The sequence below is a fragment of the Amblyomma maculatum genome, chromosome 9 (genome assembly GCF_055883805.1).
Source record: "Amblyomma maculatum isolate TAMU_Amacu chromosome 9, ASM5588380v1, whole genome shotgun sequence".
NCBI lineage: Eukaryota > Metazoa > Arthropoda > Arachnida > Ixodida > Ixodidae > Amblyomma > Amblyomma maculatum.
Window position 1 is genome coordinate 65,457,523 of NC_139352.1, and position 72,089 is coordinate 65,529,611.

A 72,089-nucleotide genomic window follows, 5' to 3' on the forward strand; every position below is an offset into this window, starting at 1 on the left:
GCGAAAAGGCTCGAAGTGGGTCCGGGGCAAGGAACAGAACGCTTTTGTTGCCTTGGCTCGCGCGATAGCGAACACCGCTAGTTTGCACCTCCCCGACCTGAACAAGCCGTTTGTCTTGCAGACAGATGCTAGTGATGCCGGTGTAGGAGCTGTAGGAGCGGAATTACTTTGTGACCGAAAAGGAATGTATGGCGATAATGTTCGCGTTGTCAAAGTTCGACATGTGCCTAGACGGACCGGTTTTCACCGTGCAGACAGATCACCAGGCACTTTCGTGGTTAAAGAGGCTGAAAAACCCCGCAGGCAGACTCGCGAGATGGGCGCTGACGTTGCAATGTTACGCGAACGCCATTGAGTACCGCCGGGGCAGCATGAATAAGGTGGCCGATGCGTTATCGCGCGCACCGTTGAAGGCTGGCAGAAGCGCAGAAGAGGCGCAGACCAGCATTGCTGGAAGCGGCGTCGCCGCTAGTGGACAGGAGGAGAGGGCGGACGCGAGTGTCGCGCCCTGCGTAGTTAAAGAGAGAAAGGAGGCGGACAGAGTTGCCGCGCTGTGCTGCGAGAGAGAGAAGGCGCAGCAGCTGGTGGCGGCGACTATTCGCCTGCCAAGAAGCGAGGCAGAGAGAAATCTGTCTTGGGGAGTAGCGGTCAGTAGGGAAGAGCTAATTGAGGCCCAGAAAGTAGGCGGTCTATGCCAGCGGGTGCTGACAGAGCTTGCGAGTAGTGCAGCTTGCACCGAGAACGCTGAGGGCAAGTACGACTCGTATCTGCTGGGCGATGATGGCTTACTGCTCCCCTACATCCCCCAACTTGACGAGGAAGAGGCGATTGCATACCCCTTCCGAGTCGTGGTTCCGAGGAAGTTGCGGAAACTATTCCTCCAGTACTTCCATGACTCAGCGCTGGCAGGCCATGGCAGCGGCAGTAAGACTTATGACAAGTTATGCCGTGTCGCGACCTGGCCAGGTATGAGAAAGGATGTGCTGGGTTACGCCCGTACATGTCCTGTTTGCCAGGTAGCCAAGCCCCGGGCGGGAAACCCGCTGGCATGATGAAGCCGGTAGTTAGCAACTATCCGTGGCAAGTGGTCGCGTGCGATATCATGGGACCCCTCCCTCGCTCCGCGCGCGGACACCAATATATCCTGGTAATAACGGACCACTATTCCAAGTGGGTTGAGGTTTTCCCCCTTAGGAAGCTTGTGTCAGAACGGATTTGGGAGAAACTGTTGGAGACATTCTCTCGTTTCGGTTTCCCTTCCGACCTGATTACAGACAATGCCTCGTATTTCACAAGCAAAGTCTTTGTTGATTCCTGTCGGGCGCTTCAAATCCGCCACAGGAAAACGAGTCCCTACCACGCTCAGAGCAACATAACCGAGAGAGTGAATCGGAATGTTAAGAGTATGCTGGTCGCGACGACCGAGCAGCACAGAGATTGGGACGCACGGCTGTCCGAACTGGCTTTCGCCACTAGAACAACCGTGAACAGGTCGGTGGGTATGACACCTGCTTACTTGAATTTTGGGAAAGAGATCGCTTTTCCGCTAGAGAACGCCCTACTTGACGCGGCGGGGCCCGCGCCCCCTTCGCTTACACAGTACGCGGCAAAGCTCCGCGAGCGCCTTGAGGCAGCGCAGCGCGCGGCTCGTGAAAACCTCGATGTCGCGCGCATGGAGCAAGCGGATCAGTACAACAAAGGTCGTCGTCACGTCGTTTTCAACACGGGCGACTTGGTACTGAAAAGAACGCACCCGCTTAGTAACGCAGCGCGTGGTTTCGCCGCGTCGCTAGCGCACAAGTGGGTTGGACCGTTCGAAGTTACGGCACGGACTACACCACTCACCTACCAGCTGCGGTTGTTGGACAGCGGTGAAACCGCTGGTCCGGTGCACGTCACAGACTTGAAAGCTTACCACCTTCGCAAGGACGATAACTGCGAAGCGGGGGAAGCTCAAAACGATGCAGCGATCTCCCCCAAAGTAAGGCGTACAGGTAGCAACCCGGTTCGCAACCGACGCTATAACCTAAGGCCAAGGTAGTGAACTACTTTCTCTAACGTCTTTGCTTCTTTCAGAATGCATTCTGATAAGATTTTGCAGCAGCCAGATGAACTACCATCGCTGGGGCGGGAAACCGCACCCAGCGCATGGTTCAAGGAGGGGCCACTTAAACAGGGGGTACCCCCCTAGTTTGTAGTGGTTTGTGTCCCATCATTTTGACCTGCGCAGCCATGCTGGACGTCTTCAACGAGTTGGATTGGAGCCTGTTGCCCAGGCCTGGAGTACGGGCCTCAGGAAGCCAGGTGTGCCCGTGGCGGAAAGGCCTGCTGCAATGTGCATCCAGCACGGCGCCACGTGGAAAGGGGTCAACGATGTAGAGCAGCAGCTCAGGGCCGCTGCCAGCCGTATCCGTGGCCGAGCCCAGCTGCGCTGTGACCCCGTGGATGTGGCCGCTGCCGGAGAGGGACCAGCCGGAACAGGTACGCCATGCCTGCTGCTTCTCCCGTCCCACGGACCAGCTGAGATGGCATGGCATCCCGCCAGACCCTGGCGACAAGGCTTCATATTTAACGCCGACGCGGGCTCGGACATGGACATGGTCCGGCTGTTGGCGTAGCCCGGGTCGGACGCTGAGGGGGGGGGGGGGGGAAGATGTAGGGCTCGTGGCACGCCGCGCATTCAAAGGCCGCGCCACTTCCCGATGCTCCCTGCGCGCGGCCCGTTTCCCTTTCCCCGCTCGTTAGGGGATAACCGGTCCCGCGCGAGGGGGCTATAGAAGGCACGCGCCGCCGTCTCGCCCTCTCTTGGTCCCTGGCTCCTCGTTCCTGCTTCGCTCCTGGCGCTCTCCACGGAAACGATCCGCAGCCACCCGGACGACGACCTAGAGCACCGACTTCGAAGATCCCTGTGAGATTAAAGATGTTTGTCATACGGCCCACTATGTGTTTGTCGTGCGCATCCCTCGGGCAGAGAAATCGCCCACAGTTTTTATTTATCATTTGCTCTTCTTTATTGTTATGCGACCCCTACAAAACACTCCGACGTCATTACGATAGACGAGGATATTAGGGACAGGTTTGACTGAAGCCGGCGTATGGGGTAGTGAAAAGTAGTGTTTGACGGTTCTAAAGGAATTTTAATTTGACTAAGGCAGCTCTTGATTGGTTTATTATATCAATGTGCTGCGAGCGTGTTGTGCGTTCTGTTCTTGGTAAAATGTGACTTTTGTGCCTTGTATTGCTTTGCCAGATTCAGACAATAAAAAAGGGGCGGCGTAGAGTAGTGGTTAGCGCGTTGGGCTGAGAGGCTGAAAGATGGAGGTTGGAGCGTGGACAAGATTTTTCGTTTTATTATTGAGATTATAAATGCTCCCTGAGGTGACAACTGTTCAAAACCACTGGTGACAGGCCCTCTACACACTACTCTAAAATATACTACAGGCACTGGCCAGTTCATGCACTGCCGAGTTTAGAGTCATCAACGCACTCAGTTTTTCATTAACTGAGATATATAAATACTCACAGCAAAACAAAGTTGCAATTCGTGAAAGAATTAATAGGTGCGCAATTTGGTCAATACATTTGTGCGGATGAAAGTGGATAAATTGGTCTGATATTCACTACCAAATATATGCATCCATATTTTAGCACTTTAGCACGTGACCGCAACGTGCGCAATCGTAGCGAGAAACATATTAAGTCTGGTATTCACTCACTGGCTTGCAATTATAGTTTTAAAACTTATGTAGCGCTGTGGTTCTTACCCAGTAGAGCTTCCTTCGTCGTTGGTTTGTATTCAGCATAGAATAATAGGCAATTTACGAATGAGAGAATACACAATAAAACAGCAATAAAAACATTATTGAGAGGGGGTAATGGTATGTAATGTATTGACATTGATTTCATTACCATGACAACCATTGAGAGCAATTATACGTCGGCAGAAGGCTATACAGCTTTCCTAGAAGCTGCGCTGTTAAATAGAAAACATTTCCTGCTCAGGGGTTCAACCCAGCAATCCGCCTGTCTCAACAAGTCTCTATGAAAGCTGAGGTAACTGAGACCTCTCGCAAGCAGGTGTTTGGGTGAGTGCGAATCGATCAACAGTTAAAACAAAGGCACGATCACTCAGGGCAGCACCGAAAGGAAATGCACAACGTGCACGAATTTGAAATACTTCATGCCCGCATTGTGTACTCCGACAGAAAAACCTTTTCTCTCGACAAGGGGCAATGATGTGAACACCAAGAGTAAATATCCACCTTCTAATATCCACATGCTGCAAGAGACAGGTGCGTGGGAGCCCAGAAGCGCTTGAGATGAAAGGCACGAGTCAGAATTAAAGTACGCAGGTGCTTTTCAACCGCCCAGGAGCTAAAAATGCAGCGGCCTCCATTAGGGATCTCTTCTTCTTTCTTCTTGACGTGCCTGCAAGCGCACATTGACACTTTTTTTTTGCGAAGTTTATTACCTCAAGGCATAAAAATGCTATGAAGGATGAACGGTGTGGTTAAATAAATGAATAAAGGTTGGTTGATGCAATGAAGTCCAGGAGTGACCGATGATGTGTCCAAGCTGCAGATGACTGCGGATTATGAAGGGAGAGGCCGGCTGCCACCAGATGCCGGATGCGCGTTGGCTTGAGTGCTGGACATTCCCACAGAATGTGATGGATGTCAGCTTCTGCATTTCTGGATTTGCAGATGGGGCACCCAGGGTCGGTATACCAGTGTTGTAATTGAGGCCACTTTCTGATCACTGCCGAGGTTAGGGGCACCCCAACTCTAATCCTCCGAAGCGTCACCTCCTCTGCACTAGTTATACCGCGGGGGAGGCTTACCGTGCACGGATGTATCAGAGCACGTGTGCGGCGTTGGAGGTGTTCCTTTTTTTGTTAAAGATAGGGTAGCATTTGTCCAATTTTATGAGGTTCGGCGATGTCGATGTTGAGGGTGAAGGGCAGGTCGTAGAATCTGCCTAGCTTTGAGAGGCTAAAAAGGCCACGCGGAGTCCATTCAATACGAGTTGGCGGTAGTATGCATCCGCTAGACTGTATGTTTTGGCAGATTTCTGTGCTACCACTAACACGTCTAAGTAGCTCTGTAACCTGCAGGGCATCAGTGCGTATGACAATATCGGGCCGTGGGAGGCATGGAAATGACGGTTACAGAGCGAATCGCCTCTTGCACTGCAAGCAGTTAAACACACAAAAAAAGATGGAGGTTCCGGTAATTGAAATTTTGATGTCCTGTTCAGGGCAGTGAACTTCAGTTGTCACTTGACAGGCTTGGATGCTCGCGTCGACGTAAATTATAATGGATCCTTGTGGCAAGCGGCCATCTTGTTCCATAATTCGCTTGCAAACTGACGACGGCGTTTCCTGTGTTCTAAGCCGTCGTAAATCAGTTGGCTCGTTATCGCTCAACTGTACAAAACTCCAAGGAGGAAGCACTGGCAGTGGCGGTGATAGAAGTGAATGTGACGAAGAAAAAGCCCTCAGAGCGCACGTTGCGTGAGAGAGGATGCCCTTAAGCCTGCTTGCATCTCGTCGTTGCCGCACCAGTTCATCTATTGTGTTTAGCTGCGAGTTTTCTTGGAGTACCACGATCGGTGAGATGCGAGGGAGGCAGGTGATGACCCGCATTGCCTCTGAGTTTATAGCTTCAAGATGATCCCATTGTGCCTTTGTCAAATGCTGGAATTCGGATTGATAAAACTGCCCGCACCAACTGTCTTGCAACATCTGAGCGAGCGCCACCCGAGGTGCTCGCAAACCTCGTACGTAATGGAGTTCAGACCAGGCGCTGTCTTTCGATTGGCTTCATCTATAGCGGCAATTATTTTTGGCGTGGAGATTGGGCTCGCGATTCCCTCAGCGTTGGCAGCAGATGGCAGCTCATCGACATGGGCTGGCATGCCCCACAAATTAGTTCTTGTAACTGGTGCGAGCACCACGTCGTACTTGGGGAAAACCTTGAGCGCTGCTTGTCTTGCGAAGTCATCCAGAGACAAGTTAGCTGAGAAACATGCTGTGTCCGCTGCGTCAAGACGACGACCACCATGCTCCATGGCACAGAAAGTTCGTCAGAGGTAAGCATACGATGAATGTATAACACTTGGCTTTTGCCGGGGTTTGCACATGTGTAATGCAACATGTGCTGGAACATCTGGTTGGACTTCATCGCTCGTATCAGCGACATTTAAACGCATATTTTCCTCATAAATGCCCCAGAACACAATATAAGTTCAAAAACATATCTTGAAGGCAATGGTTACATTAAAATGCATGAGTTCAGCCGCTGCTCGGCATAGCGAATAGGCGCGATTCCGTTCCCTCAAGGGTCCTCTGAGCAGCCTCACATCACATGACCGCAATTATTGCAAATATTTCAAATATTGTCAAACCGAATAAAAGCGCATTTAATTGCCGCCGTTCCCGTCGCTTTTGAAGCTCACTGGATCAACACTACTTATCTCAGTATTCAAAACATGTGTTCGAACCGTCTGAGTGAAATTTTATTTATTTTGTTTTATCTTCACAACACTAAAATAAGTTGCATCATTCCTGGGGTCTGTTCCCCTTTAGGTTGCGTTATATGATATTTTTGATTCCTAATAGCTGCTAAACCAGCTGTGAAATTTGCCAGGAGGTAACGGCACGGAAACGGTTACACTATACAATTACCTTCACCGTCCTTTCCTGCCATCAGCGAGTGTATGTTACCTTTAGGTTGCGTTCAGGGACAAGGCTCAGCAACAATCACCTTTTAACTCGCTGGGAGACTACCAGTGAGGAGGAGAAAGAAGTTGCGGGACCCTACTAAAATTTTCTTTGCTATACAATTCTTGGCCGATCCCCCTCTGTGGGTATATGCCACAACTACGCAGCGAATAATCTCAAGCCAGAGCATAAAGCTCAGCTTCTCGCACAGTGCAACATAACTTTAAAGAGTCTGGAATGTAGGCAGGAGCTGCGTGCAGCGAAAGTTTCGTACGTGTGAAAGTTGAATATGGTATTGCACTTGCTTTCTGAAAGTACCTTGGCCTCGCTATAGAGGAAAGCACCGGAGCAAATGCGCTGGGGCAGGCGTGGACGTTTCGGAATGGTTCAAAATGGCAGCACAACTACCCTTCGGCGGAAAATGAGTTCCTTTGCTTCCTCAATCTCGTCGTAGACGGCTTCGATTTCTCATCATGCGCTGTCAAAGCAAGTAATAATCATTGTCAAACTTACTAAGCAACGAAAAGGCCAACGACGCGCAAACATTGTGCGCGGTTGCACAGCAAACGGGCCTCCAGTTCATTCACGAGAATATTTCAAATGGTTCAGATAAACGCGCAGAGCACTGCATATACACTATAGGCGTAGTTTCGTTTGACTAATGGGACCGGGAAATTTAGCAAGGATCTCACGCTACTCTGTCACTGAAAAAGAGTGCTTAGCGATTATTTGGGCTCTTACTAAATTCAGCCCTTACCTCTAGGGCCGCCCTTTTGAAGTAGTGACGGACCACCATGCGCTTTGCTGGCTTTCCTCACTGAAAGATCCGTCCGGCAGACTGGCAAGATGGACTCTTCGCCTTCAGGAATATGATGTCCGCGGTGTTTACCGCTCCGGCCGCAGGCATCACAACGCCGATGCACTTTCCCGCTGCCCCCTTACAGCTGAGGTCGCAAGCCTTTCCTCTTCCGACATTTCCCCACCATCGCTTCACATTAATGACATGCCGTCAGCGCAGCGACAAGATCCTTGGATACATTCTCTCCTAGATTTTATCTCCAATCCTGCAGATGCTTCTCCATCGCGTGCTCTCCGCCGCCATGCTTCCCACTTCGCCATTCGCGATAACCTCCTCTACCGCCGCAGCTACTGCGCAGATGGCCGGAAGTGGTTGCTAGTTATTCCCTGGCATCTACGTTCGCAAATCTGTGACTCTTTCCACGCTGACCTACAATCCGGTCATGCGGGTGTCTTCAAGACATACACTCGTCTCCGGCTGCGTTGCTACTGGCGGGGCATGTACACCTTCGTACTCAAGTACGTTCGCTCCTGCCTCACCTGTCAACGTCGCAAGCCATCTCCTCAACGTTCCGCTGGACAGTTGCTACCGTTACCCAATCCACCACGCCCTTTCGACCACGTCGGCATTGATTTGTACGGGCCGCTTCCCTACACTGCAGCCGGCAACCGCTGGGTTATTGTAGCCGTTGATCATCAGACCAGGTATGCAGAAACCGCCGCACTTCCATCTGCCACAGCGTCAGAAGTAGCTTCCTTCATTTTGCAGCGATTTGTTCTTCGCCACGGCGCACTTCTAGAGCTGCTCAGCGACAGAGGACGCGTTTTCTTGAGTGACGTTGTGAAAGCCTTGCTCACCAAATGCAACATTATTCATAGAACAACCTCCGCCTATCATCCCCAGACTAATGGCCTCACTGAGCATTTCAATCGTGCCCTTGGCGACATTATCTCTATGTACGTCTCCTCCAACCACTCAAATTGGGACCTCGTCCTTCCGTATGTCACTTACGCTTACTATATCGCAGCGCATATTACTACTGGCTTCTCTCCTTTTTTCTCCTCTACGGCCGTCACCCCTCTACTACAATCGACACCATACTCCCGTATCATCCAGACATATCAGAGTGTACTTTTGCGTCTCAAGCAGCCCAGCATGCTGACGACTGTCGACAAATTGCCCGCGCATTCACAGCTAACACCCAGTACCGCCAAAAATCCCACCATGACAACTTGGCACTCGACACCGGACTTCTCGTCTGGCGCTCTTGTGTGGTTGTGGATACCTTCCAATACTCCTGGAATGTCTTCAAAATATCTTGCTAAATACCATGGCCCATACCGAGTTCTGGAACGCATCTCTCCGGTTAATTATGTGGTGGAACCTCTTACGTCGTCTCATGATCTACGCCGGCGCGGACGCGAGACTGTTCACGTCCAGAGCCTTAAACCCCATTACGACCCTGCCGCCTTGCTCACGCCGTAAGTCGCCAGGATGTCTGCTCTTCGTCCCGCGGGTAATTGTGTAGAGGAAGACGTACACGAGGAACATTCTAAGCAGTGACATCGTGATGGCTACGCGTGTTGGACCTGACGGTGTTCGCTGTCGCTGTGCACGCCGCGTCCTGCTGATCTGCTCAATAAAGCCCCATCTTACAATATATATATATATATATATATATATATATATATATATATATATATATATATATATATATATATATATATATATATATATATATATATATATATATATATATTGTAAGATGGGGCTTTATTGAGCAGATCAGCCGGAAGATTGTGAAGAGGAAGACGTACACGAGGAACATTCTAAGCAGTGACATCGTGATGGCTACGCGTGTTGGACCTGACGGTGTTCGCTGTCGCTGTGCACGCCGCGTCCTGCTGATCTGCTCAATAAAGCCCCATCTTACAATATATATATATATATATATATATATATATATATATATATATATATATATATATATATATATATATATATGTATATATATATATATATATATATATTGTAAGATGGGGCTTTATTGAGCAGATCAGCCGGACGCGGCGTGCACAGCGACAGCGAACACCGTCAGGTCCAACACGCGTAGCCATCACGATGTCACTGCTTAGAATGTTCCTCGTGTACGTCTTCCTCTTCACAATTACCCGCGGGACGAAGAGCAGACATATATATATGTCCATCGACAGCTAGCGCGGTCGATGGAGGTGAGATGACTGGACAATGTGCGCTGCTGCCTGTTATTCCTCCATTTGTTTACATATTCAAGCACAAAGTTAATGTGCTTATCGACAGCTTGTCCGTAATGGCTTTAGTAGACACGATACCGTTTCTATCATGAGTTTAGCGTTTAGGAATCTGTTATAGCACAAAGAAACGTTCATTTCCGACAGAATTGCTGACTTTTATGTTATGAGATGTTGCATCCTAGCTGTGCATGAGTTGCTATAAAACTTGTTCCAGGGGCAAGGAATTCCCTGTGCAGCCTCGATCTATAGGCGACGTGCGGTGCCATACAATTGATTGCTGGACGAGAGGGCTAATTGTTAAGAATTCTCCTCCTCGCAAACCTTTGTAAGAGTCAACAATTTGTGAAGAAGTTATGTGTGTGTGCCGATGCAGTGGTACCGCCCCGTTCTGCAGTACACGTCGAGGAGTCCTTCTCCTGCACCACTAACGTCTCATTTGACAGCTGAAGAAAAATGTATTTTCTTACCGTGAGAGCTGGCTGTCGCGGTATGTGGACTATGAATTGCGTACCAGAACCCTTTGGTTTTCCGGCGAACTCGAAACTAGCCTCATGGAACGCAGCTGTTCTATACCTATGTGGATCTAGTCACTCCTCCCCCTCACGACCGCGCTAATCACACTCCTGCTGACCAAAAGCTTCCGCTGATCACTATCCTGCTGACTAAAAGCTCCTTCCAATGATAATCAACAGTGTTGTTGTGTTGCAAATCTTGTTGCGTGATCAGCACATCGCTGAGCACATCACGACGGCCGACCTTGATCACTCTTGTCTCAGGATGCCTACGTATTGTTTTGCAAGGTATCGCGCTAATCATAGTATTAACACTGCTTCTGCTCATTGCATGAACACTAAGCCGAATATCAGGAATATAAGTTCTGCAGCGAGATCCTCAATTTACGCGTTTTCTTTGTGCAGTCTAGTTTTTCTTGGGCTTCGAATATCAGGAATATAAGTTCTGCCGCGAGATACTGCTTTTACGTTTTTTCTTTGTGCATTCTAGTCTTTCTAGGACTTTTTCCGGTGCTAATCTCTTCCGTTCCTTCTTGAATTTAGGCTTATTGCAGACATTGCCAACCTACGGTCTCAACATAGCCCTTTTCACAAAACTTTCATATCCCGCACGGTGTTATTCTAAGCGCAGAGTATCGAGTCTATTCCGTTTTTCAGCTGCTGCTTGGGTTCTTCCGTGTTCCTCCCGTTTGCGAACCAAGGTGCTAAAAAAAAAATGGTAAACTAACCTCATAAATATACAAACATAATTTACTGCCCCTTTTTGTTTTCTGGATGTGTGGCACCACCCCTTCTCCGAAGAATTGTCGCCCCGAATTTGAGAACATCAAGCTATTTAGAGCAACTGAAATGAACTCAATAAATTCAATCCCCTTTGCTACCTCAATCAGATAATGTGTTCAGTTGGCGCTACTTACGTTTTCCCAATATTTGCTATATTAGCAATATTTTTTGAAGACATTATAATTTTATTCGGCGAAGAACCACTCTCAGAAACAAATCTCGATAAAGCCACAACTTATTGACGTACTGCAACAAAGGCGCAAATGCCTTCAGATCCGCTTCAGAAATTCCCAGTTCTTTCCGTACCACCTTGTTCACAGCGACGAAGTCGTCCGTTGCACGTCCAAAGATCGATTAACGTAGGAGTCACCCATTCTTTTGTTTGAGTTTCTCTTGATTAGGACTGCAACCACAATAGCAACTACGATAACGCCAGTAATACTGCCTATCACGATCCACATCCGTACAGGCAGAAACGCACCCGACTCTTGGTTACCCTGGGCACCATGCGCAGATGTAGAGGCTTCCACAGTAGTGAAAGAAGGCATTTTGGTCGTACTTTCTGTGGTAGTCGACACTGCTGTGCTTGCCACCGTAGTGATGACCTCTGTTGTCGTTCCCTCTGTCATTTCCTCTGCTGTCGTAGCGGCTGTCCTTGTGGCCAGAGAAGTCGTCACTGAACGAGGTGTGTAAGCCACCACAACGACGTTCGATGTGTTGGACTTCAACCCGCCACTGTTGGCGACCTGGCATGCCAGATAGGCTCTCCATTCAATAGCTCCATCTGGCCGAGTCCAGGAGAATGCTCGTGGCAGAAAAATAGTCACTTTGTGCACGGCCCCGGACGGGAGGGGGTCAAGGTTGCCTTGGGCGATGTCACGCTTCTTGATCTCTGCTTGATTCTCGAAGTCCGAATACAACTTGCGGACGAGGTTGCTACCTCTGATTTCTATTAGAGAAGCTGAAAAAGAATGCAGTTGAAAGGTGTGTAAACAAAAAGTGATTTGATGACAAATCAGGACGACCTTACAAGAAAGAGTGGCACCTTATGAATATCAAGTCTTCGCGAGCCTCCGTTTGAATCAGTATTGGTGCAAAGGTTTGTCTTATATATTTACACAGCACAGCACAGCCTCCTGACTGTCAGGTCAGCCGTGACAATCGCGATAGGTAAGGCTTAGTATAGTGACTGGCATGGTCTATATGTCTACTAACTCAGTCTTTGCAGCTAAAGAGTAATGCCATTTTGAGCTACGTTTTCAATGTAATCCCTCTGATTATGTTCTAGTGACTGTGATTGATGCAACATCACCAGCTTTAAAGCTTCATTTTAACTCTAGCGTACGCGTAGTAATAGGCGTTATAGCACACCCTCCTAACTTTGCCGATTGTTATTTAGCCATGCTTCGGGGTTACATTATTTCACGTTGTCTCCATTCTCTGTTATGATTTTATTATGAAACATTGTTAATCAGCCCATACAATAAGCATAAATAATATATACATGCTGCATAAGCTGACAGGACGTTACGGTGCGGCACTTAAAACAATCTCTCGCGTTTCTCGCCGAGCGCCACGAGCTCTTGGGCACTTGATGGGGCTGTACCCTCTCCATATCCTACTACTAGCTAACAAAGGAAATTAAGTTTATCCTCCTTTCTTAGCAATAAAATGATAACCCCTCCCCTTCCTTCCTAAGTTATTGAATGGGAAAGATTCACACAATGGCAGTGCCTATTGCCGCGGCAGTTTTATCCTCCTGTCTAGAAGTTAATTTAAGCATTGATCGGCCCCAATGTATTTTGCATGACAAGTTCCCATTCCCAGAATTTGCAAGCGAATTTCCTAAACGTTTTCGAATTCTAATGTAGCGTGTAGTTGCGTGTACCTTTTTGAAGAAATACTTATATCGCTAATGCCTCGCTTGTTTCTGTGTATGAGACTCTGCTGGAACAATCCATCATCTCCGCATAAGCAATCTTCGTTCGTAATTGCTACCTCAGCAAATTCTTTAGCTAACAGTATTGAAACAGAACAATAACACTTGCCGGGGGCTAGTTGATGCATGTTCCTTTGATAAAATGTGTCGCCAAAATTGACAACAGTCAAAAAGAAAAGAAGAGACAGACAGGACAGGCGGCACCAAAACAGACAACACTCAGACAGAACGGGCGCCCCTCCTGTCTGTCTCTTTCTGAGTGTTGTCTGTTTTGGTGTCACATCTTTTCAGTAAAACAGAAAGATTAATTCTTATTTGATATCACGTATGTTTGCTTTAACCTCGCCGCTGCTTCCCGCATTGTTTTACCTTTTTTTCCTCTCTACGTCAGATTCTTTTCATCTTTTTATTTCTTTCATTCTTTGATGACTTTATTTCTTTAATAAAAGCTAGGCTATGCTTTTGATGCTCATTTTGAGAGCCCTGGTTCCGCATACACAGGGGTCTTATAATGAATGAGAAATTAGTTTTATGTGTACTTCTCCTGCAATAATACATGGCATCTGGCACGAAAAACTCAAGCTGTTAAACAGAAAACTAAAATTATTAACGGCAATGAACCCTGTACGTTTCTTCCATCAATTCTTCACATATTGATTTTTTTTTTATTTAAAGGTGTCTCATAAAAATTGCTTCTAATATCATTTCCGGACTTCGCATCAATTCAAGCTGTGTCCCTTGATGCTTACCGTTCCCGGACGTCAAGTGGGCTCCAGGCCACGTCCATGTGAGCGTCACCAAAAGAGTGTCGTTATCTCCTGGCAGTACTGAGACCACTTTAAGGTCCCGGATGTTCGATGGAGGCACCTGTTCTTCCAGAATTTCTTCCGCCACTTCGAATGACCCACATGACGCCACCGTCTGGAAGGGGCCGCCGTCTTGCCCATCAGTAGAAGTTCCGTTATTCTCCTCGGCCGTTGTGTTGACAATAATGAATTGGTCCATCGGGATCCCAAAACCATCATCGAAGTCTGGATCTGCGCACAGTGGTTTCCAGAAATCAGTACCCTGGAAAAAGCTCGTTTCATTTCGTTTGTGCACTTCAACATCCCAAAGTGACACAGGATATGCGGGTGCCGTAGTGTAGGGCTACGGAATAATTTCGACCACCTGGGATTCTTTAACTTTCACTGACATCACGCAGTACAGGAGAACCTAGCTTTTCGTATCCACCAAAGAGCGGCCGACGTGGTTGGGATTTGATTCCGCTTCCTCGGCTTACGCTTAGCCACCACTAAGCAATTTTTATAACCTTCTTGCCCAGCATGACGGGGCTCGTGACATAAGAGGCACCCGACACTGAATAATCACAAAACGGTCCCCTTCCGCCAAGTTTAGTCGACAAGCTTTTCAAGCTCAACCCCTGTATGTTACAAAAACTTAGCTGGCTTGCTGACTGTCCAAACAGTGCAGATCAGGTTAGATACAGGAAAGGTTTCCCATAAATTTATGCTAGGCCTGTCATCACCGCCTTATTTTCACCATATTGCTGCGTTTATTCCGAATTGCCTGTCTTTATTGTGACTGGGCTACTGTAACCTGTTTCTGTTTTCCTTCAGCTCATATGTCGTGTGACGCTAGCGTGAAGCAAGGCAAGCAGACATTTTATTCAGTGTATGTGTGGGGACATTCAGATAGCGAAAGCTTAAACGTGTTTTCCCTTACAGTATAAAATGTTTTATTCGAGAGCCACTTTCAATGCTATCTGTGGAGCATTGCCTCTTTTCACAAGAATGAAAACAGGGGTAAGGTTGCGAAGGGAGGGGGGGGGGGGGGGTCAGGACTTATGGATGGAGTGAAACTGGGCTCTTTAGGCATGTTTTGAATGCTTTAGGAAGATTTACGCTGTTCGACCTTTTGAATTCGAAGGGACATCAAGTTTCGCCTTAGCGTAAACACAATATATCTACAACACTGTCTTTACATTCCATGATTTTTCATATTTTCTGCTTAAGCTAGTTTTAGGGGAACGCAAGGTGTCACTTATCAGTGGACACCTCTACGCACTTGAGTCAAGTTTATTAGAAACCAGCTAAACGAAATTAAAAGTCGCAGCACGAAGTAGGGCTTCCGCTCTAAAGGGATTGTAAAGTGAAACATTCAATTTCAAAGGCGCACATATAATATTACGATGATAAAGGAAACGCATTTAATTACGCCGCTAAAGGCTTTCCGTGAACCCCAGATCATTTAAACAGGAAGGGGCAGTAGCAAGGGTTGTAAAACCTGCTTTCGCGTAAGGGACAACTAGGTCTTGTTAACGCTCACGTTTCTAAAAATCCTTCTGCTATATTCATTATCATCATGGTTAGCCTAACCACATCTGCTGTAACACGCAGGATACTTCCGTATATTTAGCTGCCCGCTCCTGTGGAGCCGGTAGAAACTGCTACTCAAGTATTCCCTTTGAATCCACTCTGTTATGTTTTACGAACATTGGTTTGTTACGCTTAACGACCATCCCTAGTTCCCGGTTAGATTAAAGCCCCATCTTCTTTACAGGCAGAGGAAGCTGCAGTTATCTTGGCAATCTCCTCAAGCACCGTCACACTAATCTTTATTGATTCAAAAACAGCAATCCGCAATTTCGCTTGAAGGAAGACTCACACTTTCTATGGGTAACTGCTCATTCGGACTACCTGGAAATGAAGCAGCCCAAAATGCAGCTCAAGCGCACGTCCAGCAGGGCCAGCTACAGACCCAGGCAATACACGCGAATGCCCCGTTAATTATAACTCTTCTCTCCACAACAGAGAGCAACGGCTTCAGTACCTCCCCCAAATCTCTATCTAAACACAAGCAGGTGACCTGGCGCAAGCTACAGTCTCACACATCTCCATCTCCATCTCACCTCACTCGTATCCACATCGGCCCTTTCTTTCATGTAGGCACGCTCTGCGGGACACCTAAAGACCAACAGAAATTCAGCCTATCCTGTACATTTGATCCAAGCTCCAGTCACCCTCAGAATGGCAACTGACGGACATGGAGCGATGGGAGATCGGGGTGTCCAGCTCGGACCCGGCTGCACAAAAGCAGCTGGTGGACTGGGGTATAAGAGTCGCTGAGAGCCACGAGCTCTTGGCCTCCCTACGCGATATCGTGCTGACCCATCAGTACAGACTGTAATTCCAGGCTAAAAAATCAATAAATATTTTTCCCACCACCACCACCGCTTACATTTCCTTCGCGTTAATTGCTACCTAAGGCTATTTTGCTCTTTCTAATTTCAACTCGCATGCCGTTAGCTATCGTTTGCTCTGTGACCAACTCCGCTCTCGCATTTTCTCTAACCGTTACAAATATAGTTTTTATTTGCTATTCTGTCCCCAAATTATAATCAGCCCAGTGGGTTAGACTCCGCATCTATGCCCAACAAGTGAGTACCACGTAAGCGCTAATCCAGTCGGGCGTCTTTGGACGTTTGAGTGATACCAAGCTAGTGTCCATGGCAACTGTAATGCTAGTCGCCTCCTTGGTTGCCACAGCAACTGTGAGGCCGGCCGTTGTATAGAGCCGTTGTGCCGCAGACTTTAATGCGAAAACACTGCCTCACATGGCGAAAGCAAACAGAAAATAGCCTGCCTTGCCTGTGTCAACCTCGGACAAAAACGGCAAATGCCGAAACAGGACGGATTAGAAAACAGCAATGTCTCGACGGAGTGAGTACGAAACGTCGTAGCCAACATGAGACCTGAAGCCCCGCGTGCAGGTACACTCTCGCGGTGTACATTGCACGTCGTCACCTCTATAAACTTTCACACGTGTGCAATAACTTTCGCCCGTCCCACACTTTTAAGTACGCTAAAGCCTTACCATTCTACAATATCTCCTTCATGAATACTAAAGGCTCCTAAACAAAAACGTATACAGAATTGAACCGTTTATATAATGCAACACTTTATTGAGATTAATTACACCAAACGAGCACCTTCAGTTTTGCGATGTTATGCTGTCTGGCATATTTCGGGGCTGGACTTAAAACATTACTACCCCGCCGAAGTGTCGCATTGGTTATAGCGCTCGACTACTGTTCCCAAGGACGCGGGATCGAATCCCGGCCTCGGCGGCCGCTTTTCGGTGGAGGCGAAAAGAAGGGCACCCGTGTGCTGCGCGATGTCAGTGCACGTTAAAGAACCCAAGGTGGTCAAAATTTCCGACGTCCTCCACTACGGTGTCTCTCATAGCCTGAGTCGCTTTGGGACGTTAAATCCCACAAACCAAACCAAACCAACCTTACTGCCCAAAATGAACTACCCTATTCGTATAAAAGTATATAGTTCGCTAAGTAGCTTATGATCTACGTTGCTTTATATCAGTGATTTATCGATACTTGCCTAGATTGTTTGTAATTGACCAAAAACCTCATCATGGCACGTGCACAGTTTTCGTAATGACAAGCCGAGCATTGGGCTTCACAAGCTGCTCCATCTGACGGATGGCGAGGCAATCGACATAACGGCTCCGTGGTTGGGCGCGTAGCTTGTAAGGGCAGCTTGTAAAATTGGCGCTCGGCACGTCTCGACGAAAACTGCGCACGAAGCGGCGAGTAGTTTTTCGACTCTAGAAAGTCTAGCCAGGTAGCTAGATTGCCAATCTCCCGATAAATAACGTCCTCTGTGCTATGTCACATTGTGAACGATATCTGGGCTCGAACAGGATATTAGATTTAGCTCAGAATTTTCCTTAATTCCGGCCCCAAAATATCTGCTCGGTAGAACTTTACGGCATATGGTATTTTTTCAAAAATGCAATGATGAACTCACCCGAAGTATGCGAGAGTGGAGGGGTGATGGCATAGGTGCTGCCCGAGGCGTGCTTTGGGTACACAATTCGGACGGTCTTGTGGCTGGACGCATGTGCAGTGACGACGTACCTGCCTTTCCCAACGAAGGCAGCGAAATATCCACTGTAGGTGCCATCATTTGCTCGTGCGTCCGGATCTGTGGCGGCAGCATGCAAGGGCGCAAGCATGGTTTGAATGAAAGTAAAATGAACGACATGAAGGCCTACGAGGTTACAAGTACGCAAAACAGCTCAATATGTAAACATGAAAAACTGCTTATTGCAACGTTCGAACGTCTTGTTTTTTTTTTAAAAAAATATCTCTGCATTGTACTCAATTTGAGTTCGATCTCTTTTCGTTAGCCTCTGCTCTTCTGCGTCTTAGGTGAGAACCGGTAAGATTCAGCTCGCTTCTCCTGGGGGATATACCAGTGAGCTGATAGTCACGACATAAAATTTCCTGCCAGAGCGCTGCATCCTACTCTTATTCTTCAGGTTATTTCACTCGCATGGTTTGGATCAGCTTCAACTATCTGCCCTAAGTAGACGTATTCATTTGACAGGTGCAGCGAGTCGCTGCTTGTCAAACTTCTTGTTTCTTCCGAAACTGTTTAAAATTAATTTAGATTTCTGTGCATTATTTTAGACCTACTGCCCTGATTTACTGCCCTGCCTATTTGTGTCATTATTCACCCTTTGCGGTCTGCCCCCTCAGTTACATAGCGAGACAATTAAAGTAGTAAATCGTAGCTTACAGGGATATTCTCAATTAGCGCCTATAAATAAATATTCCCAATCCAGACTTTTCAACACGCCCTTTAAGCTGGCTGTGAATTTCAATCAACGGAACGACCCCTGTACTGCACGTCGCTTACATGTTATGGGAATGTACGGAAACGAGATGAACTAAATTAACCGAGCAAAACAGATGTAAAAAGGGCCAAAAATATACGCGCCGATCCCTTTTAATTCCCTTATTCCCACATAGAGGCCGCGAGCATAATCTGTAAATGTTTCAGGGGATCAAATTCGCCAGATATTTTGTGTTTATTAGACAGTATGGAGAGAAAAAAAAAACAGGACCTGCTCAGCTTGCGAGCGTTAGTGGTTATCATTGTTCTGTTTTAGAATGTTTGTTTTTATGAAAAGAGAAGGGTTTTTCGAAATACTCCTCTTACATAAACCAGGGATCCCCTGCTTTGCTTCTAGAACACAACTCCAAGACGGGGAAAGCAAGACAAAAGAAAACACATTCGTACCTCGGCCTTTGTCATTGAGTGGAACGTTAACCTTGGGCGCTCGATTGGGTCTGGTGACCTCTGCAGTGACGTCAGCGTTCAAGACGATCTTCTTTCCCTTTTTCACCTCGGTACGAATCATTGCTTCGTTTGCTTTCTCTATTATACTAGAAATTCGGCAGGTTGCCCGGATAGGCTCGTCATTTGGGTCCTTGGCTTGAGACTTCACTTGGGTGTTGACGTCTACTTCGTCGCGACTTGAAGTTTCCATGTGAAGAGTCCATTTCCCTGCCTTTGAATCAACCAATAAGTGTCATTAGTTCATTTATTCAATCTATCAACCAATGATCTGTTTTAAAGAATCAATTAATCAATAGAAAAATTTATCACATTATAAATTTCTCATTCCAGTATTGTAGACGTTAATTAGAGACACAAGCTCCGGCTAGAGTTTTGCATTATATGATGATTTAGACAAAAAAATATTTGAATAAAATAATTTCGAACCTCTGCCTGGCTTGGTATTAATATAGTCATTATAAAGCCTTTGTCCTCCACACGGCAATCTTGGCACTTTTTTCCGTTGGGATCAATGAGCCATGCTCTGACGGAAGCACTTTCAGGCTGCACGCGTTGAATGAGGACGACAGTGTTGTTGCCCAAACTGTTGTCCAATACGAAATTCTCATTTAGACTGCCTGCGAAAAGACTTGAGGTGTCCATGACCTAGAAGGGAAAGGACAAATAGAAATGTCACTATTTCAGGACCGCAGTAAGGTGAGCGCCAGCTCTCAGATATTACCTCTGTGTTCAAGAGTGGCTACTCCGAATGAAAAAGGCGTTGTTAAAGGTGTCTATTCGTAACCGGAAGCTCAAGCATCATTTTATTTATATATACGTGTGAATACCTGCGCCATCATTGAAACTGTTTTCATCATTGAAACGGGCAACTGTTTTCCTTTCTACAAAAAGCAATATGGAAAAGCGACAGTGTAACGTGATCGCGATAACACGGAGGTTACGCGTTCCTTGGTTGGTTACGTCAAGCTTTAGCTTCGGTTCTGTAGCGAATAGCTGATGGGACGAAATATATAGAGCCATTACGTTTGGCCCTGTTACCTTTAACAACAGACAAATTCCACGCTGTCAAAACTTTCTGCTTCAATATTGCTGTTACCTTCCACTCGTGATGAGTGCCAGATAGCATAGCAGGTATGTATAACCGTCATCATCATTTACAGTGTTAGGCATAAGTTTCAAATAGTGTTCTTTCAGAATCGTTATGTCTCCTAAACATAGGGCTTGATGATTTGCCTCATCAACATGTGCGAACCATGAGAAAGTATATAGAGACAGTTATCATTCCTTTCTTTTTCCTTTGATGCAATACCTGGTCATATACCTTCAATCATGCCCTCTATATGCGCGTCACGAAAATAGTATGAGTACCTACCATTGTGTACCTTCCAGTAGCTTCGTCCGCCTGGCTAGTCGAAGCTTCCACAAAAGCAGTTTCAATTTTAAGCGCCGTATTTCCTTGCAGATCCTCGAAGAAGAACGCTTTTCCCTTGGTAGCAACGGCTAATTTCTCAAGTTTGTTGTCTGCCTTGGTCCCTATAGCCATAGTGCTTACTTCAACCTTGGCTGCCACGACTTTCGGCGTAACGTCGGTCAGATTGGGAGCAATATTTTCTTCGCCGTCGCTCATCAGCAGGATTATGGCGCCTTCCGGAGTCTCATCAGGTGTGGTTAGTACCTGCAATTATAGAGTGGATACGTTTTTGCTGTTTGGTTTGGTTTGGTTTTGGGGGGTTTACCGTCCCAAAGCGACTCAGGCTATGAGAGACGCCGTAGTGGAGGACTCCGGAAATTTCGACCACCTGGGGTTCTTTAACGTGCACTGACATCGCTAAGGCTCCTTTCACAGAATGAGTGCACAGGCATACGTTTATGTGTTTTGCACGCCTCAGCCGATATTCAAAAAATGTCGAGGAGGAAACAAATTTGTCTAAACAAAAGTAAAAAAATTATTTAGTGTGCACCAATTTCAACGTCCCAACAGGCGCAAATGTGTTAGTGAGGGTAATAATTGTTAGTAATGCGAAGTTTTAAAGTAAGCCTAAAAAAAGTGCCGAGTGATAACGGTGGCGAGGGGGCAGAGTTATCGGTTGTGCCTTTGTCTTGAAAACCAGTAGACTAGCCGGTGGCGACAGGAACAAGCCTTCTGCGCTAATGTCGCAGATAAGGGCTGCAGGTCGACTGCGTTCGCATTAAGGATGAAAATGGCAACGTGTTTTCCAGATAATAAGTGTCAAGCATTGAGATTGATTTTATTATTTTAGATCGTTTTTGACAGGGAGAAGATTGATCATGGAATGGTAAAGAACAAGAAACAAACGTCTAGTATTCATTACAATACAGATATTACTTCTTGGCTAAGGGCCACAAGCATAGGGATTACCCACTTGATCGAAATCGCGCCAAAGCTTTCATCGCATGGGGTACAGAGCGAACGGCCTAGTAGCTACGCTTTTCACTTGTAAGCTACTTTGCAAAGCAGTCATGCAATGCGTGCTATTCTTATTGGCTCATGTGTTTTGCAGCATTCGTAGTGCTGCAAACAGCTTGTGAAACAAAGTATAGCTTTCGGTATCCTTGTCTTTGATTTAAAGGTCTGAGAGATGGGCATTTACTAAAAAAGCTGATTGCCAAAAGCAAGAAAACAAACAAATGTTTACAAAAAGAATTCTGTATTACAGGAAGAACTAGTATGGGGCCATTCACAAGCAACATCGCCTGTTTGTGATGGCAAAGGGGGAGGGGGGGACGAGGTGTGTGGTTTCTTGTCACCTCTTGATGGGTGTTTAGGTTTCTTGATGAACAAAAAAATGTTTAAAAAACCCTGCTCTGCACTAAACCTCTAGCAGCAGTGGTTTACGATTCGGGACCACTTTCAAGCAGTGCAGTGGGCTACATGTAAAGCCTTATTTGTATGTCCGCGGGTGTGCGAGTGTGTGCGCGGGTGTGCGAGTGTGTGCGCGCGTGTGCGCGTGTGTGCGCGCGTGTGCGTGTGTGTGCGTGCGTGTGCGCGTGCGTGCGTGCGTGCGTGCGTGCGTGCGGGCGGGCAATCGTAAACTGTGATGGCTATTATGATGGACCCTTCAACGACGAGGCCATACATATCACCCATAGAGCGGCTGTCCCCACCTTCGCAAAAAATATTAGCGCTACTTAAAAATTCTTAAAAAGTCTTGCCTCTAAAGCTCTTTCCAGGCCACAGCCAATGCAGGTGCTGCCTCCTGCGTTGAGCCTTTCAACGGCGTCCAAAAATCCTTTCCTGGTATTGACATTCACAGGCATCAGTGTGTGGTGTACTGCGGCGCTTGTTTCGAATGTGACAATAGCCAGACGCAATGACCCGTCCGGTATGTCATCAATGTAGCGTGCAGCAGCCTTCTGCAGAAACTCCATCCGGTTGTCGTCCTAGAGTAAGAAACGGAAGTTAAAATAAATGTCTTAATTGAAGTGTTGGTAAACTGTCATCTTACGGATCACTGTAGTGTGGATACAAGATTGCGTTTGTTCCATGGACAACACGCAGATATGCATTTGGTTTAGAAAGGCTGGATCCCGAGCAATTCAAGGTACATCCCATGAATACTGAAAAAGTGGACTGTGGTTTCAAACTCCAAATCGACTTTGTTTCCAACCTACAAGTTGGAGGTTCCCCAGGCAAAAAGCTATCACAAACAGCTTGACTGGGCCTGAGAGCTTACAGGCAGCACCACGCTGTAGATAAACAATTATACACACAGCAGAAATCAGACATGAACAAATAGCAAATGCAGTGCTTACAATTCCTGAAGAGTTATGCAACAATATTTCAATATATTATATTTAAATTCAATAAAATTAAAAACCCAATACACGCTAGCACATTATGACGTGAACAAATGTTAACCGAATAAAAACCAATCAGTTGTCCGTCGGTCGAGTAGTGGTCAGTGCATTTTTTTGGATCACAGTAATATTCATTACCTCATCAGAAAATTTGTTAATTCGTGTCTAAATGTGTAAAGCCAATGTGAGTTTTAAGTTTATAATACAGTGATGGTATGCGGTAGTCAATAGTGAACCGGCCATAATTTGTTCGTGTATGTGGCACTACCTTTAGTTCCTTACGTTAGTTGTAAGCATGCAAAGGGCGGTGTGTATAATTTGGAATGTTATTTTTTGGATATTGAGAGACAGTTTGTAATCGTATAATTCAGTTGCTTTAAGCATATTATGTTTAGTACACAAGGGATCAGTAAATAGCTGACTAGGATTTCCATAAAAAGTTCTCAAGAATTCGTGACACCTTTTTTTGTAGTCGCTCGAGTTTAATTTAATTATGGATGGTTGTATCTCTCCAAACTAAAATGCAATATGAAAGACGAGAGTAGAAATTAGCAACATATATTGCTTTTCTGAGCCTCGCTGAAGTAATTCTTTAAGCTTGTAGAGACAGCCAGCTGCTTTACTTAGTTCTACGGCAAGCCTCCTAACATGGTTGTTCCACAACATGGTTTCTTCCAACCAGACGCCTAAAAATTTGTCTGATGTCGCAAGCTGCAAAGCTGTACCTTGAAAATTTAGGGCTAGCTCAGTGTCACAGGCTATGTTATGGGGCTTGAAAATAATTTACTTATTCTTTTCAACTTTCAAGGTTAATCTGGTTTTATGCGGCAACTCTTCAAGTTTGATCAAATAATTATTTAGGACAGTGTTCAATTGGGTTAGGGTTTGTTCGGAGAAAAAAAATATTTATGTCAACAGCCTACATGACCAGTGTCGGTGAAAGAGGCAAATTGCACATGTCATTATAAACAGAATGAACAACAAAGGTCCAAAGATAGAACCATGAGGTACACCATGTTTTACCGATGTAATCGAACACGACGTTTTCACACTGTTTTCTGTCTGAGAGATAACGTTTGATAAGATCAAGAGCAACACCACCCGAGGCGATGGTGCTCTTAGCAGCACCCGAGGCTGTGAGCTATCGACCACACAAGAAACAGTGAAGAGCCTTTGAGCATCACGTCGTAAGGAGCCATACCTCACGAAACCTCAACTATAAGGCATTCCCCCAAGTCACGAATTTCACACGGAAGCATTTGCCAACGCGCTTTGATTTGTGTTTGTGCTGCACAAATCAGATGGTGTTTTCTATTGAGTGTGCTCTCGGCTGGCGAGCTGCGTGCCGTGACGGGATAGCTGGAGTTAACGGTGCACCACAAATTTGCCTCGCGCACTTGACTATACTGATACTTCAGCACGTTGATGCCCAAACCTGTAACTGTATAGATACCCTCCATACGAAATCATAAGTTTTGCGACACACAAGTTTATCTTCCTTAGCCCACAGATGTATACGTTTATCGATTGATGCAAACTGGCATAATATATTTTGGCTATTGATTAAAACGATTAAAATTTTAATATTTCATTCCCAATGTATTGATAAAACGGACAATAATTTTACGACATCAGCGTATTCAGCCAGCGTACATATAAGGAGGAGAGTTAGAATATAACGAGAATGATTAATAGGCGACAAAGACAGCGCATCTAGATATAGTAAGCAATATAATGAAGGTAATATATAGAGAAAATAAAAACAAAACTGTGACTTGGAATTAGATAGATTTATTCTAGCTCGAATTGCCACGAAAGCCTCGACTTCAGCTTGATATGCAACGCTTAGCTGCTCATCTGGGGGGCTACGTGAATCGCAAAGAAAAAAAAAGCACTTAGGAACAGCGTATCAGGCTAGAGCAAATAAGTGAGGTTCGAAAATTTATAATGAAGGTCGCGACAAAGAAGAGAGATAGAGAAATGAATTGTGGGAGCAGCCTAAAAGGGGGCGAATGAGAGCGAGAAACAAAGAATTGGTGCATCGTTCGTTCGTTACAACTGTCGGTAGCGTACAAAAAGCTTAAATATAAATGAGTAGCAGAGACGTTAGAGAATTGTGAAATGGTTAGGTGTGATATCCCTGAAATCATTAAAAATGATCTACAATGTAGGCACAATTTTTCTAAATCCAACTGCTGCTCGGCAAGTATTTATTATCAATGTCACAGAGTGTAGTGGAGACTTGCCTCCGATAGACATATAAGCTTTGAAATTTTAGCTATATATTTATTTCGACAGACAGTGCTTTATAATGCCCGCCCATTAAAGTCGCGCTTGATAGACATGAAGGAATTACACAACTAGGATGCGATAGGAGTTAATTTCTTAGTTTAAAATTACGACGCTTACATCCATGCTGCCTGAGACGTCGAGTACAAGCACGACACGCTGAGGCAGGTCTTCTTTCTGCTGAGTCTCGTGGAAGGTCACATGGATGCTCTTACTCATGTCCGGCTCGGGTACCCTGCAGTCGTCGACGGAGGCAACGTGGTTTAGAGAGTTTTCCACGTTCTTCAAATTTTCGGCTGATAATGACATCCTTATCTGCATTCTCGTCCAATATAGATACTGAAACCCATGCTCTTCAGCTCATATATAATAATATTTTATATCACAGTATATCTCATTTCGTCCCAATGCTAACAAAATGGATTTCTCGTGAATTCATTCAAGCAAAACGTCTTGTTAAAAGGGTTCAACAGTACATCAAGTCGAAACGAGCGCGAACTAATAAAACAACTGAGCTAGCAAACGCTATTTCAGTTTTTAAACAAAACGCGAAAAAGCCAAAAAACACTGCATTCAATTGAAGCTTCCTGATTTCCTTGTCAATAACCCGCAACTGTTCTGGAAACACTTTAGCAGCGATAAAAGCCATGCCTCTCTTCTATCTGCCGGGGAACGGGTGCAAGTGCACGTAATGATTTCTTTCACTCGAAATTTATTGTGGATAACTGTGTTGCACAAGATATAGAACTATACGACGTTTCAAAAATTAATCCCCTCATCATCTCCGACGCTGGCATTATTAACCTTCTACTTGGGCTGGACAATAAGAACGCAACTGGTTTAGACGAAATTACAAATGCGTTTTTAACACAATATGCCGAACCATGCAGAAGGTTCCTACGCCTGATCTATCGTAAATCCCTTATTATTGATAGACTGCCTGATGACTGGATGGGACGGAGCTGTGTTGTGTAAGTCTCCTCCCATAGCCAGGCACATGTCTGGCGCGGGCCCGTAAATCCAAGCTTCTGGGTGGCTGGAGCGGGACTACAACACGGGTGAGCAGACACCCGAGAGCCCTCCGCGGAAGCGGAGAGGACTCAGCTGTGACCTGATGAAGAGGGACAGGTCAGCCTGGTGGCATTAATTAGTCATCGAGCAAACTAAGGCAGTTTTCCCGATGATGGGTGGATTGACTTTTGGTTGGTCACTGGGAGGGGCTGCGTCCTCCTGTAACCGAGAGGGGTGCAACCATTGGCGATGAAGCCCTGAGGGATAAGGCAGGGAGCAATGGCGCGCTCCTGTAATCGAGAGAGGCCACGCCCGTGAATGCTCAGACGGCCGACTGGAACCTCGGAGCCTCGTGCACTCTGAGGACGTCTACCCCACTAAAGTGGGGTAGATTCTTGGGCTTAGGAACTGCTAGTATGGGGCCCATCGAAAATGACAGCCTTTACCGATGATGTACCCTATTGATAAACGGGACTGGGGATAAGGCTGGGGAGCTCCCAACTCCCTGTAATCCAAGTTGGAAGCCGCTGGAGTTGGAGGTGACCACTCCTCGTAGCGGGACATAAGAGTCTGTCCACCCGCCAGTGCAGTCCAGGGATGGGCTGTGCCGGCTAAGTCTCTATGTAGGGACGCCGCGGGGGAATCCCCGCTGACTAATGTCATCAAGGGTAGGGACAACCCCGTGTAACCCAGCCCGCGAGGAGGCATGGGGGCGCTGTTAGAGACTGTCTTCACTCCCCCTCCGGCGTATGCCAGGGACGTCCTGGGAAACACTGAGGCCTGCGGGCGTCTCAGCAGGCTAAGAGAGTGAAGACGAAGCGAAAGCAGAACTATTGCAAGCACCCGCTGGGAGTCTGTCAGTAGTACCGCTGTGAGAACAGAGGGGTGGAGGATGAAGCCTCCACTCGCGCTTCCGGTACGTAGGCGGTAGGTCCCAAAGAGTTTTCCAACGGGGCCGGCGTCCAATCCAAGACGCTTAAAAAAATTTGGTAGAATCAGGCTCTCGCGTGGAGCGCAGCACGAAGAAAGTTACCGAAGTCAGGGGCGCGAAGGCGTCTGTCAGGGGTGCACGTCATGGGAGTGCACCACGGGTGTTGCGGCCCCGCCTGCCCGAGCATGTGGGTGCGACCCACAGCACGACCAACGCGGTGGCAGTAGCTGACAAGTCCGCCACGCGCGCTTGAAGAGCTGCAGGATTCGTTTTCAGCTCGACGATGACCAGACGTAAACTGGGACAAGAGCGGTCCCCGGCGTGGGTGTCCGCCATTTTGTGGGACTTAGCTCTTGGGAAGGGGCTCGGCCTGGGCGATCCCATGTAAGCCCGGGGGATACTTGTTGGCGAGATAACTCTTCTTCCCCTTCATAGATCACTGCCTTGTCGTGGCGGAGGGGCTTGCGAAACTCGATGAAGTCGTGAGCTCTGCTGTGTAGGGCCACCCAAGATAGACAGGTCACGGCAGAGAGTTCTGACAAAATGTGATTCACTGAAGAAGGTAATGGCAACCCACTCCAGTATTTCCTGCCGAGAAAACCCTAGGCCAGTCACAATACCATTAAAGATATGGCGCCGGAAGATGAGCCCCCCGGTTGGAAGGCGTCCCACATGTTACTGGGGATGAACAAAGGGCGATTCCTAGTAGCTCCAGGACGAATGAAGCGGCTGGGCTAAAGCCAAAAGGACGCTCAGTTGTGGATGTGTCGGGAAGCGACCGGAAAGTCCGATGTTGCAACGAGATATATCACATAGCAACATGGAATGTAAGATCTATGACGCAAGGTAAACTGGATATCGTCAAGCGAGAAATGGACAGATTGAACATTGATATCTTGGGTATCAGCGAGCTCAAGTGGACCGGGATGTGAGAATTTAACTCCGGCGACCATTATGTCTTTTATTGTGGGCACGAATCCAAGAGAAGGAATGGGGTAGCTCTCATAGTAAACAGAAGAATGGGCAAAGCAGTGATAGGGTACAACCCCAAAAACGACCGAATGATCTCACTTCGGATCCAAGGTCACCCTTTCAACATAACAGTTATCCAAGTCTATGCACCGACCACTGCTACTGAAGAAGCTCCAAGGTAGGCTGCAGCAGTATGTGGATCGGGAGCTTCCGGACGTGCAAGCTGGGTTTCGCAAGGGCAGAGGAACTAGAGACCAAATTGCCAACCTTCGCTGGATCATGGAAAAAGCAAGAGTGTTCCAGAAACCCATCAACTTCTGCTTTATTCATTATGCAAAAGCGTTTGACAGCGTAGATCACAGCAGATTGTGGCAAGCTCTCCAAGAGATGGGAGTTCCAATTCACCTCATCTGTCTCCTCAGGAACCTGTATGAAGGGCAAGAGGCCACAGTCAGAACTGGGCATGGTCTTACTGATTGGTTTCCGATCGAGAAAGGAGTGAGGCAAGGCTGCATACTGTCGCCCTGCCTATTTAACCTATATGCAGAGTGCATCATGAGGAAGGCCGGTCTGGACGAGTCTTTAGCTGGAGTGAAGATTGCTGGAAAACGCATCAACAACCTTAGATATGCGGATGATACCACTTTAATGGCAGAAAGTGAAGTGGAACTCAAGAGACTTCTGATCCGCGTACAAGAAGAGAGTGAGAAGTTTGGGCTTAAACTGAACATTAAAAAGACAAAGATCATGGCGTCTTGCCCTATCAAGTCCTGGAGCATCAATGGACAAGAAGTGGAAGCTGTGGCACATTTTCTCTTCTTGTGTTCCAAGATTACCTCGGAAGGAGACTGCAGCCACGAAATTAGGAGACGCCTGCTTCTGGGAAAGAAAGCAATGGTTAGCCTTGACCGCCTAGTAAAGAGCAGAGACATTAGTCTGCCAACCAAGATCCGTATAACTCATGCTATGGCCTTTCCAGTTTTGATGTATGGATGCGAGAGTTGGGCTGTGAAAAAGGCTGACCGCCGAAGAATCGACGCATTTGAATTGTGGTGCTGGCGAAGACTCTTGAGAGTTACTTGGACTGCCAGAAGATCAAATCAGTCGATATTGTCGACCATAAACCCTGACTGCTCATTGGAGGGTCAAATTTTAAAGTTAAAACTCAGCTACTTTGGTCATCTGATGAGAAGAGAGGAGTCGCTGGAGAAAGATTTGATGTTAGGAAAGGTTGAGGGTCGCCGGAGAAGCGAACGCGGTGGTTAGATGGCATCCTCGAGGCACTGGAGATGAAGTTATGTGATGTTAGGAAGATGGTGAGAGACCGGAAAGCGTGGCGTGACATGGTCCGTAGGGTCACGAAGAGTCGGACACGACTGAACGACTGAACTGAACTGAGATGACTGGATAATTACCAAGGTATTCATAAATCAGACAGCACTTCTTTACATTATTAGTGTCAAATATTAGACCAGTATCACTGTCTATAATTGCGAGCATCTAAATGTGTTCTTAGAACATCATAGCTTATCATCACATCATCAGCATGGGTTTCTCCGCGGTTTGTCAGCAGTTAATTAACAAAAATAGCACATGACCTCCCTTTAATTTATTATAATTGCACCCAAATTACATATAGTTACTCGATTTCACTAAAGGTTTCGACTGTGTGTGTCATTCTAAACATATCACAAAATTACGACGATTCGTTAGTGCTGGGAAATATTGGCTTGGATAGATTTTTTTTGCAGCAACGGTCACAATTCTTCTTTTACACCACGTCGAATTTAAATCAGTACCATTCACATCCGCAGTTACTCGAGGCTCGGTTCTTGGACCCTTTTTGCTCCATATCTTTATTAGTTATATTGCTGCTACGGTCTACTGTAAGATCAAACTCTTTTTCTGGCGATTGCATAATATACAGAGAAATAATAAGCCTCGAAGATCATGTCATTCTCAACAGGAAACAAAATGCTGATTGGTGCGATATGGAAGGTGTCGTCAAAATAAAGAAGTAACCAGGGAAATAGAGCCTTCTAATTTTGTGAATAAAATAAATGACACTCCGCTTACCTTTGTAGGCGAGCACATATATCTAAGTGTCACATTGATCAACGATCTTAGATGGGGTGAACACATCAGTAATATCGCTTCAACTGCATTACACAAGTTATGTTTTCTTATAACATGTCTTCTACTTTCCCTTGCACAAACTAAACCTCCTATCTTATAGGATTTTTATTAGGTCTGTACTAGGATATGCTAACACCGTTTGGTTTCTCCAGTCTCTAAGTAATAGTTCATGGCTTGAAACAATACAGCGTAAAGCATGAAAATTCATTCACAATAGGTACAACCGAACGGATTCACCAACCGAACTAGCTGTAATATCTGGACTCGAAACTCTATGAACAAGAGCGAAATTGTCGAGATTAAAATACTTCTATCAGTTACTGCATAACGCCATTAGCATCGACTTCTTACAGTACATTTTGCTATCAAATAAGCGAGACATAAAAAAATCAGCACGCCTGTACACCAACCGAATATTAATGTCACAGTCACATATTTCTCCCCGCTAACAACAAGCGAATGAAATCGCCTGCATGCATCTGTTACTAACGTGATTCATTTTCAAGTTTTTGTTCCAAACTACATTCCATAGTTTGAACAGAAATGATCCGGTGACGAATTTCGCTTCCTTTTTTTCTCTTTCCTTTCACTAAGTCGACGGCATGTTATCCCATGGTATTCCTTCTTGAACTTTTTTTTTTGTGATGTGTATCGTCTGTGCATAGTTAGCACGACATTTTTAGTTTTTCTGTACTGTATTAATTGCCTAATACAGTATTTCTGTAGAGCTGCTTTGACTCCTTTCATCACATTTTGTTAGATATTATAAATGTAAAGACCATGTGCTATGGTCTAAACTTGAGATCGGCAGCACAGGAAATAAATAGATAAAAATAAAGAAATATATTCTCTGATAGATATGTCCATGCCAAAGTCACTGCCTAATGGCTAAGTGATCACTTTCTGTGCACCGCGACCTACGACTCCCAGTAAGGGAGCTCGACTTCAGTACATTTTAATTGCGAATGCCGTTGCTCTAGCGGCCGGACACATCCACTACCACATTGCTTGATTTAAAGACAAAAAAAAAAGAGACAACGTACTTCTTGAAGTCTTCATTGGCGCTGATCACCTCCCAAGTGGACTTGCCCTGGCAAAGCCTGTTCTGCTTGTTGGGAGCGAAGCGGTTGTGCCTGCGAGTTCCTGTGCTGGAGTCGCAAAACTGGCTGATCTGGAATAAGGATCGCAGTCAGGTAAAATATGCTACCGCGAGGAGGTTTTGCCAGTGTTCATCACTGTACGACTATTGATATCTGCAACCAGTCGGCTAGATGCCTGAATGCTGAACCCTGGTGCTTCGCGACGGACATTTTGGGACCGCACGTTTTTTCTCAATACTTACAAATAATATTATGCTGGAACTTTGGCGGCTTTGTCTACTGCGAAGGACAAATTAGACACAGGCTATCTCCTCAAAAAGAAGCTTTCTGAGCAAATACTTTCCACCGACTCATCTGCCTTATCCAATCTATAAACATGTCCATCCGTCAACGTCCGTCTGCCCGTCCGTACGTCAACGTCAACGTCAACGTCCGTCCGTCCCTCTTTTAGAATTCAGGAATAAATCCAAAACGGCACCTCCCAATTTCCTGCTATTAAATGCGTCTTGTGCCAGCTGCTGTCGTTCATCCGCCCAGCCATTTTCTGCCTCCCTGCTGCTATGTTTGCCTTCCCTTGGAACCTATAATAGTTGGTTATCGCTGATTACCATTCGTTATCCTCCCTTTGCATTATCAGTTCAGTTCAGTTCAGGCGTTCAGTCGTGTCCGACTCTTCGTGACCCTATGGACCATGTCACGCCACGCTTTCCGGTCTCTCACTAACTTCTTAACATCACATAGCTTCATCTGCAATGCCTCGAGAATGCCATCTAACCATCGCGTTCGCTGCCTACCCCTTCTCCGGCGACCCTCAACCTTTCCCAACATCAAATCTTTCTCCAGCGACTCCTCTCTTCTCATCAGATGACCAAAGTAGCTGAGCTTTAACTTTAGAATTTGACCCTCCAATGAGCAGTCAGGGTTTATGGTCGACAATATCGACTGATTTGATCTTCTGGCAGTCCAAGGAACTCTTAAGAGTCTTCGCCAGCACCACAATTCAAACGCGTCAATTCTTCGGCGGTCAGCCTTTTTCACAGTCCAACTCTCGCATCCATACATCACAACTGGAAAGACCATAGCACGGGTTATAAGGATCTTGGTTGGCAGACTAATGTCTCTGCTCTTTACTAGGCGGTCAACGCTAACCATTGCTCTCTTTCCCAGAAGCAGGCGTCTCCTAATTTCATGGCTGCAGTCTCCTTCCGAGGTAATCTTGGCGCCCAAGAACAGAAAATCTGTCACAGCTTCCACTTCTTGTCCATTGATGCTCCAGGACTTGATAGAGCAAGACGCCATGATCTTCGTCTTTTTAATGTTCAGTTTAAGCCCAAACTTCTCACTCTCTTCTTGTACGCGCATCAGAAGTCTCTTGAGTTCCACTTCACTTTCTGCCATTAAAGTGGTATCATCCGCATATCTAAGGTTGTTGATACGTTTTCCAGCAATCTTAACTCCAGCTGAAGACTCGTCCAGACCGGCCTTCCTCATGATGCACTCTGCATATAGGTTAAATAGGCAGGGCGACAGTATGCAGCCTTGCCTCACCCCTTTCTCAATCGGAAACCAATCAGTAAGACCATGCCCAGTTCTGACTGTGGCCTCTTGCCCTTCATAAAGGTTCCTGAGGAGACAGATGAGGTGAATTGGAACTCCCATCTCTTGGAGAGCTTGCCACACTGCTGTGATCTACGCAGTCAAACGCTTTCGCATAATCAATAAAGCAGAAGTAGATGGGTTTCTGGAACTCTCTTGCTTTTTCCATGATCCAGCAAAGGTTGGCAATTTGGTCTCTAGTTCCTCTGCCCTTGCGAAACCCAGCTTGCACGTCCGGGAGCTCCCGATCCACATACTGCTGCAGCCTACCTTGCAGGATTTTTAACATCACCTTGCTAGCATGCGAAATAAGCGCGATCGTGCGGTAGTTGGAACAATCTTTGGCACTGCCTTTCTTTGGAATGGGGATGTAAACTGACCTCCTCCAATCCTGTGGCCACTGCAGGGTTGTCCAAATCTTTTGACATAATGTATGCAGTGTGTTAACAGCGTCGTGGTTGAGGTTTTGAAGCAACTCAGCTGAAATACCATCAATTCCGCTAGCTTTGTTCTTAGCAAGGCTGGCTAAGGCCCATTCAACTTCACTCTTCAGGATGCCCAGCTCGAGATCAGTAATCACAATCGTCCTATGTTGGGTTTACACATCCGGGTCCTTCTTGTACAGTTTTTCTGTGTATTCCTGCCACCTCTTCTTTATCTCTGAGGCTTCAGTGAGGTCCTTGCCTCGTTTGTCCTTTATCACGCCCAGCTTAGCACAGAAGCTTTTTTTGATATCTTTTATTGTCTTATACAGAGCTCTTGTGTTCCGTAATTGGCTGTTGTCCTCAACTGCTTGACACTGTATGTTCAGGAAGGCATTCTTATCTCTCCTCGCTATTCCAACCAATTTCGTCTTCGCGATTTTGACTAGGACCTCATTAATCGCGTGTGCTGGTTAATGAACTCTGCTCTACCACTTCCTTTTAATGCTACACACATTATATTATTTTCAGAGTTTGCTGCGTTTTCCTCAAAATAATAACCACTGTATTCCTTATGGTTTACCATCCTTCCCTCAAGATAAGCATCGGTAAAGTACGGGTATTACACTTGCCTTTTGGAAATAAAGAATTCGTTTAGTTAAATACTCCAATTCCACTTTTGTATTAAGTGTTTTACTGTCGTCATGCTGATGTAAGGTCACTACTTGCCCATAAGTACTCTTCGCGTCCAATCATAAATTGCTATTCCTTTCCTGGATTGTTGAACGTTATTGTACTGTGCTTATTCCTTTTGAACCGAGCCATTTCGCTTTGCTTGTAATGTTTCTCGGTCATGTTTCGCGGTTCGCTCTTTGCGTTGCTTACCAAAGCGATGTCACGAGCGAATGAGCGGTTACTTAGGTACTGTACATAGAGGTCTATTTCTAGCTATTCTTAGTGCTCTCCTCTGAATACCTCATGTGAGCAAGCAAGGAATAGTACCGGTCAGATGGCGGCATCTTGCTTGGCACACGTTTTCTGATGCAGCATGAAATTGCCGGCCATTACTCTTCCCCAAGGTTATTTATACTTAGATTGCGCGTAGACACTTTTTTCTGGCCAGTACGGTTGCGCTACTCCATCTTACAGGAGCTGTGCTGCGTGCGGACAGTATCGTTAAATTACTCTATTAAGGCGAATGCCTAAGCTATGTTGTGTCTGCAAAATTTGTAGCACGTGCAGCTTTTTGGATCCTCTTGTTTCAGACTGGCAGATGGACATATTGTGGGCTGATCAGTGTCTACAAGAAACTGTATTTGGACCTGCATAGGCTACTTTTGAACCGGCGTGCCTAAGAATCTTCTGAGCCTGCTATTGCGTTATTGAGCACCAAATGCTGTTAGCTGTCGTTGACAATGACCTTGTTGTCATGCTGAGCCAAATCCGGGAGTCGTTATCCGGGCACCGACGCGGTCACATTCAAGCACCGAACGAAAGTGAACTGGTCACGTTTTCTTCCCTCGTACAGCTAAAAAAATTTATTTTTCAGTTTCTTCTTAATGCTTTATGAGATGTCGTCCAAGCTGTTTATTTAAAACGCGCTGAATTTTAGTTTGTCATTACTGCCAAGTCAGAAAAAGTGGCACAATAATTTATTATAGAAAGAGACCACAACAGAGGCGCGTATTATCAGATAGCTGCCAATAAAAATGGAAGAAACAAAATTTTCTTTTTCACATACAAGGCATGACTGAGCTTTAACACTCAAGCACATGACCTAACTCTATCTCACACAACCCATCCGCCAGCTAGCCACACAATCAGTTATTCTGATATTTCTAATAACGCCATGATAAAGGAAGGTACTACATGCACTAAACACTTCATTTTCCTCTGTTGACTGTGAGGAGCTTTTGAGGGAGTGCCACTCATTGGTAAGAGGAGCGCTCCAGGAGGAGAGGGGCGCTGCGTGGGCGGACAATGGCTTCGGCGTCGTCTCTAAGTGTGGCACCACAGTCTCATGTCCGTAACCATTTAGTGCTTGCATCTACTCTCCTTTACTGGAGAGGCAGTAATTTATTCATACATGGGTCTGTATTGCTCAGAATGAATTGTCTACAGTGTTTGGTGCAGTATAAATTGTGTGTGGGCCACTTGGTTCGAATGTCTTTCTAACACGCGAGCCTAGGAAAGAACTGAGGAACACTTAAGCTACTCCTTATTTTGGGGGTTTGACTCGAAAACTTTAGTAGTTCCCGTAAGCGGTTCCTCTTGCGCGTTTAGCCATTTGTGCACACTCACCCTTCATAGACATGCACTTGCATTGCACTCCGATCGAAGCATACCACTGATAATTAAAGAGGTCGGTTCAAATGTCCCTCTGTGTCATATCTTGTAGCATGCTCAATACCTGAAGCTTTCAAGACCACAGATAAAAATTTAAGTTAATCCGTCAAATCTAACGCATTTTCTTTCATTTTGTTAATTCTTGCAAGACGGTGCTGGATTTCTTAATTGTTGCTTCTGTAATCACGTACGTACTCATTCTTGTGCAGTTTATGTGAGACTTCCCACTGCCCGATCACCATAGTACGACAATCTTCCCGAATATCGCATAACAACTGCGGGACAACCGTTATTCCTATGGGGAGTTCCTAGTCCTAGACCTGTAGTCCTAGAGAGAGGTGGTGCCATACGATTCGTTGTTGCTTATAGTATACATCTGCTAGTCATGTTGGAGGCCATCTTAATATAGAGATTTGAAGCGACAAAAGTTTATGCCTTCGAAAGTCTCTGATTGTAATGTAATCGATTGGGAATGTTGTCGTTCGTAGTAGAGTTTCGTGTTATGGCATACAACATGCCTTTGCCTACATCATACATCTAATCATATCAGAGGATAGCTAGAGACATGGGTTGAAACTGACAACATATATAAGTGCAACCGTATGTCAAGCCAAACTTTCAGTGTGAAGAATGACAAATCACGTCCTTTACTCAAGGCCCACGCAAAACAGAATACCAGAAAAAAATTTCTATGCTTCCCAAGAACATCACTTAAAAGCATTTAACCTGTGGAAAGTTCCTAGCGATACGCATAAGCAGCGTTACTCAGAAAATCTGACGTCGTCATTGTCCTCAGTATTATGAGCAATCACCTGCAAGGCGCTGCAAGTGTTAGCTGGCAGCTGGCATGACTAAGCACTGATTCTTGGAAGCTTTGTGCTCCTTAACGACGCCACATTATATCAGAAATTTTAGAGCAGCTGCCAACTCGGGGTGCTCAGTTGAAATAAAAATAACTTGCTTTCCTCTTTGATGTCAAGATATGCCCGCTAACGACGGAGCTCTATCGCGTCATACGTTTAAAGAAGGAGCTTAAATGTCCCGTATTTTTTCCATAGCCAAAATTTCATCGAAATTGATGAAAGCACTCCTGAGCCCGCCACAATAACAAAGCCTAAGAAAAGGAGACTTCATGTTATCAGCGATTGATGAGAAGGTTACCTTCCATATAAAATATTAAACATCATCATCATCATCAGCCTGATTATACCCACTGCAGGGCGAAGGCCTCTCCCATATTTCTCCACTTAACCCGGTTCCGTGCTAGCTGCATCCACTTTACCCCTGCTAACTTCTTAATCTCATCCGCCCACCTAACCTTCTGCCGCCCCCTGCTACGCTTTCCTTCCCTTGGAATCCAGTTTGTTACCCTCAGCGACCATCGGTTATCCTCTCTTCGCACTACATGTCCTGCCCATGTCCATTTCTTCTTCTTAATTTCCACTAGAATGTCGGTAACTTGAGTTATTTCTCTGACCCACTCTGCACGCTTTGTATCTATTAATGTTACCCCTACCATTTTTCGTTCCATAGCCCTCTGGGTTGTCCTCAACTTAAGTAGAACTCTCTTGGTTAGCCTCCACATTTCAGCCCCATAGGTGAGTACAGGCAAGATGCAACTGTTGTATACTTTCCTCTTGAGCGATACCGGTAAGCTGCTAGTCAATCTGCGAGTGCTTGCCAAATGCGCTCCATCCCAATCTTATTCTTCTTGTTATCTCCTTTTCATGGTCCGGATCTGCGGTTACTACCTGTCCTAAGTAGACATATTCGCCTACTACTTCCAGTATTTCGCTACCTAATGTAAACTGCTGTTCCTTCCCGAGGCTGTTGAACATTACCTTAGTCTTCTGCATATTGATTTTCAAGCCTACCTTTCAACTTTTTCTGTCTAGGTCATCAATCATTATTCGCAGTTCATCCCCCGAGTTGCTTAGCAAGGCAATGTCATCAGCAAATCGCAGATTACTGAGGTATTCTCCATCTACCCTTATCCCTAACTGCTCCCATTCGAAGTCTCTGACTACTTCCTCTAAACAAGCTGTGAATAGTACTGGGGAGATTGTGTCTCCTTGCCTAACACCTTTCTTTATGGGAATTTTGTTACTTTCTTTATGCAGAACTATGGTTGCTGTACAGCCACTATATATACATCTTCCAGCACCTTCACGTACGGCTCGTCTACCCCCTGATTTCGCAATGCCTGCATCACCGCCGAGGTGTCAACTGTGTCAAATGCTTTTTCGTAATCAATGAATTCCATGTATAAGGGCTGGTTATATTCCGAGCATTTTTCTATCACCTGATTGATGGTATGGATATGATCGATAGCAGAGTACCGTTTCCGAAACCCTGCTTGATCCTTGGCTTGATTGCAGTCTAAGGTTGTCCTGATTCTATTAGCGATTACCTTAGTAAATACCTTATACGTAACAGACAGTAAGCTGATTGGTCTGTAATTTTTAAGGTCCTTAGAGTCCCCTTTCTTGTGAATGAGGATGATGTTTGCATTCTTCCATGGTTCCGGTACCGTCGATGACACCAGGAACTGCGTACACAGGGTGGCCAGTTTTTCTAGCACGATATCCCCCCCGTCCTTCAGCAAATCTGTAGTTATCTGATCCTCTCCAGCTGATTTCCCCCTTTTCATTGTTTCTAGTGCTTTCTTGACCTCGTCCTTCGTCACTGGTGGAAAGTCTGGCTGTCTTTCCCTACCGCCAATCTCATTACGGTCCTGAGTACTTTGGCTACTGTGGAGATCTTTATAGAACTCCTCGGCTACTTTGACTATCTTGTCCATATTAGCGATGACGTTGCCCGCCTTGTCCCTTATCGCATACAACTGGTTTTTGCCTATGCCCAATTTCTTCTTTACCGTTTTAAGGCTTCCCCCGTTCTTTACAGCATGCTCAATTTTCTCCATGTTATACTTCCTTATATCGGCCACCTTGCGCTTATTGATTAGCTTTGATATCTCGGCCAATTCGATCTGGTCTGTTGGATTGGAAGCTTTTATACTCTGGCGTTTCTTAGTCAAATCTTTCGTCTCCTTAGACAGCTTACCGGTATCCTCTCTAACTATCCTACCACCTACTTCTACCGCGCACTCAGTAATGATATCTCTGAAATTATTGTTCCTTGCCTCTAGGGTAATGTCGCCACCCTCAGTTAGAGCTGAATACCTTTTCTGCAGCGAGATCCTGAACTCTTCTGTCCTTCCCCGCACCGCTAATTCGTTGATGGGCTTCTTTCTTACTAATTTGTTGCGTTCCTTCTTCAGATTTAGGCTAATTCGGGACCTCACCATCCTGTGGTCACTGCATCGCACTTTCCCGATTACCTCTACATACTGCACAATGGCGGGGGTTGAACACATTATGAAGTCGATTTCATTTTTAGTCTCTCCGTTAGGACTTTTCCATGTCCATTTCGGGTTCTTCCGTTTGCTGAAGAAGGTATTCATGATTCGTAACTTATTGCGCTCTGCAAACTCAACTAGTAACTCCCCCCTGCTATTCCTAGAACCAATGTCATAGTCACCTACTGCCTTGTCTCCTGCCTGTTTTTTTCCCTACCTTGGCATTGAAGTCGCCCATTAGTACAGTATACTGCGTCTTTACTTTTCGCATTGCCGATTCTACATCTTCATAGAAGCTTTCAACTGCTTGGTCATCATAACTACATGTAGGTGCATAGGCCTGTACAACCTTCAGTTTATACCGCTTATTAAGCCTAATTACGATGCCTGCAACCCTCTCATTAATACTATAGAATTCATCTATATTACCCACTATATACTTATTGACAAGGAAACCTACTCCTAGTTGTCGCCTCTCTGGTAAACCTCGATAACACAGTACATGCCCATCCTTCAGTACAGTATATGCCTCATTCGGCCTCCTAACCTCACTAAGCCCTATGACATCCCATTTCATGCCCTCTAGTTCCTCTAACAGTACTGCTAAACTAGCTTCACTAGCTAGGGTTCTAGCATTAAACGTTGAAAGGGTCAGTTTCCAATGGCGGCCTCTCCAGCGGAGCCAGGCTTTCTTAGCACCCCCTGCTGCGTCACAGGTCTGACCGCCGCCGTGGTCAGTTGTTCCGCAGCCGCTGGTGACTGAGGGCCGGGGTTTTATGGAGCTTATCATTGGAGGTTGTGGCCAATTACTGCACCAGGTTGGCCAACTCCTGGTCTGGTGAGGGAGTGCGTTGCCGGAGGTGTTCACCGGCATCAGGTCGCACCCCAAACCTGTTTACGCAATTCCATCGACACGCGGATTTTTTTTTTCATTTTTTTTCATATTAAACAGGAAACCCTTTAATGTGGGCCACGCATTCGCAGCACACCTAGCTTGTGGGTAAAGTATCTTCACAGGACAGTTGCTACGTGAGGATAACATCCCAATTATCCGAAAAAGTTTAGATGGAATTTTTCGTCATACATTGGCAAACGCTGATGCTCAGGCAGACACTTTGCATCCCGAAGCGCTAGCGCAGCGTTGAACAGGATGTGATGACGGCAGCAACAAGGGGACAATAGAGTGAGCTGTGGGAGATAGTGGCTTATCTGTTGTGGCCAAAAATACAAAGCTGGTCGGCTCCCCTTCGAAAAAAAGTCACTTGGACAAAGTTACTGGGCGCTCCCGAGAGAAAGCAGGGCTAACTGTCGGCAATCCGAACCAAAGACTGTCAACGTGATCCTTCTCCGCAATCTTAGTTTAAATCTGTAGGAACCGGTGTCATGAATAGGTAATGGAATTGGAAATGGCCGTCGTAAGCAGTCTCTGTAACAACTATCCTGCATAGATGAAAGCTATAAGGATTACTGAATCGGTAAGTTCCCTCTACTGCTCTAACCTTTTCATTTCACTTCCTCAATGCAGGCACCTCCTTGAAAAAGAAGAACGTCGTGCTGACGTTCGAAGACTGGCTGCCCACTTGAAATTACGCGCAAACTTCCTACATTCAAACAAAATCTGACTGGTGGTCACGTGTCTATAAAAGAGAGTTATGTACACCTTTCCCGTAATCCGATTACCCAATCAAATACCCATTAACTAATTGGCATCCTTTTAAATAATTAAACGACGATAGATGTATCAGGAGGACGGCCACAATGTCTCTGGCCAATGCGCCGTGGCTGCAGATGCATGGCAAGATATACTTACATTGTTCTGGTACGGCATGAACATGATGGATGACTCGACGAGGGTCTTACTTGGCATCATGATCTCCACCGTACAGTTCTTGGAGAGCTGGCAATTCGTGTACATCATGCATTTTTCACCACTTTTGGTCGTGGCCCGGAAGCGAATCTCCTGAGAGCACGAGTTCAGCCTCACCTTGGAGCATGATGGAAAAGAAAAAAAAAGAATAATAAGATGTTTCAACTGAGCGCCTTCGATTTCAAGACGATGTGTCGACTGCAAACTATTGAATCACTCGACTGCAGAAGTAGGGCTGCTTTCACAATAAAGGTTAAACTTTTAAGCTATACGCTGCTTGTTACAGAAGGCAGAGAACAGCGTTGGAAAACGGGTCAAGACAGCACACGACAGACAGCTCCGCTATTGCGGTAGCAATATTTTAAAGGATTTTAAGACTTGGAAGAATACGGAGCTAATACGAAGGTGGTGAAAAACACGTGATTGACTCATCGCTAATGTGCTCTATTCTGCAACGAAATATGGTAGAAACTTGCGATATAAGTCTCCAACAGATTACGCTAACTCAGGTGCCTGAGATTACGCTGACGGCGGCCGCATTAAGAACTTGCATGAGTAGCAGAATAGTCATAGCCCCTGCGCCGTGGGCGTGCACTGTAGGCTTTACAACTTATACTCATGTATATTTCTGATCTTGGTTTAAAATATTTTGTCACAAACCTTTCCGCTTCATTGTGCTCTTAGTTTTGATTAGATATTAGGGCACTTTATAGCGATATTTGGCTTTCAGAGCTGTGTCTGCATTAACCGGAGAACAACAAAAAGGTCATCTCTCCGCTTCAGCATATTCTTAGTTCTGACGCGACATTTGGAAGGTTTATTGATGATCTTATGGTTTTTGGGCTGTATCATCATCCAGAATCATCTGGGAGAAGGCGGTTATATCAGAAAAGTAATCTTCGAGATAGACTAGTGTTCTTTCCGAACTCAAGTTCAACGTCACGTTTTAATGAAAAGTTCTTTGTTTCAGGTAGCAAATTGTTTGCGACGCAAAATATTTGCACTCGTCTTTTTGCGCAACCAGCGTTTTATTTGTTAATGCGGTATATTTGAACATATCAGCAGACGTGGTTTGTTACAAGTGTAGTTTTAGTGTGTGTTCACGGTTTTCACTCCGAAATATATGAAGTCAGTGCCTCTAAGACTGTCATCAGCAGAAGAACGCTAGCACACTGCTTTTGCGTGATAATGACCTACTTCTAGGTTGATAACTGAGGCTGTTGATTCTTTAAATCGGAAAAAAAAAACACCCTAATCAAGATCATACCAGGTTTGCCGCTCCCCTTTTGTATGCCAGTCTTTCAGAAGGTCTTGTATGTGTATGTTTTCGCAACGTTTTTATCACAGACTTGCTTTCGTCTCCACGTTTTTAACGGCACTCACCTTGTTATCGTCGCAATAGGTGAGGGGAAATGTGTCGTCGTCCTGGCTTCCGTACTCGTCGAACACGCCATACCGGTAGTGGGCCCATTCGTGCACGAATACGTAGGCTGTCAGGATGAAATGGCGATGAAAAAGGATGCAATAAGCATGTAACTTACCGCAGTTGGTAGAACCTCCAATTAATGTCATTTCTCCCTAAGGAATTTCGTTTTTATCCTTTAAGTTTCATATAACTGTCTTATGTGGCAAACTGCATTAATAAACAAATGGCAACAAGCAGCTGGGCAGCGAACTAGAGCGGTTAGGCTTATCGCCAGTGTCAGTATGACTGTTTTCAAAGTGCAGTAATCAAATAGAAAAACATTTATTGGTGACAGAATATGGCTAGCCCCCCTGGACTCTCCTGGCTCGCAGACTTAAGGGGAATGGGGATGGTGCCGTTTCAGATGCTGGCGCCTGGAGGTCTTGTGCCCCGGCTGCCTCTTCCTCCAAGCAGATGGTCAGAAGCTGGAGCTCAAGGTCCCAACTACGCAGCAAGGTATTCCAGGTTGCTCTACTATTTATTTTGGGCGCTTCCTCGATAGAGTGTTAACATTCTAAAATTATGTGATCGAGGGTCCCTCTCTCATCACAGTTCTTCCATTTATCTTCCTGTGGTGCTCCGCAGCCCCTCTAACTGCTTTAAACTCCGCGCGCGTTTTCCTATTTGTATTGCTTTTGCGCAGGCAGCGCTAGTGCGCATGAGTGAACAGCTGATCTTGGGGCGGGTTGTTATCGGCGAAAAAACGAGAGTAGATAAGCGCGTGGAAATTCAGGCGCGGGGCCTTTTGTCCTGGCGGGGAGGCCAACGCGGGGCGGCCAGCGAGCGTCACGGGCCATCCGGGCATGCACGGACGACGGAAAGAAGACCAGAAGCACGAAGATGGAAGGAGTGCCTGTAGAAATGGCCTAGGCTTATTCGCGTGAGCTGTTGACACGAGAGAAGCAATGTCGCTTGGGCCGCAGCTAGTGCTTTGGCGCCATCGCTCGCCCTGTTCGCGCCGCAGTGTGTTTTGTTTGCCGCGGGGAAGCCCTGACCGTCGTTCGGTTTTATCCTTGGCAATGTATTGTCGTGCTGGTCGACATCATGTCTCCAGCGCAGTGGCGTTTCTTTTATTTGTTCCTTTTACTAAATGCTTTTGCATTTGTCCGGAAATAAAGCAGTGTTTTTAAGAGAGACTGCAACTAATTGTCACTAACCGGCGAGGCCATGGCTCGCGGACCCCTGTTCTGAAGGCGAGGCCTTCAATACCTAACCTGAAAACCGGGTGCGGCCACGTGTAAGTTTGCAACCGTCTCCAGGCGCGGGGGGAGGGCAGTCTGCGTTTCAATCTATATTGCTGCGTAATCTTTCCATATTTTAGCAGGCGTTCTCCGCTCCCTCGGTCGCCAAAGTATGTCCTCGTTTCTCGGTGGTAGAGAACTCAAGCCAACTTGTGGAATGCTTTGTTCCCGGCGATGGCTGCGTGAGCCGATGTCCAAATTATCTGAACTTTCCTGGTCAACGTTCTCTGGTCTAGCATTTGGGCCGCAACGGGAGAGATCCTCCCCTTACTAAAATTTTCGATAGAAGTTTTGCGGTCACTTATTACTTGTTGTGCTTCCGTTCATAAGCTAGCCAATGCTATCGCAACTTCGGCAGCTTCAATGCTCTGCTCGCGCAGGATGGCGGCCGCTACGGCGTAACCTCGGCCTTTGACGACAGCTGCCACCATGATGCCATCGCAACCTCCGGTGGCATCCACCTAGGCTATCGCACCTTCCGACATTTCTCCGATTATAATTCCTAGAGCCTTGGCTTTGTTTTGCCTTCTGCCTTTGTTGTGTTCTGCCGGATGCATGTCTTTTGACACGAGGGGAATTCCAACTTTGTACAGGATAACTCCTGCTGTCTCTGTTGCCCAGAGTATTTCGATTTGAGAGGTTCGCATGGCCTCAGCTAGTTCTGTACATGATCTGCGCACTCCTAGAGCTAGCATCTCTTTCGTGGGTATGCATATGGATAGTCTTAGCACTTTTGCTGATGCATTTCCTCATTAGGGAATATATTTTTGCTCTTTCCTCAATTTTTAAATTACGGTACGGTGTTGCGTAGCTTATCCGGCTTACGACAGCTTTTCTTAAGCTACGTCTTCAGTTTTCTCTTTTAATCCTCAATCTTTAGAGGCCACTAGCCTGATTAGACTCAGAGTCTGCATCATGTGACGCTCCGGCCTCTTGATATTCTCGACATTGCGACAATGCGACTGGAGGATCAGGCCTAGGATTCTGATTTGCTCAACCTTTCTTACGTGTGTACCGTCCACATTAATGTTTCTATCCGAGGGTGCATTGCCCCTTAGGTGCTTCGAACTATATATAAAGAGTTCGGAATTTTTGTGGTTGTAGAAGAACGGCTGATTGGGCGAGTTGGTGAACCATGATGGCCAGTAATATACGTACGCAACAAAGACGAGACAAAGAGGAGTTGACAACGACGGCGCAGATGATTGGCAGGCCAACGACGGTGGTTGGCCTGCCAATCCTCTCTTTGCCGCAAAGTAAAAATGGCGTCAGTGGCGATTTGAAGCAGATCTTATACTGTCCAGCGGCTGCCCCGGTCGACCCATAGTGGGTTATCGTAGGCGTACATATTAAATTACAGTCCCCCGAGCTTTGCTACTTTGCCGAGGAGTTCTATCATGGTCACGTTGAAAACGGAGCAGCAGAGACGCCTGTGATGTTGGCTTCCTAGTTCAATCGTGGGGGGGAGATTTTGAAGCTTGAAATCTCAAGCGAGCAGTTCTGCCCGTCAAGAAATTCCTGGTGTACGTGTGTGTTTTGGTACCTTCGTCTAACTTGTTCAGTCCTTCTAGCATTGCCTCATGTTTCACATTATCATGAGCTTTCTTGAGATCTAGGTCCAAGTTTGTCTGTGCGTCCTTTGATTTTGAGTCTATTATATTTATATCGCGTTTAATTTGGAGCATGTCGTCCTGCGTACAAAGGTGAGGTCTGAAGCCGCTCATCTCATTTGGCCACAGTCTGTTCCGCCCCATGAAACCTATTAGTCCGGTCTGGTAAGAGTGTTCACTCAATCACCCTACGTAGGAGGTTAGGAAGGTTAGTCCTCAATTTGCCATTTGGGGAGGCTTCCCGGATTCGGGTATTAGAATGATTTTTGCTGTTTTCCACTGCTGTGGCAGCTCGCTTATTTCCCAGCATTCCTGCATACACTCCGTTATGTGCCTAATGGAGTCGCCGTCTAGGTTTCTTCACGTTTTGTTCTTTACCCCGTCTGGTCCCGAATTCGTTTTGAGTCTCACGGTTCCTGCCCTCATCTCAACCTCCGTGATGTTTGTTGCTTCGCTGGCCATTCTGTTGTAATCGGGGAGGGATGTAGGCGAGGTATCTTCCACGTATGTTTCTATTACGTTTTCATGAAGTCCTCGTCGTCTTCATCGTGCGCGCGCCTAGTATTTGCTAGCCTTATGTCACATGGCGTCTTATACTTTTCCGGGCCTAACAGGTTGCGAAAGATGTTCCATTTTTTAGAGAATCGTATTTCTCTCCACTTCATCGCCCTTATTATGTGAGTTTTGCTCACATAGTTTGCAAGTGTAGTTAAGGGTTCGACAAAATCGTGTCTGTCGGGGGGCAGACATAGTGGCCGAATAAAACATACACTCGTCAAATACCGAAAAAAAATGCTTTAAAAATGACGTTTCGGAACAACTACGGGCCTCTTGATCACAATGAAAGAATGTGTGAAATGGGCTGCCTTTCATATATGAGGCAACCCATTTTAGTTTTTTTTTTTAATATTACACCTTACATTACAGGCCCGGGAAGAGCTTCTATATAAAATCCTGGAGAGCAATTTTAGCACAACCTCTTAGTGCACTGGTCGTGCCAATCGAGTTGCAGCAATGAATAATTAACGTGCCAAGAAAAAGACCTGAAAGTAATTTATATCTTCTCGCTCTTAAATGTGATTAAAAACAAACATATAAACTACAGTGTTTCAAGATATAACTATTTTAGTTATAAACTGTCGTCAAATTATTCTGCAAAGACGTTAATTGCGCTGGGTCGTCTCCGCAACAGGCTTGCTCTGCAACGCTCTTCTTGAAAGCAAGGTAGAAACCAAGTTGTCGACTCCTATGAATATGTACAAGACATTGCTTATTTTTTTTTGTTTTTCATTGTAAACTTCAGCAAGGAAGATTTGCTTCGTAAGTATTGGAAGTTAGCGTATGTGATTGCTTGGATAACGTCTCCCCTTTCAGTTTTTTTTTTCTTCGGTCTCTAGCTTCTGCTGATTGACGCTTTCATAGCCCATATAAGCTTTCACTGTTTTCACGAATCACCAGCGATGAAAATGTGTACGTGGGTGCTAACAATCTGGCAGCGGACGACTCAAGGTGATCGTTTATTAGCTGGAAGCTTACAAATGGTGCCGTTCGTTTGCCCAATAATCAAAATGCGGTCCGTACTCCGAGTCTGCGTCGTTATCGAAAGTGCCGCTATGTCCCTGACATGGAATCATGTTATTGATGGAAATGCCAGAACCTAAAGTCGCCACCAGTTCCAGTTTTGTGGTGGCAACGTCCGACTTCGACATTTCCACCAATGAGATTATTCAATTTAAGTGAGATACCGATAACGACGCAAACTCAGAATACGGACCCTGCCTCCGTTTCGTAAGAAAGGCACCATGCAACCTCACCGGCTTTAAAAAAAAAAAAAAAGCCTTTTGGCTTCTTTGTTTAAACACAAGCGTACCTGGATTAATGTACTTTGCCATGGTCGATGCCTTCAGTTCCGCGATGAATGCAGGAGGAATCTGTATAAAATCTCCCGGTTGGCCGCAGGGCCGCGTCTGTTTCGTGAACGGCCGGTCTTCGTGAGCTGACGCTGGAAGCTGAAAGCGGACGTCGCTCCTTGTGAAGGAGTTCCCAGACACGAGTCTCGCACTGCTTCTCTTGGGCCACGTGTACGGGAAGTGGATGGTCACGTGTTTTAAGAACACACGTCCGTTCGTTGCCCGGTGCAGGAATTCGGACGAAGACTGAAGCAGGACCTATGGGTGGCGATACACCATTTCTGCCATTCACTCAGGCATGCTTATATTATATATTACCCGCAGAAGTTGCTCCTAAGCGTAAGCATTCCTACGGACACATTGAGAAGTTCGTCGTGTTAGCTTAATACAGCTGACGGAGCGCGAAAAGGTAGGCAAACGGTAGGAGACGAAGAACTGTCATTTCATTTCGGTCATAATCAGCATGCTAATAGCGAGCCGCAGTAATATCGGCACTACCAAAAATGAAAAAAAAGAAATAACTTTAACTACTTCCTACTGCGGAAAATATCCGTTTGACGTCTAAGATGTTTCGCATAACTGCATGGCTGGTCAAACAAGACCAGGAACGTCATTCGACAAAAACTATGAACACAACGACGCAGTTTCCCAACTATGCTTACTCCAGCAAGCATAGTGGGAAACTGCGTAGGCAGTTTTTTTTTTTTAAATGTATCCATTAAAACTGACTGAAGCCTTTGGAGTTGTAATGGGCCCTGCATAATCGTATGCAGATTTAGCTGCCAACAAGTAAGATGTCGCATTCCGAAGCGTGCTGTTCTGCATATAAATATAAAGACACTGTTGTTTTTAGTCCTAAGTAGTTAAGATTCTGCTTCATTCTAATATAAACTATCTATATATGTGTTCTTACTTTAAATATTATATTCGCCTTTACGAGCGTTCTGCCTTGCTGAGCTCTTTCTATTGATTTCATTCAACTTTTTGTTTTGTTTCCATATCTTGCTGCTATAACGTATGTATTCCATAACACTTTTGAATATCATGGTCGTATGTTTAATTAACTTCTGAAATTTGCTGTTTGCTCCTGCTATGTTGCGTACGGGTTTCCTTGGCCTTTGTCAAGCTGTTTGTGTACAGCTTTTAGCCCAGGCGGCCATTTACTTGTTAGAAAATATAATTTGATTTGATTTGATATACCTCCACCATCTCTATCTTCTACCCATGTTTCTTAGATGTCTATATCTGGATAAGCATATGCGAGTCTCTCATTCACAACCCTGTGAGCACCTTTTCCTGCCGCAACTTGAGCCATGTAAGCCTTACAGCCCTGGGAGTCGCATCGTGCAGTGCCCTTAACAGCCTCATTTGCTTTCTATTTATCCTTTTCCAGCTTTTACAATACAATCGCCAGGATAGCAATTCCTAAGAAGTTGGAGATGGTCGAGCTGAAAACACTTTAAGCCTCCCCTGCCAATCAAGAACATGTTCCTACAAGTAGGCACGTAGCCACATAGGAAGGCATCTCCCAATTATTTATACAAACTTTTTGCGTTTCTACTAAAATCTATCAAAATAACAGCAACGTGACGCAAGAATGTTTAATTCCGACGGTTATTTAGAACGCAGGTTGCAATGAACGCGCTCTAAAGAGAATCAACAATGAAGACCAGTTTACCGCACGCGGTTACTTCTGCGTCCTATATTCATAACGATAGCGAAGCTTGTAATGGTTACATGCACGAAGGTTTTCGGAAAAAAAGCAGAGCTGATGTAGTGCTGTACACCTTATGTTTCTTTCACTTCATTCTGCACTGAGTACGAAACATTTGCAATGACAGACAGAAAAGGACAGGCAATACTACACAGAAACTTTGGTACGAACACTGGGCGTGATACGCCGGGCCGATGCAGCGAAATGAAAAGTGAAAGTTAGTTTCATTTCATACCTTAATGTTATCGACGATAGTCTCATTGTAGGCGACGTCTTTATGGATAGCGATCAACAGGTCTTTGTAGCCGCCGTCTGCCGGGTCGATCTCCAGCGAAGCCACATTTATCAGCAGGAAGCAGAACACAGCTGCTACTGGCAACCGGCCATCCATTATCTATTTGTACACTGCGAAAGGGTACACATAAAGCATGAATACCTTGGCGATGTGCGTACCAGCGAGAATAGTGTGTGTAGCGGCAGTCGAAAGTTTTGTAGAGCAGTGTGGCTTTTAAGCATTTCGTTGCATGATCATAGTGAGATTGTAGTGCAGGAGAGGGAGATGACACAAGAAGAAACAAACATGACCTCTAACTTTCGACAAAGTTTATTAGTGCGAGAGCGCTTATTCGAATGGTCGGGGCCTATCAAAATCGTATAACGCGCGTGCCGCCGCTCTGATTAGATAAGCTTTTCGTGAGGTCAGAAACACGCGACCTCGCGCGTGTAATTCAAACTCAGTCCGCTGTACCGGCTCCAACAAGGAGTTTCTCCTACGAGTCTTTAAAGCTCGCCAGACAACCGGGACCGATGGACCTTCTCAGTCATCACACACCAAGGCCCAATATTGGGAGTCTGTTGGCAATATCCGGCCCTACACACGCACATTGCCAACAATGTGTGTGTGTAGTGTGCATTCCGTTGGCAAAGTTCGGCCCTACGCACACATACCGCATTGCACGCAAACTGCAATATTGGGCATATGGTTCGTGCCGCCTGAGATATATGACTGACCACTGCTTGACTATGATCTCTTGTAGTAATTTCACGCAAAGAAACTATCGGCATAGATTCACACTGGCGCTAGTCAGGGTACTTGGTTTCAGTAGTCGAGCGTCTTAGCCACTTAGCCGCCACGGCCTTTTTTTTTCACTCATTAAACCAGTTTAAAATATTGTTAAACTTCCTATATTTCATGCTGTGGCCCTCATATGACACTATAAATAGGGATACATTTATGGCCACCGCTATCAAGAGCGCCGCTGTACCACAGCCAATCGGGAAGGGCTGTGGATACACCATCGCTATTTCACGCACCGGCACCAGATGGCGCAACATGTAATGCTGAAACTGCAGCGCGTAAGGTTAATAACTACAGAAAATTTGGGCAGCCACGCTTTCACCCGACTTTCGAATCCTAGCCAATATTCTCAGCGTCTTTAAGTGTTCCTCATATGACACCATCAATACAAGTAACATACACCTTCTGCAGACGAGCCATACGTCCGCGTGCTCCATTGCTGTTCGCTTTTCGAACCTTACGCAATGTGACGAGTTTCTTTGGAGCCGAAAATACGACGGATGTTTTCGCCCGTTGCCAAGTTCATTTAGATATTGAGTTCTTTTACACTTTGCAATTGAATCAATTGAGCTGGTTTTGGCGGACACATATGCAAGCTCAAGGCATACAAACTTGGCACATTCGCTAATGTTAGAATTTGTAGCGCGACCAACTTAAATGAAAATTTCACAAGAGCCGAAGCAGAAAGAATCAGTGGTCTTGTGGTAGACCATCCACCTTGCATATCATAGGCGTCAATGATGCGATACCTAAGACCATGCACCGGGCGCACATTGCTTTTCGAATGAATACTGAGATATGAGACCTTCTTTAATTTAAATCTTAACCTTATTGAGCTAAAATGTTTCTTTCTACAGAGAATCCGACCTTGTCGGTGCTGTGGGCGGAAAACTATGGGCATTGCTCTAGCAGGAGGGAGTTTGCACTCGGGTGGCTTATCACAGACTGATGGCGCCACGAGACCGGATGGCATGAAAGGAGTTGCCAAATCGAAGTCCGCTTTTGAGATAGGTCGGTGCGATGGGAATTGACTCCACGAGACCCTTGGATCATGTGTCAAGCATGCTATTTTTAGGCCATGCAGCCACTTCCTTACCGCTTGGTTCAAGCGGGACTTTTTTGTTTACGTCGCTTGGCCTTCCATATATAGAGGCAGCCTAAGACTGTATGGTAACGATTATTTGTGAAATATTTGAGACGTATATAAATAATCAGAAAGAAAGTGAGCAAAAATGCACATACGCGAACGAGGATCCTCAAGAGGAGACACAGACGGCAGTGAAGAAAGCTAACACGCTATATATAACCTTAAAAGCTGAGCTGAAGGGTTTCTCTGCATTTTTCTCGTTCGCGTTCTCGAAAAGATACGTAATTATCGTCACCATCGTTATAATTTTAGGTCATGTCATTCAAGTGAGCCTGATAGCTATCACTGTTTACATTACATCAGGAGCGCATGAGAAATATGGTTGGGCTCATGTGGGCTTTAAAACAGAATGAGACTGGCCTCAAAGGGAAGGCGGCAACTATTTTCGCCAGGTCTCATTAAAAGAGGGCATCAAGTAAGGCTTTTTAGCTAGGTGTATGGTGGGCGTATGTTGCTCGGTTCATAAACTTTGTACTCGCCTACAGTCCTCGCATGAGAAAGCTAAAAATTTATTCATTAACTACTTAATAATTTTCGATGTGGAGCGCCTGACCACAACCCCCCCCCCCCCCCCCCCCCCCCCCCCCCCCCGAGTTGAGTTTAAGATTGGGTCCAGCTATGTCGCCAGTGGCCGTTGGGAAAGTGGCAAAACAATTCCAGCCAAACGCGAATGAAGGAGTTGAATAAATAGATATGTTCTAATAACCCTGATGTAAAAATATTTCAGGACTGAAAAGTTCGCTTAATGCAATGGCGTAGGCTGTTTCGCTGAAGCCATTCTGTCTCCATTTTGTCACCCGGTATTATAAGGGCCATTTTCGCGCTGCCCACCGCAGCTCATGTAACGTTACATTTCCGGTTAAGAAACGTCAACTTCCCTAAAAAAACAAATATTCCCGGTTCGCCAAGGAACAACGAGGGTATTCGAGCTCCGCCCTTAAATGCTTGACGGCACAGAGTCAACTTACGGATCCAGGTTTGCGTACATGAATTTTGTTATGTGCTAAATCCCTAAAAATCCACATGTCCATGGAATTACATAAAAAGTTTGGGGGTGCGAACTGATTTGCATGAGCAATTCCTAAAACGCACTGCGTCCCCAGAACGGGATTTAGCTACCCTGGTGTAGCAATTGGGCACAGCCTCCTATGAATACTCCAATATATGAAAGAACCCAACAAACGTCATAACTGCAGAGCTTTTGAAGGTAATCAATATAGCAAAGTGTCCGATATAAGGAAGTTTATATGGAAGACATCGAGCAAGCTCTTAAGAATGGTGGAGGTCTTAAAGCGGTGAAGAATAAATTAGGCATAGGCGAAATTCAGATTTAAGCGCTAAGGTACAAGGCGGTAATTATGGTGCATAATATGGACAAGACAACCAAAATACTCGAGGAATTATATACTGGCCTATACAGGAGCAGAAGTAGGCAAGACATTAATTAGATTGACTGTTGCGAAGAGCAGCAATCAGACGTTCCGCCAGGAACGAAGGACGAGTTTAAGAAAGCTTTAGAAGCTACGAAAAGGGAAAAAGCAGCTTCGAGGGTCAGCTCACTGCAGATGTGTTGACGGCGGAGAATACGCAATGCCTGATGCCATTGACGGTACCAGAATTTTGGAAGAGCGGTAACATTATCTTAATACAAAGAAATGGGACGCTAAGCACTCGAAAAATTACAGACCAATGAGCTTAATATCCGCTAAGTACAGGGTATTCACTAATTTAATCTCTAAAATAATCAGGGCAACCTCAGACTTCAATCAATCGAAAGATTGAGCAGGTTCTCGCAGAGGGAACTCTACCATCAGTCATATCCATACTATCAACCGGGTGTAAAAAATGCTTGGAACATAAGCTGCATCTATACATAGCATTCATTGGTTGCGGAAAAATGGTCGTGCTCAAAATCGCAACAGCCAAGCAAGCATTCTTAAATCATCGTGTAGAGTATGTGAAAGTACTGAAAAATATCTTAGGGGCTGCGCAGCAAACGCACTTCCGCATAAAGAAAGTAATAAAATTCCAATTAAGAAAGGTGTTAGGCAAGGAGACATGATATTCACAGTACTGTTCACAGCTTGCTCAGAGGAAGTATTGAGAGAATTCGAACGGGATCAAATTGAGATAAGGGTTGATGGAGAATACCTCAGCAATCTGCGATTCGCCGATGATACTGCCTTGCTATAGCTATATTAGGGGACAAAGTGGAATTAATTATTGACAATCTAGACAGCAAAAAAAGAAATAAAAGGTAGGCCCAAATATTATTATGCTAACGTAATGTTTAACAGCCTCAGAAAGGAACAGATATTTACAATAGATAGAAGCATCGCAAGTGGTAGGAGGATGACTTCTTAGGACAGATAGTAAGCGCAAATTTATACCACGGAAAGATTATAACTAAGGGAATAAGATTGGGGCGGAGCGCATCTGGCAGGTACTCGCAGATTATGACCAGCAGCATATCGGCACCGCTCAAAAGGATAGTGTATAAAACTTTAACCTTACCGGTGCTTCTCAATGGGCTGTAACTTGGAGTGTAACGAAGTAAAGGTTCTATTTATTTGAGGACAACGCAAACATCTAGGGGACCTAAAATGGCATGCGAGTAACGTTAAGCTATTGGAAGCCTATAGACTGTTTCAGAGAAATAACTCGACCTAACGACATTCCAGCCAAATCAGAGTTGACAGGGGTAGGAAATGTATTGCGAAGAGATTTTAACCGATGGCCGCTAAGGGCAACAAAATAGATTCAAAGGGAAGGAGAGGTCTAGCAAAGGGCGAAACAAAGTTAAATGGACGGATGAGGTTACGTTTACACGGTTCAATTGGATGCAGCTATAGCACAGGACCGGGTCAATTGGAGGAATATGAGAGAGGCCTCCGCCCTGTTGTGGTAATAGTCCAGCAGATGATGATGATGATGACATTTATAATCATTTAGCTTGTGCTTCCATTACGTCCCGCATACTTATTCGCTTAAAGCCGTAAGCCACGACAATCTGTGACGGACTATCGACGTAGGAACAAAGTCCCGCTTTAACCAAACCATATGAATGTGATTGCGTGGCCTAAGGGTATGCGATGTCTTTCTCGAGGTCCAGACGTCCGAAGCTCGACTCTATGCACTCCTTCCATGTTATGTTGTCTCCCAACATCGCACAACCAGCCAACAATGCGTTACCAGTCGTATCAATTTCCAACTACCACTTGTCAGAGAGATTAATCGCTTAGTACTCCGCCAACGCTCACGCCTGATTTTCGAAAGATTGTAGAGTAGTTTGACGAGGTCGGTTAAATAAATTTGGCTAAACAGGAGTCGAATCAAATCAAACAGGTTTGTTTAATCCTTCCGGCTGTCATTCAGCTTCTAGATGACGCTAAAATAAAGTTTTGGCTTAGTTCGGTTCCGCTTCTGGACAAAAGTACGGCTTGCAGTTCTGATTAAGCGTTCAGCTCTGATTAAAATGCAGCACCTGGTCAGACACAAATATTTCTGAAATGATTTCGATTAACAGGAACTTTAGGACGTCTAGGGTCGCCAACACGTTACCCAAACAGGAGCATTTCGGAAGAAAGAGGGGCAGTTGCATTTTATTTTAGTTACAACTAACACAGAGCGATTGAAATGAAATTGAAATACTATTTCATGAAGCAAGCAAACGGATCACTTCTGATTGAAGCTTTCTCAAAATAACGTGATGGCAGCCATGTGATGGCAGCGCGTGCCTGCTTTCTCCCACTGTCTGGAAACCATTATAAGCGTCTCAACATTCAAAGTGTCTTTAATCTAAAGCATATGTTTCATTCGAGGGATATACAGAGATGGGTGCCAGAATTGGAGCATTCACTTGTATAACACTTCGTCTCCAAAAATTATGAAAATTTTCGTCTTCCGAACTTAATAAAAGTTCATTTTGTAACATATACCTTTCAAACTCTGGTGCAGAAAAACTCAGCTTGCTCTGTGCGCGTTCCTCGATGCCGTGCTTTTTAATCGTGACTTAGAAGGGGTTACTGCTGATCCTTGCTATATGACTTTGCTATGCTATGTTATCAGATGACCCTTGATAACATTGTGATCTATGCAACCTCCGTGATAAATCAGCATAAATGACGACTATCGAATATCTAAGCGCTCATTCGTATTCACGCCCATGGTACCCATACTTGCGTGCAAGCAAACAGTTGACATGACGGGAAAATGGTTTTAAAACGCAGTATCTTTTGCCAGCAAACATGTCACACATGTGCAGAGAACGAAAACGAGGACTCAGCCGAATCTTTCCTACAAAATGTGCCGATCGGCTGAGAGAACGCAATACTTCCTTCCGTATACATATTCAACCGGATAGTGTCATGTTTCAGCAGCGCGGCCTTTTCTCATTAACATCGGTCATATCGACTCAGCTCTATACGCCATTGCGCGGAAGTTGTATCGGTGGAGAATTGCGAAATCATTTCCATCAGGGAACCTACCCTTCGAGCCTCTAGCTTATTGCGTTATTCATAGCATCAGTCATGTTAGCCTTATTTAAAACTCCATATTCCGGCATTAAAACAAGATAATATTTAGTCGTTCAAACCTATGGCCTAAACTGAAAAAAGAGAAACAGGCTCTCTGGCCAAATGGCACATATTATGTTGCGGCATGAAAAGGAAAGAAAAATAAAGAGCCTCTGCCCGTGCCGCATAGTAAGTAGATAAACCCGAAAGGGCATTTTTTATCAAGTTGTTTTGTGGTTTTGGGGGCTCACCTGATCCCTGAAGGTGAAAATCAGAGCGCCAGATGACAGATTGTGATTCAGAGACAGCAATCTAAATAGATGATCAGACCGACCTATCTAACGATGATACGACTAATAATTTTATGTATACACATGGACGGGACGAGAGTAGAACAAGCAAGTAGGACGAAGACTAAACAATAAATTGTCTATAGTCACCAGTTCGTTGGGTGGAGAAGCCGGTGCAGACGCTCCGGGTGGTCAGAATTTTGCAGGGTCGGTGCAGTAAGGCCTCGGTAAGTCCAGCGGAAGGCTAGACCACCGGACGGGGTCCAGTAGAGGCAAGAGGCCTCGGGTTGCGTTTCCACAGCCGAAGCGTCAGGCCTCCCCGACGTGCCTGGGCTCAGCACGGCGCCGAACGCTCGTGCCAGTGAAGAGCTGGCGCTGTGGCACTCTCGGGCCCGACCACCGTTGCGAGCCTCGTGGACAATAGGAGAACAGGACAGGATATGGCCGGCAGACCCCAGGTCTGGATCCCCGGGTCAGGCCTGGCAGAAGACCAGCCGCTCCGAGCTCCTTGGACAGCCGATCGGCTCTGCTGCTCGCCTGTTCTCTCCTGCTCGCGCCTCGCGCTCCTCGAGCCAACCTCCACGTTTTCCTCTTCTTCTTTTTCCAAACGTGGTTTTCTTTCTTCGTCTGTTATCAAATTATCACATGTTCTTCACACAGATCTCCGCGCCTTCGAAGTGATTTGTGGAATATCTTATATAAAAATCTAATGCCTTTTATATCGAACTCATTTTCATATTCATATGAAAATGAGTTCAGTTTCATATTCAGTCCATCATTCGCAGCATCAACTTGCGACGACTTTTAAAGAGCTTAACATAATGTACTTGTGAGAATTTTATGTTTGCGCACTAAATGTTTACAAGGATATAATTATGGTTGATCTGCAAAGATTCGCAGCCTAGCGGAAGCGACGAGCTGTGTTCAAAAGCATGCACAACTGCGCTGCTCACACGCGGTCACGGGCAAATCTGGCTAGTTGGGAAATCGATCCCGCTGAGTTCGCAGCTTTAACTTTGCAGCAAACCTCTTGTGAGACTGCATTTAGTAACAGGTCCACTCGTTTTCGAGTAAAGCATTGCTTTACTCGAAAACTTGCTCTACTTTACTGCTCACAGCGTTGGGCTTAGAAGGCGCGGGCTCCTTTTCCAAGTCACGAGCCCTGGTAAGCCGAGCACCACACCGGGCCGTGCTTGTACCCATTTGAGAAAACCGGTGGGTGTCCGGCCGGCAGTGGGAGTCGAACCCACTACCTCCCGTAGCCGAGGCGGGTACTCGACCCCGGGGCCACGGCGCGGGGGAGGCAGCGCTTACCTTGTCTTGGCTTTTTTTTACGTGTGTGTGTAGTTGTGCTGACGTTGCCATCGATGACGTACCAACCGGCTCAAGTTTCGCCAGTTTCGTGAAAGCGTTTTTCTCTTGTATAACATATTCGGCGCCATTTACTTACGGTATTTTGTGCTTTTTGTTTTTTAAAAAAAATTACTTCGTCTAACCCTTGCATTATTTCTCTTGTTTGTTTTCTTTTCTTTTCTTGTTATTTTTATGTTTTCCTGTTCTTGTTCGCATTGTATATTGAGTTTGCTCCCCGCTTATGTAATGCCCTCGGGCCTTTAAGGGAAAAAATAAATGAAATGAAATGAAATTCTTCACTTCAACGTCGGGTAATCTTTCTCCATACGTCTTAATTTGTTGTTATTATTTTTTTTTTATTTTTGACAGTAGTCATTCATACGTACTTTCTACCCTTCTATCCGGTGATATATATGTGGGTGGCCTCTTCTGTAGGAATCAACTATCTCCAAATAACCCCAATCGGACAAAATGAGTCACAGAATTTCTGCTTCAGCATCACTCATTGCACCCTGCGATTGCTCACGTTAAGGCTGGTTTACTGCCAACCATGGCCATACCAAATAATTCCTGCCGCTCGTGTTGTGTTACTGTTCCAAAAGACAGCCGACTATCTCCAGCCGCATACGCTTAATTCTAGTTTTAATGCAATTGCGAAAGGCAACACTAACATATATTATGGTGAGGCTACCCCCAAAAAATATAAAATAATATGCCTTTACAGTAACAGTCGGTTTTTTCTGCGGAGGCTGTACCCAAATGAGCTTGCTTGTAGCGACGTGTCCTTTGGCTTCCTGATTGATCTTGCCTCCCTAAGCGTAGCAAGGTGACTGCCGAACTTAGTACGAAGCATAGCAATAGCATATCCTGTGCACATTACAAGCCATGACTCAGAACCGTTCGCACTTAGACATGGAGGAAACGAAATGACTAGAAACTTTTGCGAGAGAGGTAGCGTACCTTTACCCTGAGGAAATGACGGAGGATGCCGATAAAAGTGTTCCGCTGATATATGCTCTTGGCAAAACGACATTCGAAATCTTGGCTGACATAACTAGCACCTGTGTTCAAAGAGCTATAGTGGCGAAGTGAGAAACCTGAAAACATAATTTAGGCAAGACGAAGCAAATTATTATAAGGAAATGTTTGAAGTTGTACAACCAGTCAGCAAAAAGAACGGTCCGTGCATTTTTCTATACAGTGAAAGTTACTGAGTGCAAAAGTGGGGCATTTTGTCCGGTGCATAAATTTGACCTTCAGCTTACCCCAAGGTCAACCACAACTTCCAACCCCTAGCAACTGCCAGCGTTGCTTCGCCACTCATGGATGGTGAATCAGGGCTTACAATGCTGCGTATCGGCAGTATCGCAAACGAGAATGGAATCACGTAATACATATTATGCAGCTCGTAAGAAAACCAAATTGGCAAGAAACGAGAATAAAATCAAAAAACGCGAGATGCAAAATTATCAGAAGAGTGTGAGGCTATAGGCTCGCAGTGAACAAGAAGGGAGTCCGTGAACCAAAGAGCACGAAGCGCATGGTAACGAGCGATGCTTCGTCAGATTAGGTTCAACAAGTTACACCGTTGCTTTTTTTATCTCTATCCCGACAAATAACGCAGAACTGCGAATCCTCATAAGCGATACAGGTGCTTACATAGTGGTATATATAGAGAGAGTAGTCTGCCAACCAATTAGTGGAAAAAGAATATTCGAAACAAAGTGTTCACGTTAGAAGAGGCACATGCTCTAGCAATACACATAGAGAATGGAAACATAAATTCACGTGACATAACCTGTCACGCAGTATAAAGAACTCCTTTCACGATACGAGGTCTATCACTCCATAGGTCTATCAAGGATTGCATTTCTGCTACAGGAGATTAGAGAGAATGGAGCGCCTATTTTTCGGAATAAGCGAAAAAAGCCCCCGCTGAGCAAACTATAGGCGAGAGACATGAATGCTCCGACTCCGGAAACGCCAATGCTTCATCTGATCGTGAACTAAAGCACCAACATTGTGCTATCAAAAGAGGCGTTACAAACTTGTGTACGTAACGACGCAGTTCACAAAGGAATCCAAGAACAATGGCTGCAGCGCGTTGTGCGTTCGTTCAGTCGAGTTCAATGTAGACAGCTTTACCTGTCATACAGTGGAGTTTTGCAAGCAATGGCCTTCACCTAGAGACTCAAATAGATACTTGCGCGTGGTTGACGGCCTTTCAGGCGCTACCTATGATACCAGACAATCAGGAGTGGCCTAGCGCGGTAGACATGGAGAGATACAGTTGTCCTGTTATGTCTGTGAACTAGCCGCTATCAACCAGAAAAAAAGAAGAGCTGAGGGCAAGATAGAGGGTGCACGTGTAATGAGCAGAGTGAGACTACGAAGTTTAGGAATACAGTGGAGACTGCTCTCTCCGGACAAAGAGCCGCTGGAGGTAGAGATGTAGTTTAAAGTTTATATGGCTTAACGTCGCAAATCGGCGCAGAATGAGCGGGCACCTTTCTTGTCGCTTTGATTAGAAAACATTTTCCGCCGAACCATGCAGGCAACAAGAATTAAAAGGAGGCACAGGCGCCTGTGTCTCGTTTTATGCTTTGTGCCAGAAGGCCCTGGTCCACTGTACCCGAGCCGCAGCGGTCGCCAATGGGCTCTTGTACTAAGGAGCCCACATAGTGATTGTAACAGGGTGCCCCGGCCACCTTAAGCTTCCTCCGTGCAGTAAAGTTTTTCAGACAGATAATATAATCTATGATAAACAGAAACTGAAAAGACTTGGGAAGCGGCATAGAACCGGAGCTTCGCTTCTTGATTGTTTAAAATCCATGTAGGCAGCAAAAGTCAAGGAAGCACGGAATAACATTTTTAAACAGGCTTGAAGCATTCATGAGCTCGGACAAAAAATCCTAGAGAGCACTTTGGACCACTAAAACGCGATCAGGTGAAAGCCAATATAGCGTGGTGGATCGCCGCCCTTCACTACGGCATTTCTATCTCCCTTTCTTCTTTCATTCCCACCTTTCTCCTTGCCCTTACGGCGTGTGTCCGCGGAGAATTGTGACCGATACTGCGCACTTGCTATCCTACAAGTCAAATTAAAACACCGCTGATTCGTGCTTTACTAACGCCTCCTAAACATCTCTGTCAGCTTCTGTTTGCTGTGTGGTTCGGCGTTCGAGGAAGCGGCAAATGAAAGGCGCCGCACGGACACCTGGATCGGACGTCCGGCAGCGTCAGCTTCGTACATGCATGAATGGCCTAGTGACGCCATGACTTGTAACGGTACATTGCGCGCCCCTTGTCGAACACAACCAGGGCTCAAATCCCGGCCTCGGCGGCTGCCTTTCGGTGGGGGCGAAACAAAGTGGCGTCCGTGTGCTGTGCGATGTCAGTGCACGTTAAAGAACCCCAGGTGGACGAAATTTCTGGAGTCCTCCACAACGGCGTCTCTCATAGCCTGAGTCGCATTGGGACGTTAATCCCGACAAACCAAGCAACCCTTTCATTGAACGCATCAAAGTTTGCCGTTCTATAATTCGTTTACAGGAGAGGAAAGGCGCAGTATCTGTCACTCGCGGAATCCCGCTATCATTTGTCCCGCAGCGCTGGTGCAGTGGTAAGACGCCCGACTACTGTGCCGGAGTACCCGGGTTGAATCCCGACCACGGCGGCTGCGTTTCGATGGAGGCGAAACTAAGTGGCGTCCGTGTGCTGTGCGACGTCAGCGCACGTTAAAGATCCCCAGGTGGTCGAAAGTACTCCGTAGCCCTCCACTATGGCTCCCCTTTCTCTCTTTCTCTATTTACACTTTCACTCCCACCTTCCTCCCTTCCCTTACGGAGCGGTTCAGGTGTCCGCAGCGCGTGTGACAGATCTGCGCCTTTCCTTTCCTGTGAATCAATTATTATAATTATTATCCTCACGGTAGACAAGGGTTGGTTCATATAATTGGTTCATAGGAAGGGAAAGGCGCAGTAACTGTCACACTTGTGTCTTGTGGACACCTGAACCGCGCCGTAAGGGAAGGAAGGAAGGTGGGATTTAAAGTGGAAAGAGAGAAAGAGCAGCCGTAGTGGAGGGAATTATGTAGAGCGTTTCACGATCGTAGGCGTGGCCGTGAAACGCTCTTCATAATTCCCACAGTGTGCGTTTCTTAATTGCCACCGAACAAGACCATGAACTCTTCGACATGATTTTCCTCATTAGACTGCACAGCCTGTGGAAAACGCGTATGTTGGATCGGAATGCTGAGCGTCTCGTTTCCCCCAATACTCACTTCGGCCAGATGGCGCACCAGCTTGGAGACACTTGCGAAGATAGGTGGTGGTGGTTTGTGGGGTTTACCGTTCCAAAGCGACTCAGGCTATGAGAGACGCTGTAGTGGAGGAATCCGGAAATTTCGACCACCTGGGGTTCTTTAACGTGCACTGACATCGCACAGAACACGGGCGCCTTGCTTTTCGCCTCCACCGAAAAACGGCCTATGAACCGGACTGGCTGCCATTGTTGATGTGTTGTCTTTCGTTGTCACCATTTTAGTGAAGTTGCGCTAAGTTGTATGGTATTGTGTTGTATGTTTCAATTGAACTTTTCGCGTACAGGCTGATTACTTTGTAAATAATATATATAGCTTTTTCCAGCATTTAAAGGCATGTAATAGATACTGTGCCGAAAAAAAAGAGGCAATCTAGAAATCTACAGCAGAACTTCCCGAGTGGCTCTCAAGGCGACAGCCTTTGTTGTGTATGCGTAGATTTTAGCGTTTCATATGTAAATAGGGTATGTAAATAGCATTTGAGTGATTTTGGTTGATTTCGTTTTCGTGAAAAGCAATGTGTCAAGACTAGGCAATAAAGAAAAAAAGGCCGCGATAGCGAACGGTCGCAGAATAATATATATAGCTTTTTCCAGCATTTAAAGGCATGTAATAAATACTGTGCCGAAAAAAAAGAGGCAATCTAGAAATCTACAGCAGAACTTCCCGAGTGGCTCTCAAGGCGACAGCCTTGAGAGCCACTCGGGAAGTTCTCGCTTCCAGATCTCCTTCCAAGCCAGATCTCGCTTCGCTACGCTTTCATGGGCTAGAAAGCGTCGGACGCCCTTTGCTCCTTGACGATCGGCTAAGTATTGGGTTGCTAGTCCCGGTTTTGTCTTTCTCCTGTGCTTCTTTTGTTCTCTGTTGACTAACGCACGCGGTGACATTGTCAATTTAAGGTAATGTCGACGCAGTCCCCCGGCCAAGGGCGCTCCCCTTGGTCGGCTTCCCTCCTGACCGATGATCTGCCCTTGGAAGCTTTTCAGAGCTCCGGTGTCCGTAACATCCCTGTGGCACTCGTACCTAAGGATGGGGGCACCATTAAAATGAACAACCCCGGAGCTGTTCGAGCTGCCCTTCAGGAAATCACTTCCTTCTACGAAGGAATAGCCGAGGTGCGCCAATTTGGTCGCGGCGGGATTCTTTGCCGTTCGCAAGAACTATCATGCATAAAGGACCTGCTAAAATGCTCCTCTTTCGCCTCTCATCAGGTAAGCAGTTTTATCCCTTCACACCTGGCTTGCACAAGAGGTTTAGTCCGAGGTGTAGATTCCTCATTAAGTCCACAAGAAACCTTTGACCTTCTTTCCGCGGCAGGCGTTGTTGCGGTCTATCGCTGTAGCCGGGAGCTAAATAATGTTCGTGTGCCGACAGAATCGGTTATTGCTACATTTGCAGGCACAGTCTGTCCATCGGAGATTAAAGCGTGGCCTTTAATATTCAGAGTTGATCACCTACCATCAAAGCCTCTGCAGTGCAACAACTGTTGGCGTTATGGCCATACTGCAGGCGGTTGCAAATCCACTTTGCGGCGTTGCAAATGCGGTGAAGCACATAAAACACACTTATGCTCTGATCAAATTCTCCAATGTTGTCTTTGCGGCGAACTTCACTCAGCAAATTCTTTGGAATGTCCCCCTAGAGCGCATGAAATGAAAATTCTGGAGATTATTGACCGTAAACGTTGCTCGAGGCGTGAGGCAATTCAGGAAATTAAAGACAGAGCTCATGGGTATGCAGGTGTGTCGGCCCGTTCAGGAGCTCCATTAGATTCCACGATGTCTAAAACCATAATAACTGCTATGGAAGCAACCATGACCAAAATGGTGGATAGGATTGTGACAATAGTCACAGAATGCATATCCAATGTTCTAGCAGCTAATAATACTCAGACTGTGCAACCTGCTATGGTTTCTTCTACGGCACCTGGACATTCACTATCAGTGCAGCACTCATTAGCTGCAATGTCTTGTTCGCAAAATGAGTCTCTTTCCGCATTACCTATGCTTAATTCCAACAAGTCGGACGAGGCTCACGATGCAGATATGGATGAGACAGATACGCGAATTCTAAAACGCAGTGGATACCCGTTGTCAAACCCGTCATCACCTCGCCCACAAGCAAAATCAAAAAAGCAACAGCTAGGATCTAAACCAAAGGAAAACATTTTGGGGCAGGCTGTTGCTGCTGCCCGGATTACATAAACATAGGAAAGTTAAAAGTTCTTCAGTGGAATTGTAGATCTCTTCTTTCAGCTACTACAGATTTAGTTTATCTTTCTTTAAAACATAATCCAGAAATAATTGTTTTACAAGAAACTTGGCTTACAACTGAAAAACATTTTCACTTACAAAATTATCTATCATTTCGACAAGATCGCCAGTCAAGAGCCCCGCCGGGGTGGTGCAATGGTAAGACGCCCGACTACTGTGCCGGAGTACCCGGGTTCGAACCTGACCTCGGTGGCTGCGTTTCGATGGAGGCGAAACGGAGTGGCGTCCGTGTGCTGTGCGATGTCAGTGCACGTTAAAGAACCCCAGGTGGTCGAAATTTCCGGAGTCCTCCACTACGGCGTCTCTCATAGCCTTAGTCGCTTTGGGACGTTAAACCCCACAAACCAACAAACCAACCAACCAGTCAAGAGGTGGTGGGTTACTAATTCTAGTTTCTTCAAAATTTTGTCATAGGGCTAAGATTTCCTTTCAATATTCTAGTTTAGATTCAGAATTATTGGCTCTTTATTTTGAAATTCCAGGGTTCAGTCCGTTTACATTAGCGAATATTTATTTCCCTCATGGTGTTCACGACACCAGATCTCTAGACCACCTACTAGTTAATTGTCAAAATTCGGTTATTTTGGCTGGAGATTTTAATTCGCACCATGCATCGTGGGGTTACAAGACGGATCCCTGCGGCAAGCGTCTGTGGGATTGGCTTTCAGACAATAACCTTCACTGCATGAATTCTGACTAACCAACTTTTGTACGTGCTCACAGTCAATCTGTGATAGATTTAACTTTTTCAAACACTAGTGTTTCTATACTAAATTGGTCGACAATTGATGGTGGCACCTCTAGCGACCATATACCTATTGTTTTTGAGGTTAACTGCCGCTTAACTCTGCCGACATCTCAGTTGAGATCATACGTAAATTATAACCAGTTTCACTCATTTTTGATTTCGTCTCTTGAGTCTGTGGTTGAGTCTACGGAAGAGTTAAAATCGCAAACATTATGCCAGGCTATTGCATCCTGTCGTAAGAAGTGTGAATTTTTAGTACGTACATCTAAAGGCAATGCATCACCAAAATGATGGAATGCAGATTGTTCGCGCGATTATAGAAGAAGAAAGGCTGCATGGAAGAAGCTCCTTCACAACCAGTGCCCCAAAAATTGGCATGATTATAAATTTTTCGCAGCTGCATTTAAACGCACAGTCGCACAAGCGAAAGATAATTATGATAATGAGTATTTCAATTACCTTTCACAATCTAATAACAGACGTGCACTTTTCAGGTTTTTAAAATCGCGGAAAAAGATTCCTGTCTCAGAAAATTTACCCTCATGTGTTTCGACTCCTCAAGAAGCTCTTAGAACAGTAGAAAACATCGCTAAAGGTTTAGAAAAGCGTTTTTTGTCAACACTTCCCAAATACCCTACGTTAGTAGGCCCAGTATATACGGTTAAGGATGTTCCTAAAATTACTTTTTCTCAGCTTTCTTCGATTATAATGACGTTGCCAACTGCTGCGCCTGGCCCTGACGGAGTAACGTCAAAAATGTTAAAAATCCTCTTTGAAGTGTCTCCAAATTCCTTGTTAGAATTGGTAAATTATTCAATTATTCATTCTTGGATACCTGGTGACTGGAAACTAGCCAAAGTGATTCCTTTACGGAAACACAATGGCGGTGGCTATACTTTGGAAAATATCAGACCAATATCTTTAACATCAAACTTGGTAAAATTAATTGAAAGGGTCGTACTCAAACGTGTTACCGAGTTTGTCGAACAAAAACATATTCTTAGTCCCTGTCAAATCGGATTTCGAGCAAAATTTTCAATTTGGAATGCACATACCGACCTTGAGAGTCGAATTCTTCTTGCGCGGCGCAAAAAAATGCATGCTGCATTGGTGACTCTAGATATAGAGAAGGCTTATGATAGTGTAGAGCCCCGAATTTTATTGTACAGATTAGAATCGCTATGCTTTCCACAATACTTAATTGATTGGATATCTACATTCCTACAAAACAGACAATTTTACTGTTCATTGAATGGAGTACATTCTAGCAAATATCAACAAACCAGAGGTGTCCCTCAAGGGGCAGTTCTCTCGCCCGTGCTCTTTAACATTTTAATGAGTTCAATTCCCACTCATCAGGAGATCCGCACGTATGTCTATGCGGATGACATCGCATTCTTTACGGCTGCACCTGACATTCAATCCCTCAACAGGCGCCTGCAATCGTACCTAAGCTTCCTTCAAAATTGGTTAGATGACTTAAAATTTAAATTAAATGTTAAAAAGTGCGCGTTCCTTGTTTTCCAAATTCAGGATCCGGTAACTCTTGCTCTAACATTTAAGCAGGAAATGATTCCTCAAGTTAAGTCTTTGAAATATCTAGGGGTGATTTACGATGACCATCTGGCATGGAGGGATCACATTGAACATGTTGCAGCGAAGGGGGCACGTGCTGTGGGTATGTTGCGCAGGTTAAGCAGTCCAAGGTCTGGGATGCGGCGAGACGCACTATTAATGATTTATGTTATGTATGTCCGCCCAATTATAGAATTTGGATCTGTGTTATTTTCTGGTTCACCTGCTTACAAAATTCGTCCGCTTGTTCTTTTAGAGCGGGAAGCGCTTAGATTATGCCTTGGGCTCCCCAAATTCGTGGCTAATAATGTATTATACCTTGAAGCCCGAATACCACCGTTAATAACTAGATTACAATTCTTGACTGTCCAGACGTATCTGAAAATATATGAATCACAATTCCACCGCTCAATATCAATTTTTTGTTGCGAGCCAGACTCCTTTTTTGGAGTCGTATGGCCTCGGTTTCATACCCCGCAGGTAATTCTAGTGCAAAATCTGTTACAACCTTTGCACGTAGTCCTTTCTAACATCTTTCCAACAAAAGTAAGTGCATCGTCGGTTCAAATTATCTTTGATGACATTTTCCCAAATGATGCGAAACACTTAGCACCTCACATTTTAAATGGATTATTAGAAGATCATTTACAAAGTCTTCCCGTTAGCATAACAATAGCAACGGATGCTTCTCAATTTAATGAAAAAGCCGGCGTTGGAATATACTGTCCGCTTTTAGACTGGGCTTTTTCAGTCCGTCTTCCGGATTTTACTCCAATTTTCCAGGCGGAGTTGCTGGCGGTGGTGCTTGCTCTGCGCAAACTAGACACAACATACTCAACAGTGGCTGTAATTACAGACTCTTATTCTTTGTGCTTGTCGCTTTCTTCGAATATGGATTCGCAAATTTTAAACACCTTTCTTTCATTGCTCCCCTCACATTTGAGGCTCATACATATAGTGTGGGTACCAGGACACAGCAATGTGACAGCCAATGAGATTGCAGACAGACTAGCCAAAGATTCTCTGAACGGCCCTGTATTGCCCATCCTCCCGGCAACAGCGTACATAACAGCAGCAAGATTTCGGCAGCGTGCCTTATTAAGCACGCAGTCTGGATCTATTTTATCCTCGGATGACTACCTGCACCTCAAGTATTCGTGGAATAGGAAATCATGTCAATCAAGGCAGACTGAGGTCTCTCTAACAAGGCTACGCTGTCGTATTCCGCCCCTAAATTTCTATATGCACAGGTCTGGTTTGGCGCTTTCTCCTGTCTGCGCATTCTGCGGGGAACCGGAAACAATAGACCATTTCTTGATATTTTGCCGCCGTTTTACCATGATGAGAAAACGGTACTTAGAGAAGCCGTTACAACAGCTGGGTCTTAATTTGAGCAGCCAAATTTTATTATCGTTCGGTGCCACCATGCTTGGGTACAGCCACAGGTATGTTTTCAACGCCATTCAAAACTTCTTAATAGAAACAAAACGTCTACCTGACTAATATGCTTTGAAGTTTTATTCTGTACATATAAATCTTACTATTCTCTTACTGCGTGCGTTAGTATTTACTATTATATATTTTGGTTTATCATATCTACATTTCCTTTTCTATTCCCTAGCATTTATTATTATTTTTTTTTCCGATGTAGTTATACATCTCAAAATCTAATATCTCTGCACCCCAATTCTTGGCCGATCCCCCTGTGTGGGTATGTGCCATCACATTAGAGGAGAACAACAACAACAACAACAACATGAGCTCCGTCGGAGCGGCGATAGCGGCCGTTGATGGCCGCGGAAACAGGTTTAGTGCCGAAGAAGATAAGGACTACGAGATCGTTTTGCCTACCCTGCCCACCGGACGTGTTGTGTTAAACACGATGTTTTTGCACGGCGACGTGCGTATGAGGCCCTACAGGGTCGAGGACTTCAGGGACGCCCTCGCTAACGTCGGTGCGCTCCCCGACGTCGTGGCGTTGGGGGCGTACCAAATCATGTGTGGGCGGTAACCATGAAAAGCACGGAAGCCGCGAAGAAGCTGGCCGCCTTAAAGGAGCTGGAAGTCAAGGGACGCCGCTGCCTCATATTCGACCCTGAAGATCAGCAGGTGAAGCTACGCCTGCACTGGATGCTACACGGTGTCCAAGACGAGGACATCCGGACTGCTTTCGCGGCGTTCGGAAAAGTGACCGAGGTGACGCGGGAGCGTTGGCGCGTCGTTGGAATGAAGGAAAAGGGATCCACCACGAGAACAGTGCTGCTCAAGTTGAAGCCAGGTATGAAGGTGGAAGACCTGCCCCACCAGCTTCGCGTCGCCGGCGAGTCGGCTCTCGTGGTGGTTCCTGGGCGGCCGATGCAGTGCCTGCGGTGTCATGGCACAGGCCACGTTCGCCGTGACTGCAAGGTGCCCAGGTGCTCCAAGTGCAGGCGCTATGGACACGCGGACGAGGACTGCGTCCGCACCTACGCGTCAGCGACCGGGCTCGGTGCGAAGGACGACAACAGGGAGCTGATGGACGTCGCCGAGGCTGAGGAAGCAGCAAAGGGTGCCGACGTGCTGGACAAGGTTCCCGTGTCGCAGGGCACCTCGGTGACTCCGAGTGGCGACGCCCCCCTTGTCGATAAGCCAGAGCCCGCGCCAGCTACGGTGAATTTGCCACAGCCAAGCGAAGAGACCTCAGCGGACGCGGAGAGCCTGCCGGCTCCCAAGGACGCAGAAGCAAAGGAAGTGGACTACCACGGCCGCTACCCCCGGGAAACGCCCACATGCCGACACCAGCACCGGCGACGACAAGGAGGCAACGCCCACTTCCGAGGAACCACCAGCAAAGGCGCCTCAAACAAGGAGGCCCACGTTGAAGCTTCGCTCAAACCTTGCGAGCGAGAGGCGGGCCGGCGACACGGCGCCTCTCGAGCACGGCCAGAAGCTCGAGGAGGACGGTGCCAGCAGCGACGGAGGCGCCTAGCCTTGTGCTAGGCGCAGGAGGTGAGCACCGTGCTTTCGGTCTCTTCTTCTTATTTAAAAAATGGCTCCTGCATCACCGTTGAAGGTCGCCACGCTAAATGTTAGAGGTCTGGCAGGAAAGAGAAAACAAGGCCAGGTGTACCGACTTTTAACGGAGCATGATATTGATGTATTAGCTGTGCAGGAGACGAAAGTTGACGGTGAGGAAGAGACCGAGAGCATGGTGCAACGTTTCACGCCTAGATTTTTTGCTGTGGTTAGCCACGCTGTAGGCACATCGGCTGGCTGTGTTCTTTTTGTGAAGAAGTTGCCGGGGCTTGAAGTGCTTGGTCATTTTTCTTGTGAGTCGGGCCGGTGTGCACTTCTAGATTTTTCGCTGATTAGCACGGATTGGCGGATTGTCTGTCTCTACGCGCCTAATGTAGCAGATGAAAGGGCGCAGTTTTTCCAAGGCATCCAGCAGCGGCTCTGCACCGATAGACAATTGATCGTCCTAGGTGATTTTAATTGCGTCCTTAGTGCGCGAGACAAGACAAGCCGACGGCCATACCGAGACGCAAGCACTGAAGTGCTATCGCGAATTGTTGAGGAGTGTAACCTCGAGGATGTGGCAGAGTGTCTCGAGGGAGCCCGCACCGTAAAGCTCACGCACTTCCAGGGTTCGAGCCATGCAAGGCTGGACCGCATTTATGCATCCCTTGACATCTTACCTGAATGCAACAGTTATGAAGTAGAGCCGGTATCGTTTTCAGACCATTGTTTAGTTAAATGTTCTTTTGGATGGGTAAAGAGAGGGAATTCTTTTTCGTGGGAAATGTGGAAATTCAATAATAAACTCTTGCAGGATGAACATTTTACCCGCATAGTAAAAGAAGAAATTGAAAAAATAAACCCAAGTAAAAATATGCACATTTGGCAACAGTGGGAGCTGTGTAGGATGGATGGATGGAAACAACTTTATTTAATAAAAAAAAAAAGTCTTCCAGGGTGGTCTCCTACTAGTCCAGGAGTCCACGGGCTTTGGCTTCACATAGAGCCCGATCGACCAGCCATTTCTGACCGGCGGGTTGAGCTGTCCGCAAAGCAGCCTCCCAGGAAGAAAAGGTGGGATGGGGGGCACTGCCTGGGGGGAAGGACATTCCCACAGGTAGTGGAAAAGTGAGGATTTTGGCTCGCCACAGGTGTCGCAGTGAGGGGGCAAGCCAGGGTGAAGGCATGAGAGACGGTAGGGGGAAATGAAACAATTCGTCTGCAATTGTCGCCATGTAGCACTGGATAAGGGTGACAAGGTGCTGTGGGGTGGTGGCAGTGTCATGCGCTTGTGTTTGTAGAATGTGGTGATTTGGTGGTATGTAGAAAGGACCGATGCGGCCTCCTGCGCGGAGTTGGGTGCCTGATCATCCGGGGCTCGGGTAGAGAGTTCTCGAGCCAGCGCATGAACGCGCTCATTACCGGGGATCGAGGCATGCCCTGGGATCCACGTTAGATTAACCGTTCGGTCGAGAGAGGTGGCGGTGGTAAGAATATGATGCGCGGCCGGTGTCGCCACGCCGTTTAGGTAGTGGCGGTATGCCGCCTGAGAATCTGTACAAATTTCGGTAATAACTTCGTCAATGGCTGAATGGGCAAGCGCGAGTGCGATGGCGGCTCCTTCCGCTTCTGCAGGCGAATTAGTTCGAATAGTGGCGGCGGCCCCCACTCTGCCATCTTCGTAGGCAGCGACTGCAGTGAAAAATCCAACTTTAGAATTCCCTGCCGCGTCGACATAGAGGATATCAGAGCGGTTGCGGTATTTTTTGGTGTAATAGCTGGCTCTAACTTTCCGTCTTCCCTGATAAAGGCAAGCGCCCATGTTGCGTGGTAGGGGCTTCTGGTATATGTGATCCTGCGTGCCCGGAGAGATCATGAAAGGTGTAGCACTTGCTGGGGTGGCGATGGGTGGATTGAGACGGAGTTGTCGCAGTAGGCATCGTCCTGTTTCCGTGCGACTCAGGCGGACTAATTGGTTGGTGCGTTGAGCTTCTATTAATTCGTTCACTGTATTGTGAGTACCAGTGGCCAGCAGACGTTCTGTGCTAACCGTCCGTGGAAGACGTAGGGCGGAGGTTACGGCCATGCGTATTAGGATGTCCGCCTGCTCTGTTTGGCGCTGAGTGAGTATATGATATGGGAGGTGGTAGGTGATTCGGCTAATGATTAACGCGTTGGTCATATTGAGGGTTTCGCGTTCCGACAGCCCATGGTTGCGCGCAGCCACACGCCTGATTTGTCCAGCAACCTGCTTAGTCTGTCTTTGCAAGAGTTGAAGGGTGGCAGTTGCATCAAGTGCGTTGTTAATGAGAAGGCCGAGAATCTTCATCTGAGACACAATGGGCACTGGGTTTCCGTACATGTGAAGTTCAATGGGGGGATCACCGGGTAAGGGTTTAAGCTGCATTAGTTCCGATTTAGTTGGGGAGCATCGGAGGCCTGTGTTTTCTAGATAGGTGGTGGTGATGTCTATGGCAGACTGCAAGATATCCTGGGCTGTTCCAAGGGATCCGCTTGTTGTCCAGAGGGTTATATCATCTGCATATAAGGCTGTGTGGAGCTCTGGGATAGCAGCAAGGGCCTTTGCTAATGGCGCTAGGGCAACGTTAAAAAGTAGCGGTGATAGGACCGCCCCTTGAGGTGTTCCGCGGTTAGGCAGGGGGAAAGGCTGGGAGGCAATATCCCCAAGGTAAATTTGTGCCGTGCGGCCCTGAAGAAAGGCCCGAACATACTGCCATATGCGCGTGCCGCAGCCCGTGGTGGCTAATGTCGTCAGGATATGGTCATGGCTTATCGTGTCGAATGCCTTGTGAAT

At 46.0% G+C, this 72,089-nt stretch overlaps 1 protein-coding gene across 1 annotated transcript; it reads right to left on the bottom strand.

The window, feature by feature from the left end:
* Nucleotides 1-11,273: 11,273 nt before the first annotated feature.
* LOC146179258 (calcium-activated chloride channel regulator 3A-1-like) lies at nucleotides 11,274-49,369 on the bottom strand. Its single transcript, XM_084578932.1, has 13 exons — nucleotides 49,214-49,369; nucleotides 47,225-47,522; nucleotides 42,422-42,528; nucleotides 40,982-41,155; nucleotides 31,393-31,520; nucleotides 25,420-25,534; nucleotides 22,366-22,593; nucleotides 20,564-20,866; nucleotides 19,618-19,836; nucleotides 19,132-19,402; nucleotides 17,854-18,030; nucleotides 13,777-14,064; nucleotides 11,274-12,049 (listed from the first exon to the last, which is right to left on the bottom strand). Exons 1-13 carry the CDS (start codon nucleotides 49,367-49,369, stop codon nucleotides 11,403-11,405), a joined length of 3,111 nt encoding a protein of 1,036 aa, XP_084435058.1. The 3' UTR covers nucleotides 11,274-11,402.
* Between the last annotated feature and the right edge of the window lie 22,720 nt (nucleotides 49,370-72,089).

Excerpts from the sequence above, each read along its gene's own strand:
- LOC146179258 (XM_084578932.1), bottom strand. The coding sequence starts at position 49,369 with ATGGATGGCCGGTTGCCAGTAGCAGCTGTGTTCTGCTTCCTGCTGATA. Across the intron at positions 42,529-47,224 it reads GGCAAAGTACATTAATCCAG|CCTACGTATTCGTGCACGAA; the intron begins GTACGCTTGTGT and ends TCATCCTGACAG. Across the intron at positions 19,837-20,563 it reads CTACTGGAAGGTACACAATG|GTCATGGACACCTCAAGTCT; the intron begins GTAGGTACTCAT and ends TTTCCCTTCTAG.